The 62462-nt window shown below is 39.0% G+C and overlaps 1 protein-coding gene across 2 annotated transcripts; it reads right to left on the reverse strand.

The window, feature by feature from the left end:
* Positions 1-30066: 30066 nt before the first annotated feature.
* On the reverse strand, positions 30067-60550 carry SEC23A (SEC23 homolog A, COPII coat complex component). 2 transcript variants are annotated; one of them, XM_068399145.1, is made up of 20 exons: positions 60288-60550; positions 55269-55510; positions 53353-53410; positions 53005-53091; positions 51606-51842; positions 51421-51500; positions 50359-50503; positions 49857-50015; positions 48909-49024; positions 46579-46702; positions 45355-45435; positions 43516-43605; positions 42120-42226; positions 40932-41085; positions 40122-40199; positions 38931-39092; positions 37337-37423; positions 35640-35795; positions 34962-35027; positions 30067-31520 (listed from the first exon to the last, which is right to left on the reverse strand). In XM_068399145.1, the coding sequence occupies exons 2-20, from the start codon at positions 55487-55489 to the stop codon at positions 31431-31433; spliced, it is 2298 nt and encodes a 765-aa protein (XP_068255246.1). In that variant the 5' UTR covers positions 55490-55510; positions 60288-60550; the 3' UTR covers positions 30067-31430. The 2 variants fall into 2 exon arrangements, with proteins under 2 accessions (XP_068255246.1, XP_068255247.1); XM_068399146.1 differs by lacking the exon at positions 60288-60550 and adding an exon at positions 59988-60065.
* Between the last annotated feature and the right edge of the window lie 1912 nt (positions 60551-62462).

A 62462-nucleotide genomic window follows, 5' to 3' on the forward strand; every position in this document is an offset into this window, starting at 1 on the left:
AGGATCTATTGTACCGAAGACATAGAAAGCTCCAGTTACATGCTTCTACTGAGATTAAGCACAACCACTGGCCAGCCAATACTTAAAATGCCAGCAGGAAAGTACATAAAAGGTTAGAGTACTTTCTCCTTTTAACAGGAGTTTTAAAGAGAAATGGTTTCCTTTTTCCTCCCACCAGTACCTGAAAACTTTCTGTCCTAAAACAAAGGGGGAAAAAAACCCCAAACACTCATAGAAAAGAAAACCTGCCATACATCTTCAAAAAACATAAAGAAAGCTTGAAATTTAAAGAAAAATATGTTTAGGGAACATATATTTAGCTGAAAACCTCTTCAGTGTTAGCTTAGAAAAGAAGTCTCTGGCAAGCCCTCCTCGACCTACCACCAGATAATGATGTAAGGTTTCTGGCTCCAGACAGCTCTCTGACTGGTCACAGTGGGGAAGATGTACTCTACCTCTTCTAGCATTTCTGACTGAACCTGCCACAGCTTGGCATTACTGGGGCATTGATTAAATTTAAACAAATTAATATTGATTTTATTCCGTTTTTCACAGCTCCACTCAAGGGCTTGTTTCCCTAGGTTCTGCCAAGTACACAGCTCTGCGTTCCAAATTAAGCAGTTTTATAATCATACAGGTTATTAACACGGATCATTGTAAAAAGCAGAAGGAATAATGTGCTACTAGCTGCCAGAAGGAGAGGAATAGGGATGCACAGAAAACATAAAACAACCCGTTTTACTGGAAAGCGCGGATAGCATCTGGTAAGGGAGGCAAATGCCAGTCCTGCCTAGCGCCCCAGGAACTCCACCCTGAGCTCCCCAGCAGCAGCACAGACTCATCACTGCTGTGACAGGCAGAAGAGGTAAGCCTACATGCTTGCTCTTACACTGTGCCACAAAAATGTGCAGTTACATTTCTACTGGTGCTTTGACAGAATAGACCTACCCGCTTCTGACACAATCTGCAGAGTGCACAGTCATTGCCAAATGCTTACACAACATTATCAGCCTAGTTACTAACAGAAAGGTCATTTCTGTTTAACAAAGATAAAACCAAAGCTGTTTTTTTAGCCTAAGTGAAGAGAAATAAACAAATATACCTTTTCTCTTCCTAAAACAATGAGGAAAATAAAAGACATTTGTAACAACATGATTTATAGATCACTTTTCCTTGCTTTTCTTGGGGGAAGATCAGAAATAGCCACAAATAGATTTATAGACAGACTAACCCATTTAAATGTTAAATTGCAATCCAATCTGGCATAAGCTAGAACATTAGTGTCTCGATTTCCTATCTGTTGACAACCCACACGGCAAAAATCTTTGAATTATAATAATATTGCTTTTCTGCTGGTGACAGGGAAGAGAGTTTGGGCAGGGTTTTTTTTCCTCTAATTCGATGCTAAGGTTTTCCATTGGCCTGGGCAGCCCTGAGGAATTAACTTTTCAGTGATTTGCCTCTTCCCTTTCCATGAAGAGTTCTGCCATAATTGCTCTAATCAAAAAGGCTTGGATGAGCAGGTTTCATCAATTGCCTTGCTTTGCTCAGGAGTCAGACTCCAGTTCAAAAAGTCTCAAGGAATTAAGGTAGGTGTGTCTGATCAAGAGTTCATTACAATGAATGGGAGACCGCTCAAAAGGTCTGTCTCTTATGTGTGGTTCATAACATCTCATAATACTTGTCTTTCAGGTACTTCATACCCTCAGTCACTTCTGTGGGTCAAACCTTTCAAACAGGCCCAGTCTCCCATAATGCACCAAAGCACATGGCTTTGCACAGGTGAAAAAGCACAAAACTCATCACTCCAAGGGAGTACACGGGGCAGTAGTAAAGAGCATAGGGACATAAGTTACAACTCCCTGGATAAACTGTGGAACTTTGTCATTAAAACACTACATTGCATCTACCTAAAGACAGTGGTTCAATTAAATATATAATTTCAGGTTTTCTAGAGATAATCTAAGTATTTCAGCAAAAGTGTCAATGAAGCAAAATTCCTTTACTGTTTCTGCTTATACTTCATCTAGAAATTCCCAGCTAGCCAGTGGAGGTCATGAAGGATAGATTGGGTGTGTTATCTGGGACGCTGCAGCTTTCAGCATTAGCTTTCTTACTAATCTATGGTGAAGCCTGAAATGCAGATCAACACAGTACTCTAATATTTAGACCAGAAGTCATGAATCCTGGCAGTGACATACGCAGATAAAAATTGTAAATTACAATAAATAACAAGTAGATCATGTAAGCAAAAATCCATGTCACTACGAAGCCAAGAACCTCAACACATTCTTAAATAGTTTGCTGAAGCAGTTTTATCAAATTATCTTTTCTGCTGTCGAGGGATGTATTAACTCAGCACTAAGTGGGTGCTCATTTAGATTTGATTAGGAACCTGCTAGCCAGGAGGCAGAAGATACACTCATTCAATGAGTAAGCCTTACAATACTCTCCAATTGCTTTTCCATCCCAACACCATCTCTATCAAGATGGGATAAGTAGAGCTTATTAAACATACCACAACCCACATTTCTTCATCAATTAAATTTTCCTTCTGTGGCTTTCAAAATTTAAGCACTCCTTCCCACTGTCTTTCTGCTTGCCATTTTGCCTGGTGTCACCTGTCGATTAGAGAAAATCTCTCACCCACAGAGATTCCTCTGCTATCAAGTCCCATACTAACACTTCCCTCCCCCCAAAAAAAAACAATAAAATATGGATATATTGAGGCAATATATTGCCTCAATACTTCACAGCTACCTTGAAAAATCATCCTTAAAGAGAGGTTATGCTAAAAAGTAAATAAAAATTCATTAAATTTAAAATATAGGTAATGTAGTTTCAAAAGTTTTATATGAATGGACAGAAAAATTAAACACTTCCATCTTCCTTTCCTCCAATCCAGTTCAAGAGGTTTGTCTCTTCTTGTGCCAGCTACCTTAAAAGCTATTTTGAAGTTAAATCCACACAAAGAGATTATTTCCACTCTCTTTCCACTTCCCCCTCGCTACTCACTGCTCCCAAAAATATAAATATCACTTTGCATAGCTAAGTGCAAACATCTCCCATCCTTTAGAAATCAGAATCTGTAACTGTCCTGAAGGTTACTAAACTAGAAATAAATCATTTACACTTTGCATGGTTATAAACATAGAATTCCATTTTCCACCTCAAAATAGCAAAACAGACACACACGGCATTAGTGCTGCCTGGTTTTCGTTTCTCTTAAGTGAAGCTGCACAGTGGTAAACTAATACTCAGGAGTAGAAATGTGTTTCAAGTGACCAATCCCAAGTCAACGTGAAAAACATGATTATCTTTATTGCTTTGCAAACATACTTACTGTAACCACATGTCAAAGATTTGAGAAAGCTAATTCTAACAGAAGAAGAGAGGGTAAGAATAAAAAGGTCATTTTCCTTCTTAACAGGAAGTACCGGAACTGGGGCAGAGAGGAAGAAACCAGTCATGCCAATAAGCAGGGCCAACTGGCCTCCTTTGGTGAGGTGGATGAGAAAGCACTAATTTAAAAACCCAAGGTGAACAACACAACATCTACAAATAAGTTGAAGGTGCTGGAGGTGCCAAGTCTGATCTCACCATATGGAAGTTTTCCAGCTTCTGAATCAGTCCACAGAGGTCTGTCCAGGAACCTCCTAAGGAGCAGTCAACCATCGAAACACACACATACCACTTACATCAAGGATACCATAGCTGCAAGCCTTGCTCTTTAGAAAGCTGTGTAATACTTTGTGTGTGTATTCATTGAAAACTGATGAAAAAAACATGTACCTTTTTTGGTTATTTAACTTGATACACCACTCCATTATATCTGAAATCAATTTATTAAAATTAAAGTCAATGGAATATTTATAAGCATCACAGAACACTCCCAAGAATAAAAATAGTGTTTCTATTTAATTCCTTGTGAATATGTCCTTAACCAGTGCCAGACAAAACATACCATTGTGTTAGCCAAAAGGAAATTAATTGGAGAATTAAAATCCTTCCTCTTACCAGAATGCAATTCATTCCAACATACATCATTTGTAAATTAATTAGCAGAGATACACCATCACTTACAACACCGATCTACTTGACAAAATAACTTCTCCAGGTCTGGGCCTGTCACTGAACCGTCTCCCAGCCATTGTAATTAGCTCCCAGTCAAATGTCCTAGCTTCCATTCAACAGTATACTTTAGAAATGTCTCACTGTGTACTTTGTGACTAGAAGTATGCTCCTATTTCTAAGGATACAAAGAAGATCTGATAGGAAGAGGGAAAAGAGTGAAAAGAACATTATTAAAGCAGTTCAGTCAATATAGTAAACTTAAGACCTAATCTATCAGATTGCAGTCTGATCAGCACACAGGGAAGATTGCTGCCTTTTTTTCCTGTGGGAACTTGCACATGGGCAGCTACTGTAGAAGAGATATCTTGTCTGGTAATGTTGTTTTACTGCCATCATCTAAGAAAAAAAGAGATTTTCCCATATTCCTCATGTGAGGGGACCAGTTCAGGCTACCAAGATGGTCAGAAATCTGTCCTGCATAAGCCAACTGGAAGGAAAAAAAAAACCTAACTTTTACAGGGATCTGAGTGAAGGCTGAAGGAGTTATAAGGCAGAAATAATTTACTGTTATTTATTATAACAAGATTGTCCTAGATCTAGGTGCATTTTTATAATGGAAGTTCCATAATACTGCATTTACACAAAAATTTTACTGTCATGAATATTTCCTATCTTTGTTGCAGTTTATCATAAGATTAGCTAATGAACAGGTCTACTTCACTCACTAATGCTTTAGACTGAAAACTTCACAGAACAGCTTATACAACAGAGCTGTGGTCATGAATCAGTTAGTGTTACTATTATAAGCGGTTTCAGAACTTATTTTAATATTTTAAGTCATAGCCTGAAATTTGGTGTAAGATTTGGGAGTCACGCACAGATATCTATTCATACGTCATGTCATTGAAAACCCTTTGTGGTTACTGTGCAGTAATAAAAATATTAAATAGCAAATGAACTAAGCCTAGGCAGGAAAAGAGTTGAGGCTGGTGAGCTTAAGAAAAATGGGCTATATTTGAACACAGTAATTGCAGCTCTTCATTTTATCAGCATTAGTGAAATTCTTGCATAATAGACTGAGAACAGGTCTTCAGGAACATGGCAGCAACAGAGAGTGGTCCTGGAGGATTTGTTAGTGTGAATGATAACACACATTTTACCTCACCTTATCTTGTCTCTGACAGCTAGTGAAAGGGAGAGCCCAGGCTGAATCCCAGCACAAGTTAAAGTAATCTTAGAATTATTTTAACTAGCAACAGAGGACGGCATTCCAGTGCAGGATCCTTGCCCATAGTGTACAATAACAAACCCAGACTCTCACCCACACTCTGGAAAATTCATCTGGAAAGAAGAAATTAATGTGCTGAAGATCAGAAGATATTTGGATAAAAAAATCTATTACTCTTAGAGGTAACTTAAAACCCCATGTGTTTGAAAAACTGTTTTGTGTCCACCAAGTCTGCTGTTGTACAGCTATATTTGTAATAAATGTTTTTAAAGAAAAAAAGCATATTTTTATGTTGGTGTGTTCTGGAAGCCAGCTTTTATTATTTTATCCATTTTCTGTTCAAGGCTTTACAGTTTCCCAAGCATACAAAAAAATCCCTCTGGAACTACTGAGTTATTTGGAACTATATTTTTTTCTTTATCAGAAATGCCTATACAGGTACAACATGATTATTGTCAGGGTCTAACAGGAGCCTGAAGATTTCATACATGTCCAGCGCCACATTACAAGACAGTTTAAAACATCATTTTATATATGGAGGAGAACTACTAAACCTAAACAATCATTGCATAACTAAACTTGTGAGACAGTTCACTGAAACAAGCCAAAAAACACTGGGTAGGCAACACACACCCTGATTTTGCTACTGCAGTCAGGACAGTGGTCACCTGATCATGAACGAAATTGCAGGCAGATAATAAGTTTCTTAAAAAAACTTTTCCAATACAGCTAAAAAGAAAAAAAAAAGGAGCCTAAAATAAGTTTAAAGCTTGAGGCTTGGTATGGCTAAATTATTATCACAAAACCTAGTACTAGCACCTGGCAAAACTAAATTGGCTGGGCCACAGCACTATTTATGGCCTAGGTGCAAGCTACAGACCCATTTTGAGAACAGACGAGCTAACTGTATACCTTTACTCAGCTTTTAATCAATACAGTGACAGCAATGAAGATACATCCCCAGCTGCAGTGGACATACTCTAGACTGTACCATTTCAAGCAGTGGTGGAATTTAGTCCATTCTCCAAACAAAAGTTGGAAGGCAACCTTAGTTACTGTGGATCTGAGGAGAGTAGTGTAAAATACATCAGTAATAAATGGATTAGAGCATTGCATTTGGAGAGGAAGCTTCACAGAGAACGACATTCAGCTTTGGTTTTGTGCATTTGAAGATCATTACTACTTTGCCATACATGTCAGGTCAGAATATTGAAGTATCACATTTTCCCCTAAACAGTTTGGGGTGCATCCACTTGGGATCAGATTATCTTCCTCTTGACATTAAAACTGTAGTGCTGGGAGGAAAAAAAGAGAGTTTACTTGTCTAACAGTTTGGTTTGGTTTTACTTCTACAACGCACCACCAATAAGATAGCCAAAGGGACTGAGGAAGACTTCTCTCCTCTTGTCACATCAAACAAAAAGACCATGGAGTCATACCAGGGATTCCTCAAGGAAGATTACTTGGGAGCAGTTGCCATTTAGTGCTAGCAATTTTTTTCCTGGCCGTTCTCACACACCATCCTTCCCTCGAGTCAGGGAATATCTACAGCGGCTCAGATAAAATCCTCCCTGCGGCGTACCACACCATATCGTACTCATAGGAAGTTCCCAAGGACTGGTCTGCACAATCAAGCTGGAGGCAACTTGCACAGAATACGTGTGGTGGGTTTCTAACCACAGTTGAAATATTGAACTCTTTATGAAACATGAAAGATTATTAATGCAGTACACTTCCTTAACAAAATGTTACACTGTATTTAATTAAACTGTTTCTGTTGTCATCAGCGGCATCTACCGCTTGCTATTCTACTCTTTGGTTGATAAGTAATATTGTTTCACTTCCGCACCATCTGATCATTTTTACTTCCAGCCTTTTCAATCATCTTTAAGAGCAGTCCAGATTTTTTGAAGGCTCCATGAATTCCAGCAGGTCTTATTTCATCCCAAGGTCCCCAACAGCAATAAGCATACAGAACTGATGGGTAGCTGCAAATCTGCCACAGAAGTTACAATATAAGTGTAAGATGCATTTATTGCTTTTGCAATAGGAGTTGGTCCCTGGAGCATATTCTGAGCATTTGGACCTGAAGAATATATTGCAGGGATCGTTGTTTGCTAGCAAAGTATCTTATGAAAAAATGAAGTGTTTTAAAGCATTCGTTGTTTTCCATGTGTCTGTGATTCCATGTGTCCCCAGGCTAAAGAAAGCCTCAAAGAATAATAAGTAGGTGTCTAGATGGGATTCACTTGCACATTTGAAAAGCATGTTCAAAATGAAACTATTCCTAGCAGCATGTTGATGTGCTACAATTTGCAGTCAATTTCTAGAGAAAGATGCCTAGCTGAAGTTTCTATTTCAGAGCTCTTCCAGTTAAGATCTGATGATGAAAAGGATTTGGGCATATAGACACCTCATAGGCCAAGAAGAACATTCAAGAACGTCCCTTTTCCCAGTAAAGCTACTTGAATTTACATGCTCATTTATAAGTTGGGGAGTCAGCTCGTGTTGGTACCCAGTTGCCTCCACACTGCTTTGTGCTTAAGGTATAGAAGTGATTGGAGCTTCTTCCCAACACCTGTCCCGGTGAAGCACCCAGGAAGAGGGCGCCTCTGTGGAAAGCAGAGCATCCTCTTGAATGGAGCAAATGCCAAGGACAGTTCAGTTAAACTGTTGAAAGTTTAACTTGAAAGATAAACTTGAATCAATATTATCTGAAATGAAAACCTGGGCCCATTTCCAGACACTCACTGTTTTTTTGCTAGCAGATGCCAAATGGGAGATACACTGCAATCAGGAGCATGCACCCAAATGACCTAAGTACACATAAAGGTTATAGTGAAGTTGTAGCAATATTGTCTTCAGCACAGGCTGTGTAAGTATATTTGTGCTTTCCTTACCACCCACTTAAGCAACACAGATCCAAGATATACCTCTCCAGTGTCTTAAATGATCTGTCTGGAAGTTCTATTGTAAAAACTTATGATAAAATATGAAACAGAAAATTTTAATGAACAACAAAAAAAAGCCACAGCTCAGGAGAAGTCCATCATTTTGACCAGAACATACTACATATCCCTGAAACCACAGAGTGAACTAAATAGCGTCATAAAAAAAAAAAAAAAAAAAAAAAAATCAGACTGTGCTTAACTGGATATCAGGATACAGTGGTTAATTGAGTCAAAACCTTTTGGAAAGCAAAACATGCCCTTTTTTTTTTCCTAATAGTTACAAGGCATCAGATCCATACTCAGATCCCTTTAAAGGCATGCAGAATGAGAGGGACTGTAACACAGGAGTGCATCATGGACAATTTCATGCTACAGATGGTTAGTTTCAAGAAACCTTTGTAGCTCAGTTTATTACTGAAGCTAGATTTGATTCACTGTGGGAGGTGAAGGCCTTTTTCAGAGCACAGACCACATGGAATCAAGTACCACCTGAAAAAAGAGAAGCAGGAACTATTCCCTGTATGTGTTCATCAGTTTTCAGGACAAGTAAGCAGACTGCCTTTGCAGAGGATATCAACATCACCAAACAGCAGCTTTTCTAATAAAGCAAACACCAGTTGCTTTCTTCCTCTTAAAAAAGGGAGATAACTTAGAGCTCTCATTGGTTAGAGAAGGGATTTTCTCACCTCACTTTCTCAGCCTTGGATGGATCTTATAATATGGTTGTATGTGCAGATTGTAAGGCATTATGGAATTCATTAATGAGTAAGTTTTGCCACAAAGATATTGTGAGAGGAAACATCCACACTGGGTGTTAAAAAAGTCAATACAGCTGACAATTAGAGGGGCAAGGGCTGTTTAAATCTTGCTTGAAGAAGATTTCAGCTAGGATAAAACTCCCCAAAAACTTTGAAACAGAAAAGGGGGGGGAGTGCAGGAGGGACAAGAATTTCCCTGACCACCAAAGTCCAGATTTGCAGTTGGAACATCAGAGGCTTAACAGGACATTTCAGCCTGTTCTCTCGGAGGCTTGCTCTAAGTGCAACAAGATTGAGTAAGTTCACCAACGTTAACTGCGAGCTGTACACTGGCATGAGCCAAGAAGCACAAGTCTGAGAAGTTTCTGTGTCCAAAGAATCTTCTGTGCCTCTGTCAGTGCCACATTTGGGGACAATTACCCCATACACCCCACATGGTGAGTTTATCCCCTAATTTGGGCTATTTCCTGGACTCACGCATATATCAGCAAAGTCAAGAGCTGCAGAGCAATTGTAACTCAGGGTATATAAAACACATGAAAACAACGGCCCTTTTTGGCATTAAGTAGCCTATAAAAAGTAACAGCAGTTTGGAAGTTTTAAACAGTCAGATGAATTCTAACATTCAAGATATTTTAAGCCAACACCTTTTCTCTGCTCAGGTACTCTGTTTTCAAACTCTGTAGCTAACAAAGTGCCTTTCATCTCAGCCCCCTTCGAGGTATCCTGCAATCAAAGTTGTTAAACAAAAGACATCTAAGACAATTAGTTGATAATGTTAAAATACACAGTTTTCTGATTCTGAGCACTGAGGCTGTTTAAACTGGCAAGCCTCCCAGCCTGCCTGGATAGATGAAGTGATTTGACTCACATTCCCCATATATTCATGCATATTTCCCTAAGTTCACAGATACTTTTGTTCTCTAGCTACCTCAGCCTCTCTCCTTGTTGTTGCAGTAGTTCAGTCGTGAACCCATAGCTTTTGTTGTCCTCTTTGATGCTGGAAGGGAAAAAAATCCATTGCACTCAAATTCTGCAGAGCCTTATGAATTTTTTTCACTTTCCTGCATGTTTACAATATGTGTATTGGACCAATAGTCACAGAATTTCTGTAACTTTCAGGTAGCATTTAAAGTAGATAACGAGAAAACAGGTTTGTTTTCCCACATTGATGCTAAAACATAGCATTGGTTGATCTTGCAGCTCAGGGGAAAAAGGGATATTAAAAGTCTTTGTAGATTGGGACTCCTGTCTCCACTTCTGCTGGAAAAAGGATTATGAAGACTGATTGCTACATGGATGATAAAAGGAATACCAAATGTTATGGCCTACATGGTAGGAACACCCAGGATGTGACTTGACACATGTATGCATGAGTTTGAGTGGCTTCAGCTATCTGTGTGTCCTGACAGCCTGCAGAAGAAAACAAATCTTTTTCCACATTGAAGTATACACTGTCTTCAACCACACACACTTGCACAGTTAGAGCTACAAGGACTTTGCCACATCAATCTCAGATCTGGAACTCATTGTTCCAAGACATTCGCAATACTCATCTGCATCAAGAGTGCCAGGTCTCACAGGACTGGATGAATTCTGAGTAACTGTGTTCATAGTCTTTAATCCTGCAGGACCTTCATTAGTCTCCTAGAGAAGCCAGCAGAAAGTAGTGGCATAGATTTAGTAACAGGTTTCCATATTCCTTATTTAATTTTTGGTTGATTGCATAAATCCAATGTTTGGAGTAGTCAAATGCCTGCATAAGAGGATCCAGAAGAAAGACATTCTTGCTGAGGACAAACTAACACTTGCAGCTCTGTCAGTGTTCCTGCTTTTTAGGAGCTTAGGCCTAAGATACAGATAAACCAGGCGTTATCAGAAAAACAGAACAATGCAGGTAAAGGACTTGGAGGATACTGTTAATTAATTCTCAGTAGAAGCTAAGGCTGATAAAGCTGCTGAAAAATTAAAGATCTTTCATAATTATCAAGTTGTTCAAGACACATACCAAGACCACTTGCTCCTCAAAACTGCATCTCTATGTTAGAGAGAGGTTTGACACTGCTTTGAACATCGCCTTCTGTCAGTGCCCAGATTTATACTTGACTAAATTTCTTACCAGCTCTCTCATTTGACCAGTTTATCTGGTTCATCAAAACCCTCTCTTCGTATGATAAACGCCAGTTTTACCAAATGGAAAAGCTAAACAGTCTTAGCAAAATTACAGTATTCTTGCACAGACCCTCAGGTAAGTTTTCAACTGAGAACTCAGGGATAAATTAAAATATATCCTGATTTTACCAAGGAAAGGAATAGATGCTGCTTAGCACTGTCCAACTTCAAAAGACCAGAGCTTCAAAAGGGCATTCCTCAACCACAGCAGTGTCTATACTTGTCATCAGCTGTTAGATAGGCTACGGCACATAGGTAAAATCAGGGCTCAGACTTTGTTGAGACTGACCACTAACTGTGTAAAGATAAAAGGACACCTCTTCAGCAACAGCAGCAACAAGATTCTGCACTGGCTCTACTTGGTTTAGACTTAGCTCTACTTGGATAGACTACTAAAATTCTTAGTGTCAAAAGAAATAAAGTGAAAGGGCTTGATACATAGCAGCACATTAGTACAGGAGATCCAGGCTCAGGGTAATCTGAGCTGCAGCTTTACAAAAGACTTTCTGTGGTGCTACATGGCCTAACACCAACATCCACAGTGGGGTAGGGTTTAGGGTACACTTGGTCAGATGTAATTACAGATCAACCGGTTTAGGAGCAATATTTCAAGCACAGCTGTGATGCACACTGTAGCAACCACAAAGCTAAAGGCTCAGTATATGTTTTAATTTTGCCAGCTGTGTTCATTAATGACACATGAAATGTTTAAATTCAACATAAGATCACATCAGCATAAAGAGGCAGCATGCACTTAAAGATTTTTTTTTTAAATGTACAAGAAGCTGACAGCATATCAATTGCCAAACAGCAGTAACAGCACCCACAGTCCAAGAAGAAACAACGGAACAGCTATTTGAAAATAGAAAGTAGAGCCTACATCTACTGATTTTTTATCTTCAAGCTTCCTCACTTCAGAAACGTCACGGTGTACAAATAGCTTTTCACCTCGAATAAGCTGCGTTTTGCTGTTGACAAACAGCTGACCTCCCAAATCCAATAGGATTTATAGCACTTCACTGCTTCTCTAAAAAGATCTCTTAGGGTGTTTCCAAAAAAAAGGACCAAGAAAACTGCTATGTATCGCCATCACTATTATTATTATTCAAAGCTCTCTTTATTTGACAGGCTGCCTCTCCTTCCCAGTTCCTCCACACAAGCTGATTGCTTGAAGCTTTTTATCTCATTTGCTATTTGCTAATTGTATTGGAGTACTGTGTGCAGTTCTGGACCCCCCAGTTCAAGAAAGATAAGGAACTACTGGAGAGAGTCCAGCGGAGGGCTACAAAGATGATCAGAGGACTGGAGCATCTCTCTTATGAGGAAAGGCTGAGGGAGCTGGGTCTGTTTAGCCTGGAGAAGAGAAGACTGAGGGGGGATCTTATCAATACTTTCAAATACCTTAGGGGTGGGTGTCAAGAGGATGGGGCCAGACTCTTCTCGGTGGTACCCAGTGACAGGACAAAGGGCAATGGGCACAAACTGAAACATGGGAAGTTCCTTCTCAATATGAGGAAAAACTTCTTTACTTTGAGGGTGACAGAGCACTGGAACAGGCTGCACAGGGAGGTTGTGGAGTTTCCTTCTCTGGAGATATTCAAAACCCACCTAGACACGACCCTGTGCAACATGCTCTAGGGGAACCTGCTTTGGCAGGGGCTTGGACTAGATGATCTCCAGAGGTCCCTTCCAACCCTAACCATTCTGTGATTCTGTGCTAAAGGCCCCTCCATGCATTTTAAATAGATAGAAAATGAAAGAGGTTCTGTCTCTTACCCTTAGTAGTTAATAGGATGCACTTGGGGAGTCTAAAACATAGATTTTGAAAGAGGATAAATGATCTTGAGCTGTCAGAGATGGTCTGAGCAGACATACAGCAACACTACTGACTACAGCAGTTGAAAGCATACTCTTAACACCACAAGTAACTACTATATTCTTTAGACTCATTGTCCAAAGGTGTGAGGGGAAGCCACCACAGTTAGTTCTCTTATGTTCCTGAAGTGGTCAGCTATTCCAGAAAGCCAAAGACAACTTCACTCTTCAATCTCTGAGTAATGTAAGAGGATTTGGGGTCAGTACATCCCCTGCTAGTGTCAGCAGGCACAAGACTTTGCCCTTTACATCACTGTCTTTTTGTTGTCTGTTTTTAGCATCACACCTATTACCAAGGGTATCTTTTTCCAGAAAGAGTGTAAAAAACTTTCTTTATGCAAGTAGATTACAAACCCTTTTAGCTAGTTCATACGAACAGGCCATTTATTTGAGCTTGTTCCTCTCTTCTAGTATGAAGATCATTGGATTTGCTAATATTAATACAATAACTAAGTTATCATATCATCAAAAAGAAAAGTATCACTGTTTGATTTACAGTCTCTTTTAATACCCTAGGGAAAAAAAGTCTGATAAAAACACACCCATTGCAAATTGTAATGGTGAGAATATTATTTTTGTATTCATGTAAGGCATTTGCTATCATTTACAAAATACTATGAAAGACAACCTAGCTGTATAGCTACGCCCTTGCTTTTTTACATTTCATTTACAGTAGCTTTCACAAATTTTTTATTTCATGACTTAATGGAAAAGTGTCTACGACAGATTCTTTCAGCTTAGTATAGACAGTCAATAGTCCGAATAAATTAGGCACAAATCGTTGCTAACAGAGGAGATCAAAGGAACACACATTGAAGGTGGTTCATAAAAGTTGACTATTAGGCAGAAATAAAGATTCAGTCTGAGAAGTCCCCATGAAAAATACTTGTGTAATGTGAATAAGCCAATTAAATCACAGGTTTATAAACCTACCTTATGTTTATAAATGAGATAATCTTTCTTAAAAAACTTTATGTGAAGAGACCTATGTATATTGTTTCAGACTAAGTATCTCCATTATCCACCTGTGTTTTTATCCAATTGTGCCATGAGACTGTTCACCTCAGGATCAGTGTGCAGACTGCAGACATTAATAGAGGCTCCTGCCCAGTGCATGCTGAAACTACTGAAACCCAAAGGCCTCACTGAAGGTAGCATCCACTCTCACCTTCCACTAACTGCAAAATAACCTGGCATACCCGTGAGAAGTTAGCAACCTGATGGCTTTTAGGGGCAGACATTCAGCTGTCTGAAGAAAGATTTTGAAAAATTTTCCTTCCCTTATCGTTAGAGATGAGATTATAACTCTGCCCTAACCTGAAAATAAGGTGGCATAGCACAAGCCATATTCCCAAGAAACTATGTATCTGCAGAAATGTATTCATGATTAATTCTACTTACACTGAACTGAATCAGTGGTGACCCAGAAATAAGCTGAGGCACTGAACTTTTTATGCTACAGGGGAACGACTTTCCATATCAACATGTTGAATTGGATTGCTTGCAACCTTTTGACTGGGTCACAGGAGCATACAGAAGGGACAATTCTCTTAAGGTGCCAGACTAACATTCAGGAGATGAGAACGCCGTGTCTGGTGATGCCGTGACTTGACATAGACTCCTGTGTAAACCTGTTAACCTCAGGGTATCCCTATCTATAAAAGAAGGATAACACTTCCTAGAGTCAGAAGGAAGTTGCAACACGTTAATCCATGTTTGTAATATCTTCAAATGTTGAGATTTTCTTTATTTTCTGTTCACTGTCCACTTAGATCATAACTGGAATCTGTAGTCTCACTACTTCTTTCAGCTGGGTGTTGAACCAGTGAGACAGCTCAGGAGTCTCCTCTTTGTCTTCCTAGTGTCATTTGGTGACTAAGACAGAAATTCTCAAAGCACTATAACTAAGTCGTATTTGCAAGTGAAAACAGGACAGCAAATACAAAAGTCCTGAGCCATAATGGCACCTAATCTGCTATTTTAGGTGTGTGTTCTCCCAGTCTTTTTGCTAATCTCACTATCCTGTAACTTCATTTAACTCAAAAGGATTCCTTAGGTGAAAATGGTGACAGCGCAAATAATCTAGCAGTTGATGTCTTGCAAAAAGTTGTTTCTGTGAGCACTCAGACAGAAAGCAGTAGAAACTGCTCAGAAACAACTGTAGTTTTTCCTAGTATCTTTACCCTTTCATTATCTTATTTAGCTTCTCCTAAACTTCTGGCTTTTGCTGCCCAAGCACAGAATTACTGAATTACAAAAAATGACTGGGCTACTGCCATTTTGTACAGCCTATTGGGGAAAATGAAATGTAAATTAAGCCTTTATATAATCAGCTTCTGTCCTAATCAAATTTAGGGGTTTTTTTTCCTTCTGCAACAGCTTTTATTACATAAAATAACAGTGCAATAACAGTGACACATTTAACAAAGGTTTGTGATAGGGTTTAGCACATGTATTTACTACGGAAAAAAAAAAAAAGAGAAGACTGATGCAACACAGAGAGCAACACTGTAAGCCCCCAGTGTTCTCTTGTTTAAGCATATAAAATACTTCTACCTACAAGCAGGTAAAGTAATTAATTTAATAAATGTCATACACATTTTAAAGATTTAGACTGTTTCAACTCATAGTGGTAAAATTAAAGAAAGCAACAAAAACCAAAATCCATCCCTTGAGCAGTTATTCCAGCGTGAAAGTGCTTTACAACATTCTACAATTTGAATATGGACAGAAAAACACCATTTCATTAAAAAAAGAAAATCAGTCCAAGGACACCACTTGTGAAGTTAGCATTTACTCCTTACAAAAGAAAAAACTGGGTCATCAGAGCATTAACAGATCCCCAATGACAACGTAGTACCCTTTGTTATTCATCTAGTTTTAATTAAAGGATTGGTGTGGCTCCCTAGATTAGAAACTCTATTCAAAGTTTCTCCTCCAACAAAGAACATTCACTAGCACTTTCTCATGAAATATTTCTGTCCAACTTGTGACTACACAACCAACAAACCAATACTATACCACAGGGCTATAGTCCTTCATCCATTTCAGTAAAGCACTATACCACCAAACCAAATGAATATCCAGATTAGGCCCAGAGTCTACAACACCATTCTGCTAAGATATTCAGCATCCACAAGCCAGCACTCTCAAGGTAACAGGAAATAAGAACTCAAACTCACATGAACTTTTTCCATCTCTTCCTGGAAAAAACAGTTTCACAACTTGTCAGATCACAAAAACAAGTCTGCTGCCTGCTTTGCCCAACAAAAATTTGCAGAATTTTGCTGAAAATTTACCTGCACAGTGCTGCCCAATAAAGCCAACTGTCTCCAAGGGCTTTCCAGCTACACCTGCCTCTAGTGCTTACATACCTGGAAAAGCAAAGGTAATAATGCATCACTGCATGGACCATGTGTCCCCAATTACTTGAACTGCTTGAAGGAAGAAAGGTAATCAAGGAGCAACCTACCAGTTGCCCTGACCCATCTGTATCTGAGACTTTGTAGGTTTTCAGTTTCTTCTATCTTCTGCCGTGCAAGAGTGTGGAGGCAAGATAACATCATTTATCTCTATTACTTTTTTTGGCCACCCCTATTGCCAGCTCATAGTCTGCTTAGAGAAGTAGCTCTAGGCAGGCAAGAGGTCTGCAATCCTAGATGCTTTTATTTGTTTGTTATATGGTTTGTCCCATTTATTTCAAAAGCATCTTAATTCCTGTTATTTATGACTGGTTAAAACCCTAGTTAATGGCAATTCAGACCTCAATTGGATGACTCTGCTTTTTATTTAATTTAAAGAAAAGTCAGATCAGGCTATGTTCCCAAAGCCATATATTCAATATACAAGGAAATAGATGGTTTTGATTTTTATCATTATTCATTGCACTTCAAACACGCCATCACCTAATTCCATTCGAGGATGCAGTCACACTGAATAAGGGAGCCACACTGAAGGAAAAGCAATGCTGCACAGAAATCTGCTTTACTGCTTCAGGCCACAGCTGTAAGGTATTTTACAGCAGTACAAAAACTACAAAGAAGTTAAACTGTTGGTACTTTAGAAATCATTAAATTCTCTCCAAATTATTTCCTTCCTTCTCGGGTTACAGGATAATGTCCAACACTGCCCTTATTTCCAGCAAATAACATGTGGAATGCTCTTTTCCGAGCTCTGTAATAAAAAAATCACCATGAATAGCAGAGCTGCGTTCTGTTCGGTGCTCAGGTGAGTAATGGTGGCATCAGTGTAAGAGCAGAACCATATGCAGACCTTGCAGATGCACTTTCTAATCTCCCCCTCGCTGTAAAGTCACAGGGCAGCTTTAAATAAAACCATCTTTCAGGTGCTGCCGGTACATTTAGGGGAGTCTGGATTCACCAGAAACATAGGTCGATCCTGAGTTTCCACATGCATTTGACGTTCATCGTGTCACCACACATGCGGCACCTGAAGCCCCGACAGTCTGTTTGGTGACTGCGCTCTAGGGAGAAAATGGCCATGCCAACGTCTCACCAGCAAGGAGCCCTGTACCTGGAGATGTCCTCCTAGAGTAAACAGGGGACCTGGCGTTCAGCCCTGGCACAGCACCACAGTCGCTTTCCAACAGGAAGGGCATTTTTGTGTTTGCGGTACCCACAGTGGAGCCCAGGACTCAGCCTCACAGCAGGAGCAGGGCCCAGCGCAGGGTGTGCTGTGGGGCTGGGATGCCCTGTGTTTCCTGAGAGACTGAAGAAGCCAAATACCTGCATTTCTGCCAGGATGTCCCAACAAATGCTTCTTCCACCTGAAACTGAAACTACAGCTGCCAGGCCTGTGCCTCCCTCACACGAGGGAGGAGGGCAGGTGGTGGGTACGTGGCCAGACCACACACAGGGCAGGCAGCACCAGCCGGCCTGAGGAGGAGACAGGGGACAGGGCTGGGGCACGAGCGAGACGGGTGAAGGCCGGAGGGCAGCAGCTGCAGGGCTGGTGTCTCAGAAGCGGCTGCACGCAGGGATGGTGGTGCACAAAGGCCCGAGCTGGGAGACCAAACACAGCAGCCGTGACCGCAGCAAGCTGGTTGCAGTGACCATGGCCTGATGCTCGTGAACAAAATCCTCAGGTGGCTCCACTGCCCACTCGAGCTTGCAGGCAGGCCGGTAGCAAGTGGCAGGGTTTCTAAAATTCACAATCCTTTCTTTTTTAAATTAAAAACACACTAAATCTCCAGTTGTCTGTCGCTGAAGTTGCCCTTACTTCATGCAGAAAAATTCTTGCAATTGTCTTGAAATTTTCATTCACCATAAGCTTGCAGAAGGCTTGCCTTCTCTGGTAAATTAAGTTTTACTAGGGAACAACAACATATAAACAGCTTGATTTCAAACTGAGCCCTTGATGCAATATAACAAACAGAAATGAGGTATTATACAAATCAACTGTCTTACTGCCTGTTCCCATAGCTCTGTTGGTTGTTCACAGCTCTCTCCCTCTCACAGATGTTTCATGCTGTAAGTCAAGCCTGACCCTCTACATCTGCAGCCACAGTTCGTGAAATCAGCTAATTCAATCATACGGTGAGGACTGCTGCTTCACAGCTGCAGCAACTTCTGCAGCCTAACCTTTGCATGCAATAGCTGCTCGGGAAGTGAAATCGAATCCTGCCCTCAGCAAAGTCATCATTGGATGATGCTGTAGTAGAAGGTACTTTTACATTGCCCGGTTTCGGTGGGGTTTTTTTTATTACATCATTTCCTCTACTTTGAATGATCCCTTAAAAAAAAACAAACAAACAAGCAATTTACCATCTATTTCCCGTCACCCCAGAACAGAGAATCAACATATTCTTACTAGTAGTAACGAATCTGAAAATTCATTCAGTGATCACAAGTACCGCTATCACCTTGTTCGTATTGATTTTTCCTTCCATCAAAACCACATCTTTTTTCCACTGCTGAACCCACTCTACCCACTACTCTTATGGTATGGAACGAGTCTTGCCTTCACACTACTCAGCATGCTGGCCTTCAGTGCCTCCTTTTCTTAAAAAAAAATCTTCAACTCTGTTTAACATGGGAAGAACTTCATAAGATCTCTAAAGTCCTCACATATATAAAACCTCACATTAAAATGAAGTTCTTGTGGACTGAGCCTTCCAAGCTGACAACAGGCAGTATGAGATTTGTGGAATAAAGACTTCCTTTTCCCAATTAGTGTACCTTGAGTATTGTGTTCAAAGAGAAAAGCGTTGTTTTATCAACAGCTGAGTCCACCAAAAGTCATGCCCTTATGCAATATGCCTGTATAATAAACACATTCCATGGTGTATGATATTACAGACTTAGAAATATTACAAGTATGCATTAGTGATCTGAATAAAGATAGGTCACAGAATCATAGAATAGTTTTGGTTGGAAAAGACTTTAAGATCATCGAGTCCAACCATTAACCTAGCACTGCCAAGTCCACTACTAAACCATGTCCCTAAGCACCACATCTACACATCTTTTAAATACCTCCAGGGATGGTGACTCAACCACTTCCCTGGGCAGCCTATTCCAATGTTTGACAACCCTTTCAGTGAAGAAATTTTTCCTGATACCCAATCTAAACCTCTTCTGACACAACTTCAGGCCATTTCCTCTCATCCTATCCTTTGTTACCTGGAAGAAGAGACCAATACCCACCTCTGGGCTACATTTGCTTCTTGCAAAGGTTGCCAGTGAATGTCACCTCAACTACTCTTGCATTGCATTCAGGCAAAACTCCAAATTACTGAAAGAAGAAACAGAGGAGAATCGTTCAGATTTAAAGTGGTTCCTGAAGGGCAGGATTGTCATAAAAACTGGGTCACAAGATCTACAAGCTGGCCAATGGCAGAACTTAGTCTAAAAATAATAAAAAGACAGATGTACTAACAAAATAGCCTCTAATTCTAATTAAAGTTTGGGCTGATTTTGTATACAACCAGAAATTTTTGCAGAGGCCAATTGGCAAAGCAAGGAGCTGTTAATTAATTAAAAAGTGAAAAAGAAAACATACAAGAAGCAGAAACAAGGACAGGCAACAAAGGAGGAGTATGAAAGCATTGCTTAGGCAATTAGGGATGGCATCAGGAAAGACAGAGCTGCTGAGGGGCATAAAGGGTGAAAGGAAAAGAATTCTGTAAGCATGCTAGCAGCAAACTGAGGTTCAAAGGAAATGTGAAGCTGTTGAATGGGGGAGATGACCTGATGGCAGACAATATAGTGAAGGCTGAAATACTTGATGATTTTTTTGCCTCAGTGTTCAAAACGTTCCCAGACCTCCATACACACCTGCACAGTTTGAGAAAGGATGAAACGAGAAGTAGGAGAGTTCCGGACTGTTTAGAGAAATGGAGTGTATTCATGTCTACAGGGATAGATGGAAGCCACGAAAGGATGGCGAAAAGGCTGGGTGATGTGATTGTGAAGCTCATCATCCTCAGAACATGTGATGATTCAGGGAGGTCCATGGAAAGGGGCTAAATATTACAGTCATCTTTAAGAAGGGTGCAGAGGAAGATCTGAGGAACTAAATGCTGGCCAACTTCAACTCAGTCCCTAGAAAGACCATGCAGCACATCTCCTTAGGATCAATTTCCAGACAAATGAAGGACAAGAAGGCAGTGAGGAAAAGTGTGGATTTACAAAGGGCAGATCAGCCCTGACTAACCTGATTGCTCTAGCTAATGAAATGACTTGCTATGTGGACAAGGCGGGGCTATACAGCCCCCAGTGACTCCACACATCAAAGCCACCAGTTTTATCATCATAAAAACTTCTCCCGCAATGCCTACAAGAAACAAGTACCTTTCCTCAGCTGCAAAGACACCTATCATAGAATCATAGAATGGTTTGAGTTGGAAGGGACCTTTAAGATCATCTAGTTCCAACCCCCCTGCCACAGGCAGGCCAGCCTTCCAAGATCATTTGCTTCTCTTTCCTGACACTTTGGACCTACTCGCTCAGGTTTGCCTGTTTTAGTTGCTTTGTGTCATGGGACAGCTCCCAGCTGAGTATTCTGCAGAGCTGCTTAACTCTTTTGTACACCTAGGACAGTGATTAGGTGCGATGATCCTCTTCTTCTCTAAACTAATAATTCCTTATATATTACATGGGGTTTTTTTCCCAATTAGTAAATGAACCTGGAGTTATCAAAAGTGTTCACTCAACACTAAAAATCCTAACTTAACAAGTTTTCTTACAGACATTTTACATGTCCAAGATAATTGTCTTCTTACATTAGTTCTAGTTGGGTGAACGTTTGGGGAAAGTCTTCGTCCAGCCACATAGATACAACATATCTCATTTCCTTTAGTCAATCACACCCTGCTTTTCTCTTTTACAGATGGGGGGGAAAAAAAGATGCATGCAAATCAGTGCCTGTGTATTTAGTTTCTGCTTATTTTGTATTCTTTTTAGAAGATGAGGATCAAAAGATGATCATTCTGCTGAATTCCCTCTCTTGTGTTTATTTGTGCACATTTTATCTCACAAGTTCACCTTTTTAAAAGAAGATGCTTTGTTACACTTAGGGGAGTTTCAGCTTATTCCATTAAAATATTTTAAATCAGTTCTTTGTAGATCTTCTTTCTAGATTATTTCATAGAACATCAAAAATGATTATGACAGGTTGTTTACTTTAGAGGGTTGTCATTATTTTTGTCCTAAAAGTTTAAACTGAAAAAAAAAAGAAAGAAATAAAATACTGCTGTGTTTTTCTAAGTGGAGATGAATTCAACTCAATTTCTGCACTGATGTGGCCCACACTTACAAGGATGTGAACAAGGAATAATTAAAGACACTTGATTCCACCAGCCACTAGCACAATCGGAACCAAAATCAGGCCAGAAGCCTCATGCATCGACTGCCCTCTCGAGGTTTGCCAAAGGTAACGCCAGCAATTCAAATACTCCCCTCGCTGGGAAGCTGTGAGTCCATACCACTCTGCTCTGTAGCTAGCCTGCTCCTACAGAAACACAGAATTGCAGCCAAAGTGTGGCAGGGCTTATGTGTGAGCATTACGTACTGATCTCAGAGGATAACATCTTCCTTTAACCAAAGCTCTGATCATGCAGGGGATTAGCACACATGTTTGATCCACACACAGCAAAGCAACCACTTATTCCATTGGGATCATATTTGAAAAAGCAGGTTATTCCATTTCTTTGTGAGATGGGAGGCAGAAGCTGTAAAATTATTCTTTGCTTCTTGTAAGGACATGGGAACTGTCAACTGCAATGTGCAATGCAGTATTTCAAATAATACATATTTTTAATATATATTCCTATTAGCAAATAAAACAGCTGTGTCTGAGATTAACACGTTGCAGAAATCTGACTAAAACAGATGTCCTGTTTATTCTGTTCAGCTTAATTCCAAGTTATTTCAAACTCTGCTTAGAGTGGCATTATGTCATACATTACCAAATATACCATCTCAAAAAATAAACCCAGACTTATTTATACACATTACTTAACTAGGACAAAGGATATTTTTCATTCAGATGCAACTGGCCTACTATGAAGACCTGTCAATTCATAGATTTCAGATACTTACGCGCAGGGAACAATTTAATTTTTTGTTTAATTTGCATTCAGTCTACTGATTAAGATAGATGGATTTAGCCTTTGAAAGCGTTCTGCCCACGCTATCTTTTCAATTAAAATCAACTCTCAGAAAGTATGCTCTGCGTGTTTATACATGTAGTTTTGCACAGTGCCACAAAGATAGAGATTGACACGGGGACCAGAGAACTCTCGGTCCATCTCCTGCAGCTTATGGGACTATTTCCATTTGGGCTACAATCATGCTGGATAACAAGTAGCCCGTGCAACGACCTGTATTTAAATTTGTAAATTTTCAACTCCTTTTTAAGTCAAAAAAAGCCATCTAGGCAAGGTTCTGGGCAACCAGTTCTAGCTGGCCCTGCGTGAACAGGGGGGGTTGAACAGGATGACCTCCAGAGTCCCCTTCCAACCTCAACCTTTCTGTGATTCTGTGAAAAATAACATACACAGTGATAGGACTCTCTATCCTGCCATCTTGGTAGATTCCATGCAGTTACCGCATTCGTCTCATTTTCTACTGTTATCTATCAGGGTTGTACTCTTGCTGTCTCAAAAAAAATTCATTCATATACCTTAGCCAGAAAGAGGTTATTAAGTTATTAAGTCACTTAATCACTTCAGCCTGGAAGGCGCAGACGTCAGTTTGTGCACCTGTGCTCAAAAGCATCCTGTCAACGTATGACTAACACATCTGACAAGAATAAAGTAAAGCAATTTCAGTTATTCCCAAAGGAAAGGAAGTAACAGCAGAACATTTATGCGCTAAAATTTCAGCACAACCATCTTTTTCACGGTAGTCAGCCAAATTATAAAAATAGCAATCACGGTGTACTGGACTCGATTTACCTTTGATGGGCCAAAAATCAGAAAATAATTGAGTAAAGATCTGTTTGCTACGAACATATTGGATAACCTGTTCTGCAAAGGCTGCAGCAGTCTGCTCCTCCACCCATCCACTGCACGGCTTTGCTTCTGGGACATTTTTGCCTTCCTTGGAAACAGCCACTAACCACTTGCTTTAGGATGCCAAACTGGAGCTCGTAATCAAATGAAAGCTCCAGGGTGTCTTATTAGTATTTGGGGTTAAGTTACCTTCCTGTTCGGAAGCTGGCAAGGGTTTTTCTGCTCTGATTAAATTGTCAGGGACTAACAAGGTACTGCATTTCACGTGGCTGACTTCCTTCTGTCACCTGGGCATTTCACTTAAAATTCTTTGCTATTGCAGAGAACCCCAGACACTTGTCATATACTTTTGATCTCTGCTGCTTTTGCTCCCATGACACAGTCCAAATTTCATCTTGCATTTTTGGGAGAAAAGTATTAGTGATAGTAGTATTTAACAATAGATGTTAAAATATCTTTCGTGGCTGACAGCTCATTCACAGAGGAAACGGCGCAAAGTAGACCCACCCAAGCAAAGTGTCCATTACACAAGTACTGTCGGGGGGAATTAGCTCTGCTGGCAATCTCTCTTTCCAGACCTGTCTTCGCTCCAGTGAAAAAACCCTCTAGCTTCTGCAAACAGTTTTAGCTGCAAAGAGTCTGTGATAAAATTCTCATTTTCTAAAGCACAAAATATACATTCTGTTAAGTTCTATAATGAGTTAGCTCTCTCATTTTCTGCTTTTACAGGGACAAAAATAGAGTACAGTTCCGTTGTTTGGTTTGGTGCCATCATTTGAAGGGTGTCATCTCCATTCACCACCTCCTCCTCCTCCTCCTCCTCCTCCTGCAGGGGAGCGGGAGAAAGTCTGAAATGAGAAGTTATATCCCCTCATGCTGTAGCACTGCTCACACCACAGTGCTACATTGACCTGGGCTATTTTTCCCCTCAGCGCAGTGTGTAAATACCTCGAGTGGGAGGGTATATTACAGCAACTTGTACGGGAGGGTCACGTTTTGAAACTAACTAGATTGGCAGCACTGCTTGAAACCACGAGCTCCTCAGCAACTAATAGCCTCAGCTTGGCCCTTTGCCTGGGCAGCTGGCAGTGCCTCTCCTTACAGCCTCTTTCACACCTGCTCTTGAACAGGAGAGGGGCTCAGCAGCTGGGCTTCCACACAGACGGCGACTGTGGTAACAAGACATCTGAGGGTCATTCACTGCTCTTTTAGCTGTTTCATGGCACACCAGAAAAATGCAGCAAGTAGTATTTTGCCCATCTATAAACTTCCTGTGAGTTTTCTGGAAAAATTCAATGCAAGTCCTTCTATAACTCTGCTTTGTTAGCCAGGTGTGACACATCTGCAGATTAGGATAGCTCAGTTGTCACGGTTTAAAGCTGGGCTGGCGATTAAACCTGCGGCAGATGCCCTCTGTTATCCCCTCCCCCTCCCCCCAGAGGGAAAGGGAAAGGGAAAAGGGAGAGAGACTTCTGGGTTGGAAAATTAAAACAGTTTTAATAAACTATAATAATGAAAAAAAAGTATAATAATAATAATAGAAATAATCAAATATATACAAATATATATACAAAACCAAGATTGAGCTCCCCTGAAGTCAGCCACGTCACCACCGGCACTGCAGGGCAGGCTCCGGGAAGGCCCAGCCTGGGCCTAGCGACGGTCGAGAGCTGGATTCAGGAACGCACGGATCAGGATCGGGGGCAGCAGGAAAACAGACGGAGTCCTCCCTGGACACCGGCCATAGCAGAAAGAGAGCGAGACCCTCGTGATCCCCCCACTTTATACCGAGAATGACGTGTATGGGATGGAATACCCTCGTTGGTCAATTTTGGGTCACCTGCCCTGTCTGCTCCCCCCTGCAGCTGCGACCCCCCTTCGGCTCTTCACTCGTAAGCAATGAGGAATTCAGCAGTGACCTTGGTTTCTCTCAAGAATAAGTACAGCAAGAGCCTTTCTGCACAACATCCCTACCAGTGCCTCAGTGATAACTACAAACTTCGAGCGTTATCAGTCCTGGAAGCAGACACTGTCTGCAAAAACATGCAGTTAGTTAGAGGAGACTTAGCTGAAAGTAAAAATCACTGAAAGGAAAATCGGCCTGGTTTAGGCCAAACCAGGACATTCCACCCCTTATTCCATACCATTCACGTCATACTCAGATCACCACTAAACTGTCCACATGTTCCAATTACTAACTCAATCTATCCTGTGACGCTGACATACCTAGCACAGGAAAAAAAAAAAAGGAAAAAAAATCCCTCTCCCATGGTAGCACTCTCTTCAGCTCATACAGGATAGCGTCTTAAAAGGTTCACATTAATTCAGAGCTAAGGCTCATACATATCTGTGCTGCTACAGAAAGCAGTGAAATATGTATCAGCCCCCAGTATGCAGCTGAAAAGGAGCTCGCTCTCCTCTTCTTTGGTACTTTATTAATTACATGGGCTACTTCATATGAATCTAGTGCCACCTAAACTTTTCTGGGTCTCCACCTAGCTTCAATTTTTCACACATGGCTATGCTCTCTTGCTAAACTTTTATTAATAACCCTATAAAAGTAATACAGTTCCTTACGCTATCTGTAGACTACAAACAGCAGCCCTTGAGTTACTGGCATCTCTCCCAAGGTTGAACAGTTGGCAACCACACAGAGGTGAGTTCTAACATAGAAAGAGTGCATGTTCAGGGATCTCAGAGGGCATCCCCACATTATTTTGACCCCACTTCAACAACCATTATGGTCCCAAGTTACCCTGATAACATAATTTATATGCATGCTTTGAAAGTGGCTAATCCCCTTGAGTGGTTGTCAGTTCCTAGTATTAGGGAAAAGAGAAGAAAATTACAGGGCTGCCGTGCCTGGGCTTTGTGAGACACAGGCTCTTTTTCTAACAGGGTATATCGGTCTTTGGCCATTCTCTAGCCAGAGGAACAACCCCTGAATGTGCACAGTTCCAACGCATTAAGCTGACTGTAGACCATGACGCAACACATGTATTTCTCCCTGAGAAAGGCGAAGGACAGCCTATTGCTTGTTCCACACACATTAGCTTCCAAGCAAACTCTTACCCCGGTTCTTGGCAAGCGCACAACACAGCTGGGTACCTTCAGGCAGTCACAGAAAAGGATGGAAAGACACACACGAGGTGTTGGGGACAGCCTCCATTGTTAAAGTATGCAGTGATTATTTTACTTCATTTTTGCCAAAAATCAATTTATGGACATTGATTTAATTGTTTATCTTTTAGCGTCACAGTCCTTTCTTCAGACAAAAGCTTACACTATTAGGCACAATCTACTATTTTAAACAAGATTTTACATTAAATTCAGAGCAGAGCAACAGCTTCATTCATTTTTCCATCTGTTCTGTTCAGGCTTGTTGGCTGTCACGTAACATTCAACTTTTGTATAAATCCAAAAAGCCAAAAGCTGAACTGAGCTCAATTCTATTGTGCTTCACAATCTGACAGGGGGATACTATAGTAGTTTGCCTCAGATTTGGCAGAACAGGATAGGCTCCTGGTCACTGTTCATCAACCATTATTTTTAACCGAGGAAAAGAGGGAATATTGGGAAACGCAATTTTCCAAACACGCCACTGTGTGTTGAAGGCAGCTATGGGACCACTCATCGATGTCATAGTCTCACAGACCAAGCTATGAGGTTCTAGGAATTTGACAGTATTTGTATTTCTAGGCAAATCCACATGCCTTTAAGCAATTTAACTTCAACTTTTGGTAAACTTGTTAAACTTGTGTCTAAACCTCGTACCTTGTGAGTTATCCCACCCAAGCAGGAGATGACAGTGTAAGCAAGCAAGAGGAAAGCGAAGTTTTTAACACCAACTGTCAATAAACAGAAAAGATTAAATAAACAGACAGCAGGTAAAAAAAAATCCTCAACTCTCCAAAAAAGGGAGATCCTGAAGCTATAATGTAACATGGATTCAATTACTGTAAAGTATTTCCAAAGGTTCTTAACATACTGGCTGTGCCAGTCCCAGACCTGTGAAGTGGGGGGAGAGGAGAGGCCAAACCAGGGCATTTACCACAGCAGCTCACAGTCAGCAAGAAACCCAACGGCAGAGGCTTGATGTCTTGCCAGTGAAAGTGCAGAGCGCTGTCAGGGGACGTTCCAACCTTCTTCCCAGCATACTTCCATCTCTGTGTGGATGGCAAGGAGGTTCAGTCAGGAACACTTAAGAACTTTCAGGTTTTCATACTTACAAATACGGAATCACCACCTACGTTTTGGATGATGGCTTCTATTGCTCTAAGTGGCTCATTACAAAATAGAGCTTCAACACCATTTCTTTTCCTGAATGAAGGGCAGCTCTGACGCTTACAGGGTCCAGCAAACTTTTACCTAATCTTTAATATGCTGGCAGTAAGAGCTTTGTGTTGTGGGCTGATCTAAACACATGGATGGCATGTGGACATAATAAATGAGCTGTAAGTACAGGACTTAAGGCAATGAAAAGAGTAGAAAAATTCAGATGCTTGTGTTGCACATAGAGCCTGAAAAGCTGTCCAGAGAAAAAGGCAGCAGAATAAAAATAAGCGCCTTACAGACCAGGCACTACGGAAGGACTGCCAATCACAATGCGCTTTTCTATACCATGTCCAAACACCGGCAACAAGGATATCTAAGAACATGAACAGCTGTTACATTGCTATGAGCCTCCATCTGATTTCATGATCCTGGCAAAACATTTGAGGTAAGGGGAAAAACGGGGGGGGCGCGCTCGCAGGTGCTGGGTGACGGTCCGGAGTAAACAACACAATCTCAATGTGAGTATGGAAGTTTCTCGGTTATTCGCAAAGCACGCCGCGATTATATAGGCGGTAACCTGAGTACATGCTAATCACGTGTCCCGATCGCACTTGTGATTGGTCTATGGATTTACATACTCAGAGCTCTGGACTTAACTCTTGCATAGCTCAAAGCCTGGGTTGCTCAGACTGCTCAGTGGCACAAGATCGTGCCCCTTCTCACTTAACCAAGCCTCTACAAACATTAACTTCAGAGTCACCTACGTTGCTCTCCGAGACAAATGTACTTCCCAGATGACAATACTTCAGGCACATATGTGTCCAGTGAGGAAGTTTATACCACGAACAGATTTTGTACTCTTCTATAACTCACCGCCTAACAAAGCAGGGAAAGCAGCACCTGACTGCTTGCTCCCCCACCTCTGACTGCCCATGGATAATTTTCAGTCTTTAACTTCCCAGTCCTTAACAGAACAGTCAGCAACTGTTTTTCCCCTTGTCCTGCAGAAGGCTACTTCTTCCAAGTCTAAGACCTTGTGTTTTTCACAAGGAGACCTGACTAACTGTTCCTGATTTCCAACCTGTGTCCAGACAAAACCAAATATTTAAAGAAATCATTCCAAAGCCTGCTATCACAGTAAATAAGTCAACGCTTGTGGTAAGACAGCTGTGTGTCATGGATATTGTACAGATTGGTTGCACCTCTTCACCAAGAAACCTAGTAATACAGATGCTAGCAAGGACAGCAAATAGCAGCAACTTATCCACTTCCTCCTGTGGCACAACCCTACAACATATTATTTTGATTTTAAATGTTGACCAGTTCTCAGCCATAACAGCTTACTTCCCCTTGTGTAGCTCATCTGACCTACGTAGATGTGCAAGAGGTATTAGATCAAGTAAATGAATAAGATGTTAACAAGTAACCAGGACTGGATGGCCTTCACCCAGGAGTTCTGAAGGAAGTGAAACACCGAAGGGCAGAGGTGTCAGTGAACGTGTGCAACTGTCATTACAGTCACTGTGCCAAATGACTGGCAGACTGCTGCCCATGTCACTCTCATCCACAAAAAGGGCTGTTGAGGGAATCCTGCAAGTTACAGACTGATGAGTCTGATCTCTATCCCTGGTAAGATGTTAGAGGCTATAAAAAACAACAAAACTTACGAGCCTATGGATAGACATGGGCTTTTGGGAAAGAGTCAGCATGCTTCCTACAAAGGGAAATCCTGTCTCACTAACCACACAGAGCCTTTGGAAGAGGTGAATAAGCAGGAGGATAAAGGTAATACATCAGACATATTAGGATTTTCAAGTATTTCATGTTGTCAAAGACTTTTTGAAGTTACAAAAGAAGCTAACGTTGCCAAGAGACTGGATAAAAGAACGTATTACAAGGTGAAAGCTGGTTAAGGGGTAGGAAGGAAAGCACAAAAAAAACCATCCATTATCATGACTTGGTGATGAATTGCTTTGTTAGTCAAACGGTATTTAACTGCCAAATAAACTGAACATATTTAGTATTACAGAAGATTTTTAAGCTGTTTATTAGCTAAAACAAAACAAAGTCAAGAGGGCTACTGAATTTTTATCTCCTAGAGTGCCACTAGTGTGAACATTTCAGTATCTTTGGAAGTTAAACAAGTTTGATACCAATACAAATAAAAGTGGTGAAGTTGTTCAAAATTTTATCATTACTACCTTTATTTCCACATTTCATTTCAAGCACCAACAGAAACCAGCACAACAAATAAAAAAGTGAGAAAAAAACATTTATTTTATTTGTATTGAGGCAAAAGGCGCTCATCTCATTTGGATCAAAGAAATGGAGAGCAATTGATTTAATCAAGTTTTTGAGAATTTACAGAAAATAGAAAAAAAACCCTTCATGCTTATCATACCAGTATATGACTGAATTTCCTATGTCAAAATGCTCTCTCTTCCTTTAGACTTGGCACAATTTTTTATTGCCCACTACCACGTTTCACATCTTTACTTGTCAAAATGTCGTATCACCTATGTAAACAACTGTTTTATGTGTAAACTTCAACAATGGGAAAGCCTACCAATTTATCCACCCCAAAAAAATCAAGTATGAACTAAACATCAAATTAATTACATCATATTCTATATAATACTGTTTCAACAAGAACTATAGCCCGTTGAATTCACAACAAAAAGGATGCAGAAACAAAAAGCAGATGTGCAGTGTCATGCATTAGTGTAATAATATTATAAGGCAATAATAAAAAAGGTAAATATATATTTTTTTTTAGAGTATACTTGCCAAGACAAAAATCAAGGCTGTACTCTTAGTTCATTTTGGTAGTGTAGGATTTCTTCTTAACTCAAGCTAGAAGTGTTAACTTTTGAGCATATTCATCTGTTACTGTGTTTGATAATAGATACTTTTGTCAAAAATACAACATGTGGGTTGAAATTTTGTGCAATAACGGATTTTTTACTTTTTCAGTTCAAATTATTTATGTGGAAATAAAGAAAAACTCTGTTCCCAAAGAACCAAGTAGGGAAGTGGGAAGAAGTATTTGAAATTAAATACTCCTAAAATGAACAATACATGAACAATAATATCTGCAGGAAAGAAAAGTTCAGCAGTCTAAGTCAAAAGACTGAGTTAATACTATTTCTATATGCTTTTTGCTCTTTCTTTGTTCACTTCATGCTCAAATTGAGTAAGCAAAAGCAGTCATATGGCAGTCTGGAAAGCCCGACATCACCAAAGATTTCCTTTATTGTTCAATGTGTCTTTGTAGTGCAGAGCAGAATCAACCTCAACCATTTAAAAAGGAAACTAAAATCACATCTCAAAGTTGTTATAAATGATCTCAAAGTAATTACAGTATCACAGTAATCAAAATTACTGTTTTTTCCTCTAATTATAACTTAATTTAATCTACTACCTGTCATTTTTACAAACTGCAGTTCACATTAAAACGTTTGCTGATAACAAAAGCTTTTCTTTGAAAACAACACTGCTTTACATCTAGTCAGGCAGCTTGTGCATATCAGAGCATTCTGTCAAGAGAGACACGGAAAAGGGTAAAGGAGAAAAAGCTGAGATATGGCTACAGCTTATCTGTGCCTTTAATGCACTGCAGAATCTCAAGCAGCACTAGAGACAGCAAGTTTCTTCAGATGATCCATAAATACTTGCAAGCTGACATCATCAGTAAGAATCGGTGCTCCAGACTCCTATGAAAAAAAAGGAAACAAGGAGAACTGATTATACTCATTGTGAAGAAAAAGCATTTTAAGGAACAATATGTTCCATTAAATAAACACCTTATAGAAAGACCTTAGAAGCGTTGCTGAAATCCTCTGACAAAAAATGGCAGACTGTACATTTACATACATTTTCATATGTTTACATAAATTCAGGCATGAACCACAACCACACTCTCTTCCATATTAATGCAAACAGCAATGAGCTGCAGTATACCAAGATATTTATATATCTTGATACATATTTGAGATATATATATATATATTTGATATATATATATACAAAACTCAGTTTTTGACAGCTGACAAATACTAACTTATGAATTTTTAAAAGTAAATAAAACTTCCATTCCACAGTTCCTGTATCCTTCCTACCTCAGTGGAGCGGACAAATGTGAGAGAAACAGAAACACACAAGTGACACAACTAACAAATCAGTATCTGTCAGTGAAACTCAGACATACCAAAATGGCAAAAGGAGGAAACAAATCCACCAAGGGTCTGATCTGACACTGAGTGAAGGTCAACTAGCTTTCTCAAGGAAAGCTGGGCTGATTCTCTCCTACAGCTCTGTGCCATCTCAGAGAAACACCAAAAACATCTGCAGGTCATGCCACTGCAAAATCAGATCATAAAAGATTAAAAGAACCTTTTCGGTGGAGTTTTGCAGTTTACTTTTTGACTTCAGAAGTAATTTTCAGAAATCCAGGAAGTTCAAAATGGTCATCTTTTAATTGCTATTTTTAAACAAATTTACAGTCTAAATAAAACAGTAGTTGGCAACTCTGCAAATGTTACATAGTAACTCTCAAGTCCTTTGAAACCAATCTGCCATTACTTTCGTTTACAAATGTAGGAAGAATTCCTATAAATCTCAACAATTCAACCTTTTCAAAGGTACTAAGCACTCATATTTCCACATGAAATCAGAGCTGTCTGAACTCTTACAAAACCTTCCAAAACACAGACATGAAGTCTTAAGGAGGATGCTTAGAACTGGTGCCCCTTTTCGAGAACTGTCCAAAACCAGTTCTTGGTTAATGACAAAGGGACAAATCCAGGAGCAGTAAGAGTTCTTGGATCACTGCAATACACTTGACACAATACACAGCCACTCTCAGGGAAGGCCCACTAAATTATCTATCAGCTGATGGTGGCAAGATGAGAATAAAGGACATTCTACTTCCAAGCCTGCCAAATGCTAAGCCTGAGCTCTCTTATTTAAGCCAGAACAGAATTACAAGTAGTTTAATTCTGGGACAGGATACGACTTGCCACCTTGTGTCTTACGCATGGAAAGACAGTACATCACCCTCTAGTAAATAAACCACCAAAGGAGCTGATAAACCCCTAAGAAAAGAGATGGCTCATGATGACTGCTAGCAGTAATCCAGGGTAAGTAAAACCAATGCACAGACTCTATTCCTGAAGCCGAACACCTCATCCAACACGTGCACACGGGCAGCTGCTGTCACCACTACTACCACCAACAGCAGTAGTTTTACTATAAGGCATACAATGAGAATTTAAATTTAATTAGCAGTGATTTGATAACAGCTAGCTGGGCATTTGATAAGGTTTGTGCCATTAACCTATTATTTCATTTCAAATTGCAAATTCCCCATAGTTATCAAGACAAAAAAAGATTAAAAAAAAAGAGCTGAAAATAATGTCATTCTCAAATAAATGTCAAATCCAATGTAATCTGAAAATTTCAGCTGCATCTTCAAAGACTAACCAACATGACAGAGCTGTATGAAAAGTTTACCATTATTTTCTGAAAATTTTCTGCACCATATAAGGCACCTACCTGCTCAAGTTTAAAAAAAATCTTTACTCACAATATTAAAAACCAAACTAGTCAATTCATCACCTCCTGAAACACGGTTTCAGTGGTGTGTGGGTGCCCTCTTCAGGTCAATGTAGACTAACAAATTTTTCTGTAGACTTTCAGTTATGCACAAAATAAAATTACATGAAATAATCCAGGAAGCTCATGAGAAAAATGAGAGCAAAACCAATTCAGTTTAAAATTTTCTCCCAACAGTCACACTTCTCATTTCATAATGTGCACTTGGTTCCACTTTGTTCACAAAAAACCCTGCAAACACAGGACAATATTATATTGAGCAAACATGCTGCAATGCCACCAGGGAGATTAGCACACCATTTCTTATGTTACCCTAGAACTGAATTCTTTTCAACATTAAAAGGGAAAGCTGTCAGAGTAAGACAGATCAAAGAGTCTCATTTGCCCAGCATGAACAATTTTCTTAGAGATCAGTTCAAGAATTGTTTTGTATTTGCATTTACATTTGGAATACTGTTTCATTTGCTTACTAATTAAATGAGCAGGAAACAGTTGTCCTGTACTGTTGGAAACATCAAAACTTAAAAAATTCCAGGTAATGTTTAGATAAAAACAAGACCTTTCAAACTACAGGATTTGTGTGTATGTTGTGGACGAAACATGATGAAGAGAGACACTAACAGGTTGCTGGTTAGGTGATTGACTTTGGAGGCAAGAGAGCAGGGTTCAAATTGTGCTGTCCCTGATTCAGTACAAAGTTTTCAAGTATTTTCACTCTAGATGTCAGTGCTCTTCCCTGACAAAAGTTTCATTAGAACCAATACGTCCCTATGAAAACATACCCTGAAAAAAACTTACCTGACAAAAATCACTGCCATAAAACTGCTACAAAGCTCTCTCACTCATGACTTGAACACTGTATGCTCTTTAGCAAAGTACTCTAAAGGTACAGTTAATATGTAGCTTCAATTGTCTGATGCCATTACATTTTCATGAGAAAACGACACTGTACTAGCATTCACCCACAGCAACATTTCTCTTCCCACTATAAAAGCTGAATTTGGAAGAACATGGAACTGGGAGGCAACATTCAAGAATACAAGCTGTTCCAGAAAGTTTAACTTTGGACCTCTTAGGTAACTTTCTTTCTAAAGACAAGATTTGAAAAACTGATTCCTGGTCATCCAGGCCACACAAATTCTGGAAAACATCAGTACACTGGTAACTGGTGCACTTTTCAGTTCTTGCTTATAAGTAACTTCAGAATTTTTTTACCCTATTGCAAAAATGTCCCTTACTCTTTACGTGTGTAAGTTGTCTCATTCTAAGGAATTTGAAGGTATCTAAGAAAGATGGCTAGACATGAAAGTAGCCTAACAGAAGCTTAAAAGAGCAAACCAGATCATTTTTGTCTGAAGATATGAAACCCATTTTGCTTAGCTTTTACAATTTTGGTGGCATCAGGCCAAAACTGCATGTCTTTTTCAGTTTCAAAACTTGGCATTATTACTTACACATACACCATATGTCACTTGATTTCTGAAATAAGGAAAAAGAACTAAAAGCATGCATGCAAGCTTCATCAGCAGATTCACACTTACCTGTCCCCATGCATACATATTGTTATGAGTCTGAGAGGGATTTACTTTTGAAAGCAGGAAACGAGCCTTTAAAAAACAAAACACAAGCAATAAATTAATCTTCTTAAATAGAAATTTCTTGTACTCAGAAAAAATTACATGTGTATGAAATACACCATTTCTATTATTTAGAGATAAAAACGTGCACGGATACCTATTCAGAAGAGCAAGTAGCACCTCTATAAAGCCACTCCCTGGATTCTATAGCTATCATGCAGAACTGCTAACAATTTTTTAATGCAGCAGAAAGTAAGCTTTTGTCTTTTTCTAAGCACTAGCAAAGCAAATGTGAATATCAATAAAATATTAATTAATAAGTTTCAAAAAAATAACACAAATAATACTTCTGGTACTGGTCCAGAGACGCTGACAGTACTACCTTTTTTTGTCCTACACACCTCACACATGGAATCTGCAAGTCCAAGTCAGTATGGTAAAAATAGTAATAAATAATAGGATTTACAAATTAGGCAAAAAGCTACTATTAAATATCTGGCTCTGTAAAAGCTTTAAAGTTGAAAATGTTCACTTATAATTTACATATATTTTAGCACAGAACTGCATGTTTACTACCAAAAAAATCTCATTATATTACTAATACATCACTTCCTAGATTATATAATATATACTTTACCATACCTGGCTTCCTCCGTGCTCTGTATCAATGTATCTGGGCATTGGAAATCTGGAATGGAGAATTTCTTGGGCATCATCTACTGGAGCTTGCAGCAAGTGATGAAAGTTTTCATATTCCGGCATATCTTGGTAACCTGATTTACGCCACTGAGCTATGGTCTGGGGATAGGAGGAAGAAAGAAGTTTAGAACTTCACCAATCTTTCCTAGATGATACACAGGGTTTTTCAGAGGAGAATGTACCATCGCTGGCCTCTCTTCTATCACTCACTCCTTTCTGCCCTACAGTATGCAAGTTAGTTTTTAAGAGCCAAGATGTGCAAGTAGCATGCCACTAGATTTCTTTTTTTTTTTTAAACTCTTAACAATCTGTGGTCCTTCTGTATTTCCTTTTGTTGTCATCCTTCGTATGCTAAACATTTAGTTCATGAGTTCAAGGATACTATTTATAGTTCTCTAATATGCATGTCTATGACATATAAGAAATAAATACTTATACTGATATTTATCTTTCAGGGCCTGTAGCACAGCCTCCCCACCTTCTAAAAGTGAAGCTGGTTGCTCAAGGTCAGCTCACTGATACAGGCTGTTGTTAGGAAAGACCTGGAGGGAACCTCAGTAGGGATTCTCACCACCTTTGTGTGGCACCTGGTTTTAAGCCAAGGCTCTCATTCCTGGCTCCTGCCTGAGCTACACTGCAGCCATGCCTGTACCTGGCCATGTACCCCACTCATCTGGACTCCCACCCGGGGACTGGACTTCTCAGCTTGAACTGGTACCTGCCTCATCCCCATCAACTTGTCTGGTGATCTGGGCTGGTGGCTGATCCTGGCTACTGCCCACAAACTGCTCTGCTTGCCTTGCTCAGGCAGTGTGGGGCCAGGTCCTCACTGGTGAGGCCTCTGCCCGTCTTGTAATCGTGCTCAGCTCCCCATTCCCCTTCCCTCAGGGAGCAGCCCGCCCTTGCTGCTTCCTGAGAGCATCTTACAAAAGTACAGAGAACATTTTTCTACTTAAGAAGTGTTAAATTTTAGTAACTATTTTAAAACAGTGCAGCTATAAGGACATGATCCAGAACAGTATTTCTCTAACTCTCAGCTGGGAACCATTTACAGCTGCAAAGCAGTAAAAAGCAGAAGCTCAACTCCTCCAGGGCAGCAGAGCACTAGGAAGTCACAAGCATTCGTATTTATATTTATATTTATATTTATATTTATATTTATATTTATATTTATATTTATATTACTAGCGAATGTCAATCTACTCAACTGCCAGGAGTAGCTCCATTCCTCCAGGACAGTACAAATGAAGGGTGACTATAAAACCTGGTGTTGATTCCCTGTCCCTGAAGAACTAATTTAGACGTCTAAAATAAATGAGTGAAATGCAGGAGGTGGGGGGGGTGGTGGTGAATAACATTCTCAGAAGTTGGACAAATATTGATCTAAAACAAGTAATCTGCATACTGAAGCTAATTCATCTTAAACCTGTTATAACAAACAGGACAAAAACATCAAGTAATGTCAGGTATCTGTGTACAGGCATGTTAGGTTACCAAATTACAAACACGAATTCGGAGTCTGGTATCAGCCATGCAGATGAGAGGTCAAGCACTGGAGTGCTTTAGAACTGGGGTTTAACTTTCATAATGTAGCCCTCTTACAGAAAAAGAATATTCATGTAAGAAATGACAAATCTTACCTCGCCGTGATAAATAAGGATCTGGAAAAAGGTGTCCATAAGGAGAATGCGATCTGGTAAAATGCTGCTGCTATCCAGAAGAACAGGCTAAGATTTAAAAATAAATAAATAATTGCCAACTGACGCAGAACTGAGCAATCAGATGGTATTACCAGCTTTTTGAATCTGTCACTGAATCTTAGGAACTTTTTCAATCATTTTCTAAAGCTCCGTATTTGCTCGTTTTCATGTTATACATTTGCAGCCCACACAATCTCACTTGAAGTTACTCAGCTTGATTCTGAATATATAACTTCATGAAAGTAATAAAAATTGTATTCAAGAGCTAAGACCTCTTTCATTATTATACTTTTCTAGTCTTTCAAGTATCTGCATATTTACCCCTACAATGCTAATAACTTGAATGATATTTCAATGTATAAAGATTCAGTAGGTATTCAAGTATAAGATTTGGGGGTTGTAGGTTGTTTGGTTTTGGTTTTTTTTAGTCTTGTCCTTGCAGATATTATTACTGTGTGTATATATATCCACCAATACTGTACACAGTAAATACTCATGATTTATGAAATCTGATGTAATATTTAAGATTTTAATCCACCTTTTTAAGGGCAGTGACACTATGTTGGCACTATATGATTTAATTGAATCAGTACCATATGATTTAATTGGATCAATCTTATTAGAGATACCAAAAACATTAACTATTCCAAGAATCGAAAAGATTACTCATTCTACACTGAGGTGTCAGCTCCCACTTGATCATGCTTCTCCTTTGCATCACCCATGTGACTAATTATTATTCATACATGCAAGAATGATCTTACACCTGTGAGTAGTTCTTCACAAACCACCTCACTACTTTAAATTAAACTCCACTTTTAAGTCTTGTTTTTTATCCCCATGGCAGTCTAAAAAAAAAAAAAAAATCCTAACAAAAGTCAGAATTCCAGCCTGCCAAGATCCTTGCCTACTATGTTTGTTTTCAGTGTCTTACGGTTTCCTCACTCTCTCTTACCTATCAGATTACTTTTGTTGTCTCCCTATCTTACACTTCTTTCACAAGCTTCTTGGAAGATTATCTTTTTATTTCAGGTTTATATGGAATGTGCCATTATAAGGTCAGATGGAAGGTTCAGTACTAATTCTATACATAATGGTAACCACATCAAAATTAGAACCTTTGGATGAGGGTGTTAAGATAGAGGGAATTTTGTACATTTCCAAAAAAACTCAACTTCTTCAAACACTACAGAAGTGCATACACTTTGAAATAAAAACAATTTTGTTAACGTTTACATTCTGGCACCACTAAAACAAAAGCAAAACTCTTACGGCCCACAAAAACTAACAAAAAAAACAGCATTCCTTAGTTCAAAACATCATCTCTTCACAAAGTGACTTTTGTTCTCAAGACTACGCTACATCATAATACCAAGATATGCCTTGTTCTTAGTATGTTCTATACTAAATTAATCTTTTTTCTCATGCAATAAATTTTAAAACACATTTTATAATGTATAACAGTGAGAACAACAATCACCCCTCTCTCAAAACAGCACCTTTCAACCCACTATTATGTTAGATATAACGATACCTCTGGAGGCCCATTGAAAGAGTAGGCATAAAGAATCGGTTGAACCATGATAAGCGACTGGGTTAGATCTTGACGCATAAAATGATGACGATAATATGAGCTCTCATCTGGACTGTTATTAAAAACTTGTAAGAACGGAGATCTTCTCAAGTGAAACATAAACTGCAAAACAAAAACCATCTGTTAGAACTTTCACAGATAAAACGGAGAGTTGTACTAGGAGAGAAATGTTTTCCACAAACTAAACTACACAAGACCCATGCACAACAAAATGGAGTTCCAAGTTCTTTAACATTTCTAACTTGCATAGGCACCTTCGCCAGTTTTTATATCCTGTCACGGGAGTAAGAGAGAGAGATCAGAATGGATAAACCAACAAAGCAGCTTTGAATTAGTAGAAAAGTTGAATATTTCTTCTTCTCCAGTACTAAATGATAAATAGTATGACTGAATATTGCCAAACCCTTCCTTTACTATGAGTTCTACTGTTCCTATGAGGGAGGCCGCTGTGCTTGAACACACAAACTAAGTTATGGCACGTGAACAGAAGAAGAGAACATTAACCACGGCAAAGCTGAACTTCGTAAACTGGAAAAAGCAAATCCTTTCATTGCTGAATCAATCTCTCCACAACACTTAACACCTTGAAACAGATCGGCAAATAACTTGAACAGAAGTATCATGGAAGTCTATGAAGAGTCCAAAAGCAACGTATCAGAATGGATTATTAGCAAAGCAACTATTCAAAGTTTAATATAGTCAAGCTCAAGTTCACTTCACCAGTGAAGTGGTTCTTTTCAGGTCAGTATTATAAATCATACATGAAAGAAACAACAAAGCAAAAACGTATGTTTTCTTGTGCTTTCTGTATTTCTTCACTAAAACTGTCCTTAAAAACAGTGTCATTATCTGAATTACAAACTCAGGTACAATAAGGATTCCATTATAGGAGAAAAAAAAAATAAACACAGAGGGAGTTTAGCTGTAAGGACAGAGGGCAAAAGAGGACACAGCAGCACATACAACAGAAGCGATTTGCCTAATGTCACAGGCCAGGCAGTAGTCAAGGGCAGGGGGTCTTTTCATTCTGGTATCCAGTGCAAAGCCTTATTTTACTCTGTGCTACAGTGCTGCTTCCTTCATTAAGCATTCTCTCTTTATCCCTTATAGACACACCTCCCTTCTACTCACCTGGGGGTAAAGCGAAAAGGTTTCTGAAAATCTGAAAGAGCTTGGATCATCCTTGTGATATTCTCCAAATTTCTGACACTGGAGTAAAAGAAAAATGTATCTACATTAAGAAACATACTTGCTTGGTTATTTCCTTACTGTAAGTTTGTTTGTTTTCAATAGACATAGGATTTGAGGTGCTTACAGCTTTGTAAGCAAACAGAAACCTAGCAAAAAACCTGACATAAGTTCTTTTCTTAACAAGCAGTGATTTCTTTGCATATAAGGTTTTAATAGCTTTTTGGTTTTCTTCTCTACAATCACCAAGTGGAGTTAGATGATTAAACAGCCCTGAAGAACATGTTTAAATATTAATAACTACTTACTTACATGTAAGAAATAAATAAATAAATTAATAACCACCAAAGACTGAACTTTTGAGAATAAAGACATTCCTATCATTTTCTAGGTACTTTGCTGGGGGTTTTGTTTGCTAAAAATATTTCATCTACATCATCACTATAGGCAGCAGAAAGTAGAGAAAGCTTTAATTTCTGCTAATCTCATGCGAGAATTTCTCTCAATTGCTGGCAATTACTAACTGCTGGTGACTGAGGAAACATTAATAAGCAAAATAAAAACATATCTGCTCTTTTTTCCATTTAAAATAGAAATTCTCAGTTAAGTCTGCATACCCACTTGTGGAAGTGAAGCATTCAGTTGAGGTTTTGTTTTGTTTTTCAAGAAATAATCACTGAACACTACTCATTTAAGAATGATACGTCTGAAGACAAGAAACCAATCTGACTCTTTTAACATAGTGCATTTTACCAGTCGTATAAGTTGTCTGTCCAGCCACCTAAGCACATCAGGCCCCTCTTCTGTCTCTGCTCTATACACTGCCAATCTAGCCATGAGAATCGCAGCAGCTTCCTGATCAAAAGATGCAGCAATGTTTTGAATCTGTGTCTGCGCATCTGCCCAGCTGCAAAAGAAAAATACATGTATTTGCACCACAGTGAAAGGAAAGATGTCCCATCTCAAAATATCACTTCAAAATTAAGGCAAAGAAAACAGGTAGCAGTTTAACAGACAAACTCATGCTGGAGCTTCAAAAATCTACAGGGTATAAATGAGTAGCCTCGCAGTTAACTATTCTTTAATTAGAAATGTCCCTTATTTGTACAAATGCCATGTAATCAGTGAAATAAAATATAGTGCCACTTATAAAAGTTATTATATTCGAAAAATGATTAATCACGAAAAGTAAGTTACAGAAAAACCTTTCCGTAAAGCTCATCGAAGATTCCCACAATAGCAGTTTTCTTGTGCACCTGTTCTGGGATCTAATTGCTTGTTCTTTTCAATTTACAAGGTGAACTATTAATCCGTCTTTTTATCAGTCGCCAAGAAGATTTACTAATATAACTCATGTAAGGTAATAAAATACTCATATTGACAGTAAGGGCAATGCTTTTTTGATAAACTGAACTTTCCATCGAACTAACCAATCAATAATCTCCTTGAACTTAAAGGAAATGTCATGTGACATTGAAAATATGCCTGAATAATATTAAACATCACTTGCTAAAATTGTGAAGTAAATTGAATCAAGGAAGCTGCAGGTGAAGTTTATACATGAAAAAAACAGGTATTTACACCACCCTGAACTGCAGCTACCACTCTCAAGTTAAGTTATGAAGCGATCTTTGCCATTCCCTAAGTCTGACCATCTCCTCCATTCAGGCCATAGAATTTCACTCAAAGCTTCCTCTTCAGCTAAAATCACTTGGGTTACTTCAGAGCACTCCCGTAACATCATTATACAGCCACTGCAACCTCTTGGAGAGGAAAAAGCCCACAGAACAAGACAGGCAACTGTCTCAAAGGTATGATCATGACTTCACCACCTGTGGCACTGCGTACCCCAGAACAATAGACTGGTTACAAAATCCAAAGATTAAAAGGCAAATATATATCCTGCTTTTTTGAAAATGATTCATCTCAAGTAAAACATACTTTCTGGCAACTGTGGTCACTCTGATACGTCTCTGTCCACTGGAATGCTGGTACTGAGTCACAAATTGGATTGCACCACGTCCTCCTTGAGGAATGGGAGCATTGTGCTAAGTGTGGGAGGAAAAAAATTAAATGGAGGGGAATCTCAAGATTTCACAGTGTAATTCAAAAACATGTAAGTGAACTACTAGAAAATGATAAAATTCTTAGCAATAGGCAGCTCAAGTTATATAAATGCACTGTCTGATGCTTTTATTATGTTGAGTATCTTTAATAAACATGGCTAAATAAACCTGGAGACTGTTAAGGGATGTTAGGAACAGTTGGTGCCTCCACCAGGCACCCTTACAGCAACCAATGCTCTCTCCTTCCACATACCCTTACAGAGTCAATACTTTCAAAGGGGCTGTGTCACAATTGCCGATTTCATTAGATTCTATTTGAATCTCACAGGATTCACTAGAATTACAGGGCAACAAATTTGATATGACTCTAAAATGTTGATTAATGAATCCCAGAAAGCGCCATCAAAACTTAAAGACTGGAATACAGGTATAAACTGAAATTTCAAAATTCTGGTTGGTAGAAATACAGGTTTATATGCTACTAACAAGGTAAATAAAAATTCCAAAAGAGAAGGACAATTGAAATCAACAATTACACAGCATGACCAGCCCAGTTTTAGTGCTAGTAATGAGACCAAAATAAATACGCAAAAAGCAAAATGAAAAATGGCTAAGGTAAGTTCAAGTTTTAAAACCTTTGCATAGGTTATAATGTATGTGATACAGCACACTAAATATATAGAAACTACAGCCAGTTCACATAGTCCCTGAGGTTCAAACATTAGGAAGAAGGGAAAGTACTAGAAGGAAATAGCACATTTGATTGCCATGTTTTTATCCTCTTTCCTAGTACTCCCTCGGGGAGACAGGAAACCAGGCTATATGCCCCTGAGGCATTTCCATGAAGCCAATCTTTACTTGCAAATACTGAGCAATTAAAGCATAAATTAAAAATGTAACATTATGGAGTAATTACCTTGTAACTAAAACATCAGAGAAATACTGAAAAGCACTTTAAAATGTACAGATTACAGTATCTTCACATATTGCAACTGAAATGTATTTTAATAAGTAACACTGAAAAGAAAAATTGGACTTAGATTATCAAGTCTATCTAAAATTTTTAGAGCTCTTTGGTTCTCATTATCGTATTCAAGATTAGCTCATCATTAAGCTGTTACTGTCCATCTCAACTTCGACAACACAAAATGGCAACATCTTTTGTATCCCTGCTACTGTGCTTCAGGGAGCCACACAAAAAACACAGGCTTTGGCAGCCACATAAAATAAAATTACTGTGTTTAGTAGACAAGTAGACAAGTATTTATTACCTGGTTGACCACCTCAAAGTACAGTGCAAGTGTTGTAGTAGGATTAAGTCCACAAATCTTCCACTGACAAGTACCTCCTGTTCCAATCTCCTGTAGAAAAAATTTATAATACCTTAACAAACCAGAAGTATTACTTTGTTCATGAAGTACATCTGGCCATTATAGGTAATCGTTTATGACTACTCTGTCACAAGTTTTCTCCCTGCCAGCTTCTCAGACAAACACTCTTGCAAAAAAACTGCAGTGTTGATGCAGGAATAACAAAAAAGGAGATGGTTGCAAAAGATTAAAACATTAGAAAGACATGGAGATAGCATTAGAAAAATGGAAGAGGCAAGTCAGAAGCAGGAAAAAGTGCTAGACTTTGCTTGAACAGTCCTCAAGAGAAGAGGTAAGAAGCATACGTAAGTGGAATGACTCTTCTAAGGCACACCAGTAAAACTTCACGTAGATAGCTTACATAGTATACAGTATATAGTTACATAGTCTCTAGTAACTAGCAAGGCAACTGCATACAGATAGTGATCTATTTCAAGTGACAATTCCTTTTTGTCATGCAAACAACATAAATACCCAGAGAAACCAATTAAAATAATCAGTCATCCATAATGGACCCAGAGAAACCAAACAAAACATTCAAGGACAATTATACTGGCAATACTGTCGCTGTGCTTGCGTTCACTGTTAAAAGCATTATGGCTAGATTAATTGCCCAGTTACCACATGCAACAAGCTGCATACATCTACATTTTATTCAGATGTTTTACCTCAAAAATTTTAATTCAGTAATTTTAACAGAAAGGTTTTTGGAATAGAAATTAATCACTATATAATTGCAAGGCAACAAACGTTAATTCACAATTAAATTTTCTATTATCTCCTATGATTTAAATATGTAGCTTAAATAAGATGATGTACATTGAATTTAATTCCAGGTTTTTAACTTTTATTGTAATATATGCAATCATTCAGGTGAGGAAATAAGAAAATCTGTACCAGGACACTAAGAAAAAAAAATTTTGATTATATTGATATTTTTAGTTCACAAAGATGTAATCATAAATACAAGGAAAATCTAGGCATGAAAAATACTTGATTAAAGCAGGCCATCTGTAAGAACTTTCATACTGAAAAGTGCTCTATTATGCAGACTGTTAGGAACAAACGTGAGACTTTTCAAATGTAAGACATTTGGGTTACTTGCAGGAATTTTTTTTTATTAGTAATCATGAAAATTAAGCTGTAATAGTATTATTTGATAAGAAAATATGTGAGGATTTATGCCTGATGTAAATTTAAAGGAGTCACTTCAGAAGCCTGTAATAGTTGGATATTCTTATCAATTACTTAAATGTGCATTTGGTGAAACAGCTATACAAATAGGAAGGCGGGGTCAAGACAAAGCAGATGTTTCCATGGTCTTGTGTCCTCATGTTCTCTCAGTCTTTCTAAACAAAGTATTTTCATTGTTCTCTGTTTGGATAAAAGACATACGTCTGATTTTAACAATAAAGCATGCTAACTCACTTCCTACTTGGTTTCTGCTTTGCCAGCATATAACTCCTCCGTAATAATTTTAAAGCAACCACTCAGTGGACAAACCTAACGAAGTAACAAGTGATCTGCATGGTCTAATACAACTTGAATCTAATCTAGCAGTGAACAGCAGCTTATCCAAAAAACAGCACTTGCATGTATTTAATTTAAAATTGGTAAAAAGTAAACACTCTTTGTTCCATTTATCTTTGCTCCTCTCTTCAAATCCAGAAATCCTAAATCCTCTTTTTCCACAGTAAGATATTACCTTCATTTACTTACATACCTTCAAAGTTTACTTACATTTTCTGAGACACAAGGTCCTTTAGAGTTGAGAGAGACACAGGGTCCAATCGCTCCAGAAATCTTTACTTCCCTGGAAGTCTTCATATTTAGAAGAAAAATATATATTAACATGCCACACTAAGAAGAAGTCAGTCTTATTTTATCATTAGTTAATGAAAACCTTAATGCAAATCAGACTCTTGATACCTTTAGGAAAGTTTACACATATAATAATGCTTGATACATTTAGAGAAACTTTTAATGTGCTCACTTTCTACATTTAATTACATATGTTTGCTGTACCATTTAGTATATCTGAAACAATGGCATGAACATAAATTAGAACATGGAGAAAAGCTGCTGTTACTTATAAACCCGAGAGCCTAGAAAGTATACTAGATAATGTCTATTTTCTAGTAAAGTAATCAAAATATTCACAATATGAGATTAAAACTGAAGACTGATAAGATAAGCCTATACATGCCCCACACTGAATTTATACTATCTCCTAAACATATCTAGCTAAAATCAAAATCCAGTTATTTACATTCTTCCTACGTCATTTTGAAGTGATTTGTACATTCCTCTAGAACTGGGGCTCCCTTTTCGCATTTTCCAGGATCTTCCAACAAAATTCACAAGAATATGTACATGAAAAAAAAGGGTTCAATTATTTGTCCTGGTAGTAAAAACTTAAACAGAATTTTACAGAACAAGAAAGTAGCCCCACATTGTGGGGCAGGATTGCAATACCTTGCAAGAAACATCATGGAAGACCATACCTGAATCTACAGCACATTCAGCTCTAAGCTTCTCACAAGAGCGGAGGTGAAAATAGACATTGTTAAAGTACCAGAGTGGATTCTGATAAGGATGGAAAATGAAAGGAAAGCTGTCCTGGACTATGTAGAGAACCTGGACCTAAATCCAAGAAACACCCACTACTGATACCAAAATCTACACAAACGGCATTGTGAGTTTCTAACAGAGACACTGATTTTACTTCCATCTCCCTTTTAGCTGTCACCAAATGCAGCGTTAGAAGGAATTAACATTATACCTAACTCACATTTACAGAATCACAGAACTGTGAAAAGACTGCGAGGCAGTAACAGCTACGTCCAAGCCAACCCCAACATCTGTTCAGCACGTTCCTAAAAATCCCTTAAAGCACAGAGATTCCACAGTTCTTAGCCATCCTGTTCCAGTGTTTCACTAACACACTGCATTTTTTATTCTTACCTTTATTTCTAATGTGCCACCAAATCCCATTTTAAATTGTCCTTGCATATCTTTTGTGAATACTCTCTGAAAGGTTTGTTTGAATAAAGATGTATTGAAAGAGTCTCCCATTACCATGTAGCCTCTAGACAACAACAAAAGGAACAAACAAACAAAGCCCTCAAGTTAAAACAGATTACTTACTATGCAATAATTTAGCACATGGGATTTAATATAGTTTATTTCTATTAAAGGCTAAAACTAATGACAGTTCACGGTGAGGTACATTTTTGCCTTCTTAAAATGGACTATCATTAAATTAATATTTTGCTACAATGTTAGGGATGAATTTCGTAAGTGAGCTTCTTGCCCAATCAGCATCTTAAGGTCGTTACAATTATAATACATAACAAAATCTTTCACTGGGAAGATACTATACTGGACTTGAACACTACAAATGACTCACAACCTTGTCAAGCAAAGTCAGTTAACTACTTCTAGTTCACTATTCCAAACCTATTACCATGCCATTTTATTTTGAGTAGTTCACTCATTATTTCAGGCTTAAATCTGTGCTCCAGCAGCATGATTTGCTTTTATGCTCAGCAATATTCTGTGGATGTAATTGCAATGGTTGCCACTCATCATAAAATATCACATACTGCATTTAGGAAATAGTAATGGGAGATATTATTGTTATTAATCCAAAAATATTAATTCAAGCATATTAGTAAAATATGTTAATAGGTCAAACATTACACCCAAAAGAAGTTATAGGAGTTTTCAGGTGGATACTCGAAGATAGAAGACAAGAGACATGGGCAGAATCAGAAATCTCTCCCTGTATGCAGGATGTAACCAAATAGGAACACAGAACAGCTGTAAGAGAAACAGACAAACTACACATTAAGGCTAGTTTTGCTGGAAGAGCAGAAACAGGCTAAGGTGAGTCACAAGAGGAGAGAAAAAGAGCAAAATTACACTGCGGTATACAGAAAAACACAGCTTGAGTTTGATGCAGAAAAGGAATAGAAATCAAATGTGCAGCTAAAGTGATAAATTTAAAGATCCTAAGCAGGGGAATCTCCCATGCTAAGGCTACACAAACACACCTCTGAAAAGAAGCAACCCAGCAGTGACTAGCATGGCCAAACTGGCCTGAAACTCAATGCCATATGTTCATCACAACCTGCGGCTGCATCTCTCATTCTCCTTGGTATGCCTAGAGAGGTAGCATGTGCTCAGTGTCCTTTGTCACATGAAGGTACTGACAGGCACCTAAGGCAGCCCATTATCCACAGATATACCAGTTATTAAACTGATAAGCAAAGATGCTTCATTTAATTTTACCTGCAGTTGGTATTGAAACAGTTAACAATAACAAGCAAGAAAAATGAGCTTAGCAAAAGAATCCAGACTGAATACAGGAGTCTAACCTAAAAATCAAATGGTATGTAAAGCAGGTGGCTATATCAGCAAAGATGAAATATTATGAGTGTAGAAAAGACTTTCAGAAAGAGAAAGAAAAAGACAAGACAGTCGTGGAAAAAATATGGAGGAAGAATAGTCAGGATTTACAAAATGAATGAGGTACTTAACATGCAAGCAAGAGGCAAAAGTTATCCCAGGCTGTACATCTGCATAAGAGGAAGGGTGAGGATGTCATCCACAGTGACAGAAAATAGAGGAGTGGTTTCATGAGAAAGACTAGAACTTGCTATTATCCTGTTAAAATGAACTGATGTCAAGACAAGCTGGAGCGAATAAAAGACCACGTCTGAAACGTAGAACTGGACAGAGGGATCAAAAATCAGGAGCAACAGATGTACCTGATAATTAGCTAGGAGTGTAGGTGAACCTATGAACAACAGCATACAGAAGAAGGTCACAAACAAGACAGAAGAAATAACACAGAACCACTCTGAAGAGCAAGAAAAAGGATGACAGGCCCTTATCTTTACCGAGACCTGCAGCTTACATATACACACACTGAAAAACAGCAACAGTACATAGGATAAACTGCCTGTTTAAAATATATCCATGTTATTTAAGCCTCAAACACATCATATTAAAAAAAAAAAAAACAAAAAAACACGCAAACTCCCTCCTGATTAAATCCACAATTATGGTGACAAATTTGCCAGAGGCTGAGAATTTCCAAAATTCCAGTACAAATGCAATGATCACAGTAGGTTTGTGGGGGTTTTAGGGGTTTGTTTGTTTGTTTTTTTTTTTTTGAAGTAGCAGAATGTTTTTTGGTAAGTGCTTCCTGTTAAACAATTTTAAAAAATTAAAAAATCCCACAACACTCTGCACCTTCATATACTACTTAAAAATGAAAAGGCACATACCCAGTGTAGTTGGGACAACACTTCATCTCCAGAAGACCAGTCTGATCCAATGCACATGCATATATGTCAATAACGTGACCATTTGTTGCAGCCCGATTAGCCAGGGCTTCAAAATGCTAAATCCAAGATGAAAATACAGTTCATGGCAATTTATGACGTGAACTCTCCTCATCTTCATACTAAATCCTGAACCCCCCAAATTTTTCTAAGACAACATTATCAGACTTTTTTCACATCATATTCTAATACAAGTCAAAAGAGTATTTTTCCCTGAAGTTAACATTAAGAGTGGAATTTTCAACACCTGTGTTTTTTTCTGAGCAGCTGAGAACCTGACTCACACTAGACAGACCAGTGGTTGCTATTTGAACTAGAAAATTACTGCGATCTTTTCTTTTTAAACTTTGCATTAAGTACTACATTCAACACACAGAACTGAATTTACCTTTCTAATCTCAAGCGTCTATAATGACAGGCACCTGCGACTGAGCTAACCATTTACGTTCCTATTATAATCAGTTAAGATGAATTCAACAGGTTTTGGGTGCAGCTGACCTGCCCAAATGTACACTTAGGATGACAGGAACTATGACTAAACTCTACTGCCTAACCCTCCCTCAACTACAGAGAGTTTTGAGCAGATGTCTTAGAAGCAGCCAGCCTTAACTCTAGATATATCATTTAGTCACATGAATCTTCTCTGACTTAAACCAGGGAAACACTCCAAAGAACTTTAACGTAAAGCTAGACAAAGTCCTAACTCAATATACTGAAATTTCTGTAGAAATTCCTAAAGACATACCACTATTCAGAGGCAGATAAACAAAACCACACAATTCCCACCTCGTTATACATTTGCTACTACTAACAGTATTTTACAGTGCCAGGCAATGCAAATGTTTACATACTAGTAAGATGCCTAAAACATCACCCATGATCATCTCTTACCTTCGTACCCTTTTTAACATATTTAGCGTTGTCTTTTTCAATGTCATGCCATGATCTTATAGGTAACTTCAATTCATCCCCTACAACCATGCCAGGTCCTTGTGTAGCTGGTCCTCCAATGAACATCATTATACGTGCACCGGTATTAGGAAAAGTGCACTGCAGGAAACAAAAGACAAATAAAACCATCCAGTTTTGATACAAATTGAACAAAAGAAATAGCTATGCAGGTATTTATCACGTTGATAGGATTCTAACAATAACTGTACTTTTTCCCTCCCAAAACTTAAATCTGCCGTTAATTCAAAGTCTCAATTCTGCCTCATTAAAATGCGTAAACACCTACAATTACACTAAGCACGTAAGGGATAATATCCATCAGAATCATCGTACAAATCTAATATGCATCAGTTACTAAAGCTTTTAAATATTGATTGTGGCAGCTTTTCTGCAACAAAATGATCTGTCTACATATTAGCACAACTGTAGTTAAAGCTATTACCTCAAGGAGCCCTACAGCTATAGAAAGAGCCACTCCAGAAGACCGTAAGGGCCGTTTTCCTTGTGGAACAGGCCAAGGATCCCGTTGCAGTTCACCCAAAAGATCAGTAAGATTCATATCAATTTTCTGCACTGGTTGCAAAAATCTGTAAACAAATCCATGGAATTAGTTTAGATTCAAATTGTTAAATAAAAATGTTATCAATTGCTCACTAGAAATATATTAGACATGTATTAGCAATGTCTAATTCTAGATTCTAGGCTGGATTCAGAGCAATGTCTCTGTCTCACCAAGATAACGCAGTTTGGTATTACTACATACACAGCACACTCAGCTTCAGAAGTTCAGCAAAGAGTTTGTAAAACAAAAACTTGCTGACAGAGATACTGCCACTATCTAGAAAGAACCCTATCTAGACAGAAGAACACAGCAGATGATGACTTATGAATCTCAAAAAGAAACTCAAGTTTCACTACTTCAGTGAAAATCAAAGATCAGAAGAAACATTAACATATAAAGAATTTTTCATGCACTCTGCTACAGGGTAACTACAAACGCATCTATTTATTGGGAGGCAGAGACTGCAAAACTGTCTCTCTTTTTTATCATTTCATCAATTTCTTCTATGTCACAGTGGGATATGCAGGAGAATCAAACACCAATCCACAATTTCCAAATGAGAGGCAGGCGGGGAGAGGAGTGGAAGGGGAAGAAAAAGGGAAGGGAGAACTGGAAAACCACATAAGAAAGGGCACTAAAGCAGCTATTAACACTTCCCAGCATACCAGCCAACAGAAGCATCACTATTTACATGTCTATAGCATCCCTATGTAACATTCAGAACACTTCCAAACCATCATCCAGATGAGTTACTATCACTCATTAAGTTTTCCCAGTACAAACTGTAGGAAAGAAACAGGCTATAACCATCAGCCTCCTAGCAAATTTGTGCCTGATCAAAAGGTTCGACTGTCAGCTGATTTTTTTCATTATCATAAACCAGAAGTTTTCCAGTAGATTAGTGTAGTCAAGGTATATTTTTAAATGTTTTAAGCACATTACCTATTAGAAGGTGGTGGCTGCTGCACTTGAGGACCCCGACCAACTTGTGAAACAGCTACTTTCGTAAGCCCTAGCATTTCCTGTAGTCAAATACATAAGGTTTTATTACAAAATTTGTTTATAGACTATTTGAAGTTCTTCATCATCATCACCTTGATTTCTTTTTGTTTGCTTTTGTGTGTTACCTGCAGCTGTTTTGCAGATAGGTCCTTTGTTCCTCTGAAGACATAACTTTTGGAAATTCCTTCACAGCCAAGCTCATGAACTTGCACCATTCGGCCAAAGGTAATGAGACCCACTAACGCCGTTGGTGGCAGGAGACTCAGCGACATTTGCATGGACTCCTTCAGAGCTTGCAAGTCTTCATCTTCCATGCATGTGTCCACAACATAAAGAAATATCAAAGGCATCTGAGGACCACGCTTTAAGAAACACAAATATAACCACATAAAAAACAAATCTTGCAATATTTACAGGATCAAAAATGAATAAAGTACATTTTGCAAAAGTTTTAATTTAAATCATACCAAGAATGTCAATGTTCCATCTAACTTACCTCCCACTCAAGTAGTAATCAGTATCTGGGGCTAAAGGGGAACGAAAACCCTACCATAATGAACTCTGCACAAAAATTAAATGCTTACTACAGAAGAAAAAAAAACCCTTTCAGGATGCCATGATAGTTTTGAAGCATGTGCCAATTACATACATTTTTTAATATATAATGAGATTTTATTACTCCAAGTGAACATAATAGTCATAAAGCTATTCACAATTATAAAATATTCCAACCTGATGACATTCTGTGGTATTTCACCTCATGATTTTACTCTAGAGATCATCAGTTCTTTTTATTCTTTGTAAACTAATTTTGCTGTACTACGAGCACGTATTCCATTTACTTTGTGTTACACGAGTTGGCAAAAAGTAGAGATTCTGTTCAGTCTTCACTCTTCTTTTCATGGCTGAATACCTCATTGAAGTCTTATAAATCTTAATCTTCAAAAATGGAATTTAGGGATTACAAATTTGCAGTTGCAAAAGTTTGCAATTTTGGATTGTAGGTCAATTTTTTTTTCAGTCAAGTAACTTCTATCCTAAAAAAGTATGAATATTAACATTCAAACATCTGAACTGAGAATGTATTAGCTGTTTTCTCTAAACCAGCTAGCCCTAAAACTAATTCACAATCATTCAATTACAAACTAAATTGAAACAATTAATGAGAGATGAATCAACAGTCAGCCAAATCTGAACAGAAATTGAGCAAGCAGCAGCAGTAAGCAGAATCCTGGCACAAACACAAATTAAACTCCTGGTAAAGAAACCAACCTAATAGAAATACTGCCTTTAGGACAGATCTCTCTTTTTTCTCCCCCTCACCCCCCCAGTCTTATTAGCGATCCTTGCATTCTTATAAAAAGTTATGTCTTCCATTTCCAATTGATGACATAATATTCAATCTACTAACAAGCACATACAGGCTCATAGTCATTAAAAAGCAGTGAAGAAATAAAATTGAAATTAATTATTTTTGTATATTGCAATGTTACAGATGTTAAAGATATTAATTAATGATTTTACCTGTACTACATATTCAATGCTGGAGAACTGAGGCAAAAGTTCAGCTGGCTGATTCATTTCAGATATGCCAGCATAGGTAGGAGGAAACTGCAAATAAAAACACAGGAATTGAGTATAAACAAAAGATTACAACTTCTACAAAAACATACCTATAGACTACTTTCCTCTGCAACAGATGTTCACTATTGCTGTCATGAAAAAAAAAAATCTCAATGCAACCTCTGAAGATATAACTTCACACACTCTTGCTGTCAATTTCAGTTCACAACTACAATTTGAAAAATTAGAATTTTCACTTATACCTTATAAAAAAAGATTTTCTATATCCTGAATATTTCATTTTCTTACCTGATTTCTCTGATAACAAAAGTTGCAAGCCCAGAGTTTTGCTCGATAATCCACTTGGCTATAAAAATACAATAAGAGAAGTTTATATAGCATGAACAATTAATTTTCCTCCACTGACCCTAGAATACATTTCTTTTCATTTTTCAAAAACACACTGACTTTGAAAAAGCTTCCTCCTAATATACTTTCTCCTAAATATTACAAATTCAAAATAAGCGTAGTCTTACACAGATATATCAGCCAAATTATTGTCTTTAGAGAGGAAGAATAATATTCAAGGAAAAGAAGCAAATAAGAAATTTAAGAATACAGACTCAGCACCTTTACTAGAGACTTTCTGCATGGTTTTAGACAAATCATTTTAACTCTCCCTGCCTTTGAGTTTTGCTCCTTTCTCAGCCTACATCTACTATCTGTCAGAGTCTGGGACTACCCTGAATACACATTGCACCCTAAAAAAACAGGTTCCAACTTAACAGCCCTCTCTCTAGTGAAAATAGCTTTTTTTTCAATTGATGAGCCTACCCCCTTTTATCTACATTTTTATTAGTATTCAGATAGTTAAAATAAAAAATGCAACTTGTATCTTCATGCCATACAGACATCTTACAAAGTCCTACTCACATCTTAAGGGGAAGTAAACTTTACATGTTTTCAAAGTACACTTCTTTCCATCACACCTTCTCCTGTCTACAAGGGCAAAAGTCTTTTTAAAATACCATTAAATCTTTCGACAAATCCCAGCATGTTGTAAACACAACACAGCTCTATTGAGATCAAATGATCTGTACCAATTTCAGGGGCTGCAGATTATCTAGCCCAATACACTGTCACACAGGCTTCAAAAGGTCGCCCCAAATCGAGTCTCTAATCACACCGTGTACAAAAAAAAAAAAAAAAAAAAAAAAAAAAAAAAATCCAGTCATGACTTGCATACATGAGACAGGGAAAATGTACACAGTTCACTGTAATGTCAGGGATCTGACTGACCCTTTAGAGCTTTGTGTTTCCATTATTTTTCTTCCAGCCCTCAATAAAAGATAGCTGAAAAAGTTAGCTTCCTTTAAGTCTGACTTCCAGTATTATCAGCCACCGTATCTGTTTAATACTGAAACACAATTTTACATCTGCTTTGAAAAAGTCTTTTCTCCCAAGTCGTTCACAAAATTGAGTTAGATAGTTCTACAGGATCTTTTACAACATGTCTAATCTCTCACTATCATTCAGTACCTTTCCCATGCCTATCAAACTCCACCTTAGAAATTGTTCTGTTTCTTTTCCATATTTCTGTGATTGGAATGACGTATGAAACACTTCCTCTGCTTCCAATCCAAACTTATCCATGACTAGTCTACAATCATTTGTGCTTGTGCCAGTATCACCCTTTAGCTTAAACAGCTTTTCACCCTCTCATGCCTACTTCTGATGTATTTATCTATCTATCCCATCTTTCAGCTTCTGTTTTGGTAAATTAAACGAGCTCGCCTGCTTTGGTCTGCAAATGCAGTAAGGTCAGTAATAAACACAGTTTATTTTACTTCGAAATTAAAATATATTGGGGCCTAATAGTTAAAAAGATATAGCATAGTAACTTTTTACCCAGGTAATTTTTTAGAGGCGAAATGCCCCTAGAACACACCTCTACACATCTCAAGATGTGTAGTTCCAGAAAAATAAGATACTTACTCATTAATTAAATGAAGTACATTGAAAAGACTAGTTAAACGAAAGCCATGTCTTAAGTATGTCACATATGCAAATCTACGGGCAGAAAATTCTAAGATGTAGAAGTTTGAGCTGTATATTCATGTGAGGAGTACCTGAACTTCCACATACCGATCATTTGCATAGTTTAACTGGCACTATTCTAAAGTTTGTAAGGAAAAATATTGGCAGAACATATGTATTAGGCTTACCATAAGGGATTCAGAACAGCTCGACACGTGGTCCTGCTACACAAAACTGGCTCATACTGAATAGGAGGCAAGTCTGGCCGTTCTTTCAGTGGTGTGAAGAGGGCAGCCACTGGGACTACCATTCTCGTGGCTTCAAGACGACTTGAAGGCCAAACATTCCAGCTGAATCTAACTCCATCTCTGTCCTCATTCTGCTGGATAAATTCCAGGAAGGTTGTCATGGTCAACTTCTCTGTTTATCACTATAATAAAGAGGTAACCATTAGCAGAATGTTGAAATGCAAACATTTTTAACCACTAAATATTCAATGTACTTAATGACAGTCACACATTCAAATACTATCACTGTGTTACAATCAAGAAACACTGAGTAGTGCTTCTAAAATCCTAGAAGCAACAAAACAAATTTAAGACTCCTAAGATGCAGCAACCTCTTCAAATAACAAATATTTGACATAGTGCAAGTTAAATACATATTGTTAATATAGTCCATCTTCTGATGACTTCTTGACTCAAAAAATAAACTCAGGTGAGAAATGTTGTAACTAAAGCCAATAATTCTAGGGTAAGTCAGAGCAGAAAACATGCAGCACACTAACACACTATAAAAAGATTTGCTTATACAAAAAAAAAAAATGAACTCTGCTTTAAGGCCTTTCACTAATGCATTTAATTATTCATTCTGCTCATTATTCAAGAACCATTCATTCCTGCAATCTGTTTAATCCTCTGATTTCTTTTAGGAATCAAATAGCAAAAGTATTTCTAAGTGTAATTGTTTTACATCTTCTGCTGTGTCAAATTTTGTAAGAATTTTGTAACCATAATTAACCATTTTCAGTAACTCATCATGTGGCCTACATGTAAATATAAAGGAATAACAACACTATATTCCACAAGAGTACACTCCTATAACAATGCTAGGAAAACAACTTTTTAAGAAGTACATGTGACATATTCCACTACATTATATATCAAGATGCACCTTTCAACAACTGTTGGAACTCAAATTTAGCATTTTGGGCACCGACCTAAGGCTTTCAAAATTTTCAGCTACAGTTACTCAGAAGCTGGAGCACTGAGGAATTACAGACACATCTGAAAAGCTCAACAGGAGCCTGTTAACATCTGGGAAAGCCAGCAAGAAGCACCCCCCCCCGCCATTACACACCCCCCCAAAAAACTCCAACACTCAGCTATATCCCCACTGTCCCTGAATAACTCCTGTATGCTTCCCACTACATTTTGTAATACATTAGTTATACAAGTTTTTCCAGCAACTAGGATATCTAAACTCCCACTGCCTAATAATTAAGAATTTACTGTAAAAGTCTACATGAACCACATAAGAGGTAGCCAAGAAAAATACCCCATTACAGGTTTAGCCATGGAGAAATGCCCCTGAATCGGAATTTAAATCTAGAATTCTCACAAACACACTGATAACCCTCTTAGCCCAGCAATTACACATGCTACGGAAGACTGGAAAATTCTTCACTTCTAAAGACCTAGCTCTCTTTACTAAAATTATAATGGCATTGCACCTTTAGTTTATATGACAGTTAAAAACTTTTCAAGTTTTTTTAAATTATAGTTCAACTTTATAGTTTGATTCTAATGCTGACTTTTAACAAAACAGATTAACAACATCCATAAAGCAAAGAGAAGCCCTGCCTTTCACAGTATCACTAGGAAATAATCAACTGTCAGCATGTGATGAAAGCTACAAAAAGCAGCCTCAAAATTATTCTTATAGAACATGATCTGACAGGCGGGGCGGGCTCTCGTCACGGACACAGAGGGCATCTGCCGCATGTTTAATAGCCAGCCCAGCTTTAAACCGTGACAATAGAGTACCCTTCTCTCACAGCTTTCCACGGGTGCTATCACCATCACTTATCTCCACATTGTAATAGAAATGCTATGATAATAGTCTGCCAACATTTTAATGGACATGTCATCTTACTGATACTACGAGCAGATCTACGTGTCACGGCAATTGCAACACAGGGAGCCATACGGGACTTTGTGCAGAAGAGCACTTCAACCATTGCTTTTGCTGAAATCGCTGCAAGGCCATCAGGCTGAACGAGGCCATCGGGCAGAGGACAAAAATGACCAAAAAGCAAAGGGAGAGAATATCTGAACTCAGCATTCGTACAGAGGGATCAGAGACGAGAATTGAGCTAAGAGAGGATAGAACAGCCTGGTATCTGAAAAGGAGCTAGTATTTAAGAAATTTCTCTACAAATACATCAAAATCCATCAATATTTTGTGCAAAAGATAAAGGAACATCATCCCTGAAAAATGGGGTATTGATACCACAATCTGAATGAGGAAACAATCTCAAATACAACCACAGGCTGAATAATTTTAAAATGAGAGATTAGTCAATTATCTCCTGAGAAGACAGAGAAAATTGCAACTTAAAAGCCATTTCAGCCATTCCATAGGCATCTGCAATGAAATCCACCAACTCCATCTCCATACACTGCAACATGAAGTCCCACTTTCTGCACTGAACTTCAAAGTCTTTTCTCCACATTTTACTCTAGCTACATTTAAAATGGTTTTATGCAGACATTGTTTTTACTGCTCAGTTACTGCTCCACAGAGGACAATATACAAACCCCAGTGTGCAGTGACTAATAAAGTGCACATATATACACAAAAGATTTGTTGGATTTATTGACTTAAATACCGTTACTGTCTAGTAAGGTATGCATTTCCTATTCAAAAGCCAGAACCTGCTAATCAAATTTTCCTCCATCTTTCCTTCCATCCTTTTCTTCCTTTCCAACAGTCAATAATGCTTACATGTTTCATCACATATCAAATGTGAAACTCATGGTCTGGCAAGTTACATTCAGTTTTGATAGCATTGTTATAGCTATCCAGGCACGTTTCCTTGGATAGGTGTGGAGATATATCACAATAGACCAGAACAGCAAACCCTCCCAACCTACAGGCTACATATCAAACTTCATACATCTGGATGCCACAAAATACACATTGCCCACCTCAGAAAACCACAGAGAAGTGATCTGCAGAACAGCTGAATAGCAACACCACCCATGTTGAGGTGTTACTGCTTTAGCTTTGCTGCAGGACAGGACACCCAGAGACCAGCAGTCCTTCCTGGCTTGCTCCTTCCCTTCTGCTGCTGAGGTTGAATGTACCTCACATCCCTGCACCATGGCAATCTTGCTCTGTGTCACACAAAGAAGCCACACCTGAATTGCATAAAGTGTCACAGACTGACTACACCCAACTATGAAGTCTTGATTCTCAGGTAAATAATAGTATTTATGTAATTACTCTGACTAGATGCAAGAATACAGTTAGGACTTTCTAACCATCACACATATCAAATGTTTCATATACGATTCTTTCAGCTATCCTATAACTGAATGAATAGTTCTGAAATACATTACTTTGAAACGACATTATTTTTAAATGCTTTTGGAAGCTACTGCAAACAGTAATGATAGTTCCTTCAAAACAGATTATTCTAAAAGCTTCTCCTTCATCTCAGCACCTTTAAACATTTACACACTATATGTAAATGTGTCCCGATACGGAAGATCAGCAAAGTAATATCCTCTAATCCTTCAAAGCACATAAAAACAAAATCAAAACATTTCACTCTACAGCATTTTAAGAGTTCCAGCATAAAGAGGTCAGAGTCCCTCATATGACCACGTATTTAAATACCACTACAACAGTACAGTTCACCACGCACTTTTCTTACAACAAACCTATTCTTTCAGTTTATTACGTGCTAACAATCTGGTAAAATAAAAGACATTATTAATAAGCTTTTAATTATTTTTTATGACAAAATCAGCATTTCAGATACAAATCTATTTCAGTTCCAAGGAACTCAAATATATGAGAATGACTTAGTACTTAGCTAAAGCAACTGCAAGTTGTCAAACTGATAACATAAGAAATTCATTTCCACTACTCAAACACGGCCATCCTCCAAACCTGCTTTCCCAGTTTTGTTCACTATTTTTTTTTAAACAGAAATAACCCACCTAAATCAAAAAAACACATATTCAAATGCAGCAGGGCCTGCCTAAACACAATTTCTGTGTAGCTTTACCTATACAGCAAGGCGCCCCTGGCAGAGCCCCTGGCAGTGGCACAACGACGCGAACACAGAGGAGCTCCAGGAAAGCAGAGCTGCAGCCACCGCCGGAGCGAGCCGGCCTTTACCCGCGGCGCAGCGGCGGCTGTGCAAAGGCCGTGCCGTGCCCCGCCGGCCGCACCTACGTGCCGGCAGCCCAAGCTGAGGACGGGGCTCTCGGCGGCGCACACACCCCTGTCCGGGGCCCGGGAGGCCGCGCGCAGCGCTGACCAGCCGCCGGCGGCATCCCAGGCCCCTCAGGGCCGCCCGGGGGCCCCGAGACCACCTTCAGGCCGCCCGGGGATCCCCCCCACCGCCACGGAGGGCGGCGTGAGCGCCCGAAGCCTCCTGAGGGGAGGCGGGGAGCTCCCTACTACGCTCCCTCCTGGCTCAGCAGCCGGGCGGGGGCCGCACGGCCCGAGGGCTGGGGTGCCCCCCGTACCCACGCAGCACTGGGAGGGTGCTGCCACTACGGCACCGGCCAAGGGCTCTCCTCCCCGTGGCACCCCCCCAAGTCCTCCAGCCGGTCGTCTCCGGCTCCCCGCGCCCTACCGCTGCCCCCGTTAGCCCCTGTCCCGCCGCTCACCCTGGTCCCGGCCACCGCCGCCGCCTCCCTCGCTCTCCCCCGCCGCCTCCCTCGCTCTCCCCCGCCCGCACGCAGCCGCCCCGGCGCTGCCGACGCAGCCAACATGGCTGGCGGGAGACTCCGCGCCACGTCAAGGGGCAGAGAGCGGCGGGCCGGGGAGGGGGCGGGCTGAGCTCCGCGGCTCCCCCGCCGCCCCCCACGCCGCGCAGCGGGCGCCCTCGCCGGGCCCGCCTGTGCCCCGCGGCCCTCCCCGGCGAGCGGAGCGGAGGGGCCCGGCGTCAGCCATCGCACACCGCTGACCTTCGCTTCACCGCCCTGACGGCTCCTGCCCGTGCGTGTGTGCGCTTTCTTCCCTGTTCGACTTTCAGATTTCTTCTAAAGATCGTTTGCCTCAATCTCGCTCTTAAAACCGCTGGCGAAAGGAGGCATCCCCATCACCGCGGGCACTTCTGCCTTCTGTACCCTTCGGCTGCGCTCGGCTCCCCCGGGCTGCGCCTCTGCCCGCACTTAACCGGAGCCGTTCTCACCCCCCGCCGCTGCTCTGTCCTCTGCTTGCGAGGGGCTGTTTGAACGAAATCCTCGGGACGGAGCCAGCCGGGCTTCTGGGAGCCCTTGAATTCACCCTGCTTGTTGCCTGCCTTTCACCATGTGTATTTATGGCAACTTTTTAATCTGGAGGATTGTTTACATGTTTCTTTGGATTACCTAGGAAAAAATATATTGAAATTATATTCCTGGTGGTTTTTAGCCTGAGACAATACTTTATCTCATATTTATAAATATGTAGACATATAACATGTTTATTTACTATCCACACAATAACTTTCACATAGCCATAACTGTACAGTTTTGTTCAGGTTTTTTTTTGTTAGTGTGGTTATCTTTTTTTCCCCCCAAACCCAAGTTATAGTGACACTTAGGTTTCAGAGCACTTCAGAATCGTTTTAAAGAAGCCTGCCACAAAAGGCTAGAATACTAACTTCAGTCTTTCCTGAGATATCTCAGTGCAACCAATCCGGACATGGGGGAGGACTGGAAAACATTCTGCTGACTACCGTGTCCTCCTTCGCAGCAACTGTGAAAACATGCTATGATCACCAACCAATAAATGACTAAAACATCCTTATCCTCTTTCCTTATATGTCAAATGTAATTATGATGATAGAATTTCTATGCCATTACCATCTCCAGTATTGTTTGCCAGTCCTCTTCAGTCTAAAAACATGAGCAGGTAAACAACAGCAGAACTTAAAGGGAGGGATTTTAAATTTCCACGTCCACAAATTTCCACGTCTCACTGCCAGTTGTGGGAGTATTAAGCTGGAGCTTGCCAAGGACACGTAACCTCCTCAGTTTGTAAAAAAAAAAGACAAAACCAAAAATCCACAACAGGGCGAACTTCAAACAGATGCACAGAAAGCAATTCAGTGTTCTAATTTCAAAAGTACTCAAATGCTCTGTGAAATATTTTCAGAAAGTTACACTGAAAAGAGGCAAGTCCCAAAGTCAGAAATGCAGGATGAACTTTACAGACAACAAGAGAAAAAGAGGCAACCGACACTTACAGACACTTAAAAGGGAAGGAGGAAGAACAGGAAAGTATGCTATTCTGAAAGTTCACTACAAATAAAAGGTATACAGTATTTTTAATCAGTCATTAGCACAATTAGATTTCATTACATAATGACTCAATACAACACTCTAAACTTCAAGAAATGTCTTGCAGCTGTTAGGATAGTGCAAACCCCAGAGAAAAGCAAGAAGCAAAAAAATAGAACACAAAATAGGATCCTAACATGGTGTATACACACTATAAGAAAATAATTTATTATCCCCCAGTATCAGAATGTACAGTGAAAGCATTTCATTTTTCTTAATGTAGAATTTTTAGTTTACGTGTTAGATTTTTTTTTTTAGTTAGCACTGCATATCCACTGATGGCAACTCACCCTTTCTTTGGAAAAATACTCTTCCATAATGCCTACGCAGTTCAGGAGAAAGAACACTCATTTCCAGTTTCTTTTTCCTCTTCCTCCACTGTGTCATATTTGCTAGCCACTGCATCAACATCGTTGGTAAAACTTGTTAGGAACAATTTTATTATCTGTGGAAGACTATCTATCTGTAATAATTAAAAATACATTACTTCATTTAAAAAGGATCAATGGAAATGTCCAGAAAAAGTAATCTAAAGATAGAAAGTATATATAAAGCCTGTTATATCTGTGGATTTCCTTTCTGTTCATAGTTCTTGACTTCACAACAAATAGAAAAAACAAGTTCTGAATATAACCAGAGTATTAGAACTTTTTACAGCTGGACTCATCAAAGTTTTTGTCTTGACCATTGGTCAGCCTTTCCAGAGATAGCACTGTAGTTCTAGCTAAGCACATTTTATTTCTAGTGGTGACTGCAATTGTTGCATACTCAACTAGGACATTAGATCTGGGTTTCAGAATTAAAACTCCCTGTTAC

Source organism: Nyctibius grandis, chromosome 4 (genome assembly GCF_013368605.1).
Source record: "Nyctibius grandis isolate bNycGra1 chromosome 4, bNycGra1.pri, whole genome shotgun sequence".
In the NCBI taxonomy this organism is placed as follows: Eukaryota; Metazoa; Chordata; class Aves; order Nyctibiiformes; family Nyctibiidae; genus Nyctibius; species Nyctibius grandis.

Coding starts and splice junctions, on each gene's coding strand:
- SEC23A (XM_068399145.1), bottom strand. CDS start 55,489: ATGACAACCTTCCTGGAATTTATCCAGCAGAATGAGGACAGAGATGGA. Junction 50,504..51,420: donor CAGCCACCACCTTCTAATAG/GTAATGTGCTTA, acceptor ATTTGTTTACAG/ATTTTTGCAACCAGTGCAGA. Junction 35,796..37,336: donor TCCTTATTTATCACGGCGAG/GTAAGATTTGTC, acceptor TCCTATCCCCAG/ACCATAGCTCAGTGGCGTAA.